The 70,269-nt window shown below is 53.0% G+C and overlaps 2 protein-coding genes across 3 annotated transcripts; one reads left to right on the forward strand and one right to left on the reverse strand.

The window, feature by feature from the left end:
- The first annotated feature begins 4,940 nt into the window (after positions 1–4,940).
- On the forward strand, positions 4,941–27,858 carry SLC9A3 (solute carrier family 9 member A3). 2 transcript variants are annotated; one of them, XM_049767914.1, is made up of 16 exons: positions 4,941–5,149; positions 18,328–18,630; positions 19,892–20,052; positions 21,941–22,019; positions 22,717–22,894; positions 23,153–23,373; positions 23,818–24,020; positions 24,265–24,354; positions 24,484–24,554; positions 25,024–25,153; positions 25,586–25,701; positions 26,057–26,186; positions 26,483–26,659; positions 26,760–26,832; positions 27,274–27,387; positions 27,611–27,858. In XM_049767914.1, the coding sequence occupies exons 1-16, from the start codon at positions 4,972–4,974 to the stop codon at positions 27,856–27,858; spliced, it is 2,472 nt and encodes an 823-aa protein (XP_049623871.1). In that variant the 5' UTR covers positions 4,941–4,971. The 2 variants fall into 2 exon arrangements, with proteins under 2 accessions (XP_049623871.1, XP_049623873.1); XM_049767916.1 differs by having other exon boundaries at positions 24,292–24,354.
- A 3,974-nt stretch (positions 27,859–31,832) lies between these two features.
- Positions 31,833–48,088, reverse strand: EXOC3 (exocyst complex component 3). Its single transcript, XM_049767917.1, has 12 exons — positions 47,626–48,088; positions 46,415–46,634; positions 42,763–43,444; positions 41,781–41,898; positions 41,195–41,320; positions 40,344–40,444; positions 37,665–37,775; positions 37,441–37,591; positions 35,657–35,779; positions 34,635–34,796; positions 33,139–33,266; positions 31,833–32,186 (listed from the first exon to the last, which is right to left on the reverse strand). Exons 1-12 carry the CDS (start codon positions 47,767–47,769, stop codon positions 32,015–32,017), a joined length of 2,238 nt encoding a protein of 745 aa, XP_049623874.1. The 5' UTR covers positions 47,770–48,088; the 3' UTR covers positions 31,833–32,014.
- Positions 48,089–70,269: the final 22,181 nt, after the last annotated feature.

Consider the following 70,269-nt stretch of genomic DNA (forward strand, 5'->3'; position numbering starts at 1 on the left):
GGAGTGGAGTCACAGGGCTTAGACTGCAAGGTAGGTGTGCATGGATGCAGAGCTCAGGGCAGAGTACAGAGTAGGGGCTCTGGGTGTGGGTGAGGGGTACAGAGGTGGGTGTAGGGCTAGGTGCAGGGGTGGAGCCCACTCATGGGTAGGAAGTACAATGGTGGGTGAAATGGGGCACTGGCCTGCATCTGAGCACCACAGCAGGTGAAACAGGGGAAACTGAGGCCAGTCAAGCAAACAGGATCCTTCCGGAAGGTGCCAGTGCCTGGTCGCTATCTGTCTGTCTCAGTGTGCCTGCAGTTCCGTCCTGCTCAAAATGCACCCCAGCGCACATCTACTCCCTTGCAGCACCCAGGGATAAACTAAAGGAGATGAGGACCCACAGATAGACCCCAGGAGCGAAGCACAGGCCGACAGGAAGGTGTCTTCTCCATCCAAGCAATACCCTCACTCTGCCAGGAGGACCAGCCCCCATGCTGCTGAACAAAGGACTGCCCAGCGGTACTGAACCAGCCCGGCAGGCACTGAAGCACGAAATGGACCTTGTTCTGGTGCAGGCGGGAGGGAGGCAGTGGTCTATCTCCTGGTAAGGGGCACTTGAGGAGCAGAACTGAGGACCCAAATGAACTCTGCCGTGCACCAGTTGCTCTGAGGCTCCTGAGTCCCAAGGCAAGGGGCACAGATCTGCTGATGGGTGGGAGACACACTCACCTAGTTTCAGACAGACCATAATCTGGATGCAGCGGTGCAGAGAGTGACAGAGCTGGCCAGCGGACACAGGGAGGGTAATCCTGGAAAAATAAGCCACTCTACTCAATGCCAGTGTGTGCATTGAGTTTCACTTCCAGGGCACCTCAGCCCACCACAGCCTGACCCTCACTCCTAAAGCAGAAGGGGGCATTGGGGGTAGCAGTGAGGCCTCCTGGTTACTGAATTCATCTCTGCTGGGGCCTTGGTGCCTGGAGCCAGAAGACAAGCTACCAGTGGACAAGTGGGTGGACAGAGTGGGTGGTGGCAGTGAGGACCTGTTCGTGGAGAGAGCAGCCTTGCGGAAAGCAGAACGGCGGTGGCAGTGCTGGATGGGGACACCCAGGGGAAGAGAGCCACTTAGTTCCCTGGACCTGGAGGGCAGGAGTATGAGGCAGGAAGAGGGAGGCTCACTCATGTGATTGTGACTGGTGTGGTGAGGACTCAGGCATGCAAATGATGTGTGAGAGTTAGAGAAGGTATCACTCATATACCTGCAGACATGGAGCAGGTACACAGACACACACCTGCAGACCTGGAGTAGGTGCTCAGACACACACACACACACACACACACACACACACACACACACACAAAATTGCAGACCCAGAGTAGGTGCTCACACACACACACACACACACAAAATTGCAGACCCAGAGTAGGTGCTCACACACACACACACACACACACACACACACACACACAGACACCCATCTTCAGCCCACCTCTGTAGCAGGTACTCACTTGCCAAGAACTCATGGATGGCATCTATCTCCAGAGAAGATGTCACATGACTGCAACAGGGCAGAACCCTTACATGGTGCTTATGTTCTAGTGACACTGAGTTTACATTCCACCAACATTACAGGCAGTAGCACCTTAAAACCTGCTAATGCTAGTGAATCACCGTCAATCGATCAGCACCCCTCGATGTACTATGCTAGGGGAAGTGCAGAGGCCACCTGAAGACTTCTACTCTGATAAGACTTATGCTATGCTGCATAAGTGACCACAGGGATCTGTGATGGAGAAACGCTGATCACCAAGAACATCAAGAAATCACGGAAGGGGAAAGAACGCCAAAACAAGAACAAGGAAGTAGAAGGAAATAGCAAAGACTCTGAGGGGAGAGAATTGCCCTGGGAAGAGCAGAAGCCTGGGGCTGGGTGCAAATAATGGTCACAGCCACTGCAGACCACTCTGGGGTGGGGGCACTAGGGCAGGGACCCTGCACAGGGAGGGTGTTAGATACTGAGAAAATAGGTTATGGCAGAAAATAGCTTGACACAAAGTGGGCAGCTCCTCAAGGGTACTATTTACTGGGAAGGGCAGGTGACACCAGGAAGTCTGTTCATGCTGAAAACCTAAGGATGCTTCCCTGGTGTCCCAGGCAGCTGCCTCGAAGTGCTATCTCCGTGTCCGTAAGTCCATCTTTGAGGATGAGCATTTCAGCCGTACTTCTCGACTCCATGGGATGTTAGGTCTGTTTGCAGGGGTACTCTGCAGTGTAAAGTGCTCCTTTCTAACCCCTGTCCTCCTGCATCACAGGCCATGTTGAGTCACTGAGGGACAACTGCTCACAGCTTGGACACACTCTGCTCTTCAGCAAGCGGGGTTGCAGGATGGCCTTGTACTTTTCTGCTTGCTCTTCATCACTCTGCTCTGGGCCCACTCAGCCTGGTCACCTGTGCCCAGTCTTGACCGATCCCCATGGTGGGGATGCAGGTCTTTGGACTCTGACAGCCAAGTCATGGGTGGCTAGTAGGTGAGGCAGGGCTGGGTACCAGACCAGAGCACTGTACTGTCCTCCTCCCTGCAGGTGAGCTCACCCCACCCTCTAGATTAATCCCATCCAGGCATATTTGTTGGCCTCAGCATAGGGCACAGGAACCTCTGGTCTTGTCTGGTCCAGACTGAACTTACCTGGTCTGGTCTAGTCTAGTGTGGTGTAGTCTGTTCTGGTCCAGTCTGAACTGATCTGGTCTGATCTAGTCCAATCTGGTCTAGCCAAGTCTGGTCTAGTCTAGTGTGGTGTATATAGTTTGGTCTGGTCCAGTTTGAACTGGTCTGGTCTGATCTGATCTAGTCCAATCTTGTCTAGTCTGGTCTGGTCTGGTTTGCTCTGGTCAGGCCTGGTCTTCTCTGGTCTGGTCTGATCTGGTCTGGTCTGGTCAGACCTGGTCTGGTCTGTCAGGTCTGATCTGGTCTGCTTTGGTTTGTGCTGGTCTGCTCTGGTCTCGCCAGATCAGGTCTGTTGTGCCCACGCTGCACCCTTTTCTACAAGACTGCAGCTCAGAAGAAAGGGCACAGTGTAGGAGCTACAGAGATGTCGGGTGCTAAGTCAGGGTGCCTCTAGAAATGGGGTCTCAGAAAGGGCAGGGGGCTCAGAGGCTGGCCCAGGACCAGTAATGCATGTAGGGTTGGGTCCTGGGGCTGTGGGGTCCCCACAGTGGCAGCCTGCAGAGGGCACCCTCGGGTAGGCACCATGAAGCTGTGCAGTGAAGCCCTCAGCCCTCCCCTGGGGCCAATCACTTGAAGGCCACACAGATCCTGCTTTTTGAGATGCGGGGAAGAATGAGCACACTTGGTGGTGATGTGGGCCGGCTCCCCAGGGCCCCCGCCAAGAGTGCGCCCTGCACCCTCCCTTCTGTAGGAGAGGCCCAGACTCCACAAGCAGGAGGAGCTTCCTCAGCCTGGAGGGAGTGGGAGAGCATGTGGCCCGAATGTGCACACAAACACACACACACACACACACACACACACACACACACACACACACACACCCTGTGACTTAGACCCTCACCAATCCTTCTGATCCTTCCCACTCAGCTCACACACACACACACACACCACACACACACCACACACACACACACACACACACACACACACACACACACACACACACACACACCCTGTGACTTAGACCCTCACCAATCCTGGTCTTCTGTGCTCACCAATCAGCTCTGCTCCTCATCCCTTCTGATCCTTCCCACTCAGCTCACCTCTCCCCTTTTGCAGCTCCTCCTGGGAGAAAGGCCAGGCCTGGAGGTGTCTGAGGGTGGCTAACCTCAGTGTCTCTGGGCACCACCTTTCTGCAGGGATGTGGCCATGTGCAGGGCAGGCCTGAATGTCCTCAACTGCCCCTGTAGCCTCAGTGCCAAGCAAGGACGTGGGCATGGTTCCTTCTGATGCCCAGGGGGAAGTTATGACCCCAGCCACACGGAGGCTGCTTGCTCAGGCCAGCACCCACTCCCCACCCCCAAGGCTGACCCCAGCTCCCTGGACCAAGGCCCTCACTGCAGGGTCCAAAAGCAACCTTGGGCTTGCCTTTTAGTGCTCCCTTTCTCCATACTTGTAGCAGGGGTGCTGATGAGAATGAGATTCTCTAGAATAGAGCCCAGCACCCCCTACTGCGAGAGATTCAACAACAGGCAAGAACAGCATATGCCCAGAGAGGAGATAAACAGTGCACCCCAGAACCACCCCTCACCCCACAAGCACCCCATCATCCCGCAACCACCCCTCACTCATCTCCCATTCAGCCAATGTCCAAGTTCTGGGGGTGCAGTCAGCAATCAGAGACATGAAGAAGGGATTCCCCCACAGAGTTGAGGAATTGTTGGAGTAAAGTCCCCTCAAAGGGAGTTCCCCACTGGCAGGGACAGTAGAAGGCGAGGGAAGGCCCCCCAAGGTTAACCTCCCCCACCCGCGTCTGGTGAAGGTGCATGGCAGGAGGCTGGGCTGGGCATAGGTGGGCAAGGGATCCCCTGTGGGCAGCTGCCGGGCCAGGGCTGAGGAGGACCCAGACAGAGCCTCCCTATTGTGGTGAGGTCTGGGAGTAGGACCGGTGAGAGGCCATCAGTTGCCCATCCGCCCAGCGAGGTGTGTGTGTGGGGGTGAGATTGCGGCGGCGAGGCGGGGCGGGGCGGGTCCCGGTTCTCACCAGCCGGAGAGCGAGGTCGGGAGCCGGGTCGGGCCGGCCGGGCGGGCGTGCTGGGAGCGTGCGCCGGTGTCCGCGCTCGCGTGCGCCGTGGGGGCGGGCAGGCCCCGCCTAGGGGCGGGCGGGGGCCCGCAGGATTAAAGGGCGCCCGCCGTGCACCGCACACCCCGGACAGCTGCGTCCCCGCCGCGCGCAGAGATCCAGGCATGATCCCGGTCCGGAGCGCGCGCTGAGCCATGTCGGGGCGCGGGGCCAGGGGCCCACGCTGGGCTCCTCTGCCGATGCCAGCGCTGCTGTTGGTGCTGCTGCTGGCGCTGGGCACGCTGCCCCGGGCGCGGGCCGTCGAGGAGGAGCAGAGCGGCGCGCAGGGCTTCCAGGTGGTCACCTTCAAGTGGCACCACGTCCAGGACCCCTACATCATCGCGCTCTGGATCCTCGTGGCCAGCTTGGCCAAGATCGGTGAGCGAAGCGGCTCCCGGGCTCTGCGGCTCGCGGGGTCCCAGTCCGGGGCACACAACCCAGCGCGCGGTTCCCTTCGCGGGGTCCCCGTCCGTCCGGGGCGCACAGCCCGGTACGCGCTCGTCTTCTCGGGTTCAGGCTATTCTTCCCGACGGGGACCGACGGGGTTAAGAAGCTCGGGGCTCGGCGAGCCTGGTGCGCGCGGCGCCCGGCCCGGGGACCGCGAACCTGGCTGGTGGGAGCGGCTGCGGCGGCTGCGTCTTTGCGCCCTTGGTTAGACCAGTCGGGACACCGTGGCCCAGTCGGTCCGTTCAAACCCAACCCACCCCCCGTGTCTCTGGCATGACACCCCGCGCCGCGCGCACGCCGGGTCTCCAAGGCCAGACCCTTTGCGCTGCGCTCACAGGCTCGGTGGCCAGACCCCCTCTGCTCTGCGCTCTGGGCTCCTTGGCCAGACCCTTCGTGCTGAACCCCGGGGTTCCGAGGACCGACCCTCTGCGTTGCTCCCTGAGGCTCTGAGGCTTGGCCCTTTGCGCTCTGCCCCGGGGCTCCGAGGCTGGACTCTCCTCGCTGCGCCCCGGGGTCTCCGTGACCGATCCTCCGCGCTGCGCCTGACCCTTTGCGCTGCGCCCCGGGGCGCCCTGGCCCGACCCTCCGCTCTGCGCTCCGGGCTCTCCGCGCGACCCGACCTTCTGCGCTGCGCCCCGAGGCGCCTGACTGGTCCTGTCTGTCCTTCAAGTTGGCTTGGCTGGGCCTGGCGGGGCTTCTCTTGGGCAGCGCGCGCTCTTTGGTTCCTGGGGCTGGAGAGAAAAAACGGTGCATCCCTGCCCGCGCCATCCTATTTATAGGTGCGTTCTTGTTTCGAGACCCGGTCCCTCCCGTCTCAGCGCTCCAGTGAGCCGCGAAGTGGGGCTGTAGGCGCTCCCCAAGGTGACAGGAAGGTCAGCGGCAGGAAGGACCACGAGTCCACGCTGGGCTACAAGGGAGGGTCTCTGCAGAAGGTGCCTGCTCACCTCTGGGGAGGGTGACCCCGGCTGGCTTGGAATGTCCAGTCCAGGGCGCGGGTGAGCCCTGGCAGGACCCGAGGGACAGGGATAAGCTGGGGGAGCAGTTGGGGACGCTGGGCACCTTAGTGTCCAATCGCTCCCATGTACTGTGAACATATACCGACCTCCCCCCCCCCCCCCCCGCTTTCTGCTCTTGGAAATGCTGGTCCAGAGGTGTGCAGGGGAATCCCAGATGGGCCCCCACGTGTGCTGACCCCCCTGCTGTGCCTCGTCACCTGCAGAGCCCGGAGCTGACCCATTTTGGCAAGGGCTGCTGTGCCCCTCCCTCCTGTGAGACCATGGGGTACCTTTGATGGTCCCAAGGCTTTGCCCAAGCCTGCAGCCCTCACCCCAGGGTGCTCTGGGGTGGCCCTAGCAGTCAGGACTCTGGAAGGGCAGAGTGACCCTGGACATATTCCAACACCACGGTCCCCCGGACAGCCCAAGAGGCCCCTGGTGTGCATGGATTTTGAGGCCGGCACGCAGGGGACCCCAAAGGAGAAGGCTGAGCGGCACCTGCACCCCCAGAGTATTGGGGTCCACCCATGGGCAAAGGGTCCTCTGGGACAGAGAGACCCAGAGTACAGACCCCCAGGAAAGTCCCCAGGAAAGCAGGGGTGTCCCAGCCTTACCTGACCTCCTGGGTCCAGGTAAAATTTGTCCAGCCAAGACTCACGAGTCTCAACCCTAGCAGGACCTACATGGGCCCTGCAGCCTCTAACAGCTCTGGACATCCTGCCAGGGCAGCCTTGGACCTCATTCCCAGGAACCCCAAGGAGCCCCCAGAGCTGGGTCCTTACAGGCAACCAGCAGACACCCACAGTGCTCCCTGCCTGCAGGTTCAAGGAAGCCAGGCTGGGAGGATCCCTGTGAGCCCAGACGCAGGGCTGACCCGCTTGACATCAGGAGGGCAGGACGCGGTGCCCCTGGGCTAGGGCAGGAACCCACCACGTCAGCTGGCCGGGCCCTGGTGCCGCAAGGAGGCGTGCTGAAGCTGGACCCTCCAGTGGGAGAGACTGCAGGGTTACAGGAGGTTGAACTCTGAGGGGAGGGGAACCGGAAGGCCCTTGCAGGGGGAGAGGAGGAGCTAGGCCTGTCAGGGGTACCACATGGGCCACTCAGGGTTGTGACAGCTGATGGTGAGAATGGGCTGGGGTGGGTGGGGCCGTGGGGGCCCAATCTGGATGTGGATTACCTACTGAATAACCCAGGGCTGGAGCCCTCTCTGCACTCCCATGTGTGTGTGTGGGGGGCGGGGTGAGGGTTGTCTGGGTAGGGACTGGCCCTGCTGCCCACACACATGCATGCTCTTTCCCTGTCCTAGGAGTTCCCCGCTTTTCTGTGGGCTCGGTCCCAGGAGGCTGCACATAGGTGGGGCCTGAGGAGCCTGGTCTCTGGTCCTGGGGCCTGCCATTATGTGGGTGCCATTGCCAGCTCAGGGGTCTCACCCACTTACTTCCCTGTGGGCTCCTGGGCCTGGCCCCATTCCTTCCCTGCCCCAGGAGGAACTCTGAGCGGATATGGGACCTGCTTGGGCCCAGCTGGGCGGGAGGGCGGGCTGGGGAGCTGTAAAGTCTCCGGTTTCAGGGAACCAGGAGAGGCTGTAAAGTGACCCAGGCTGGAGCCCAGCAGGGAGGGGCAAAGGTTGGCGGCTGCAGGCCCCTCCCATCCAGCAGCTCCTTGGACCCACTTCTCCCTGCCTGAGCTGGGCCTTTAAGGGTCCAGCACCCCCTTGGAAGCTGAGTCTGCTGGCCTAAGCCTGCTCTTGCTTCCTAAGGAATGGGAAGTCTACCCTTGGGTCCTTCAGACCTGGCCCTGCTCTGTCCCTGGTCCTGGTCGACCCGGGTAGGTGCTGGGAGTCAGAGAAGCCACTTCCTGTCGGATGCGGGATTTTCTCACAGGAAAGAACCCTCTTGCCAGGATGGAGTGACAGCACAGCGGGGAGGGCATTTGCCTTGCATGCAGCCTACCAGGATTTAGTCCCCTGCATCCCACACGGACCCTGAGCACCACCAGGAGTGACCCTGAGCATCCCCTAGTGTTGCCCAAAAGGAAAAAAAAATGAAAGTAACCAAAAATAAGCTTTCTTGCCTACTTGGATGGATTATCTTCAAGAACAGAACCAGATGCTGCTGAGTCGGTTCTGTGCCTGCTGCTCTCTCTTCCCTGGAACCAATAGCTCAACCCAACTTGTGGTGGTCACAAGGTCAGAGCAGAGGCCGCAGAGCTCCTTGGGGCGGTTCTGCTGAAGGTCCCGCCCTGCACTGCCTTGAGCAAGGCCCAGGACATCTGTGTGGGTTTCTGTCCCCTGGGGCTGTCCCCTCCAGGGAAGGTCTCTGGCACCCCAAGCCTTGCCTGCCAGGCCTGGGGGCCAGCAGGGAGCCCTGTGGTGCCCCCATCAGATCTCCCGGTATTGCCTTGGTGTGTAGCTCACGTGGGCCCAAACCCCCGCTCAGCCCCTCTCAGAGATGGGCTGATTCCTTCAGCTCAAGTAGGTCAGCTCTACAGAGGCTTCCGGAAGCTGCCACTGGGCTTTGCTCCTGTCTGCAGTGGGGCTGCAGTTCTGTGAGCTGGTTGGGCAAGGATGTGTGTGTGTGTGACTGGGTGTATGCGGCACTTGTGCGCGAGTGTGGTATGTCTGAATGTGGAGGTGCATATATGTGGGGGTATGTTGGTAGGCGTGCATGTTGGATTACGTGGGCATCTGCATGTGGGTATGTATCAGTTATGTGGGTGTATGAGAGTGCATGTGTGGGAATTTATATCAGTGCATGTGGGTATATGTCAGTACATATGGTATGTATGGGTACACACATTTGGGCATCTGTGAGTGAATGCATTTGCATGGGAGTGTGCGGGTGGGTGTCTATGTGGTACGTGTGGCGTGTATGTCAGTGCATGTGGATATGTGTGGATGCATGTCAGTGCATGTGGTGTATGTGAGTGCATGTGTGGGAATTTATGTCATAGTATGTGGGTGTGTGGGTGTATGTGAGCATATGTGTGAGTTATGTGAGTGCATAGGGGTGTATGTCAGTGCATGTAGTGTGTGTGAGTGAATGTACGGGAGTTTATGTCATAGTATGTGGGTGTGTGTGAGCATATGTGACAGTTATGTGGGTGTATGTCAGTGTAGTAGATGCTTGTGTGTGTGTGGACCTGTGGCTGTGCTAGTGCATGTGGGCACAGGCCCCTGGGTGGTGGCCCTTCCTGGGCCATGTCAGACCAGGGTGGGCGGGGGTGGGGGCAGGTCCCTAAGCTTGGGGCTGAGTCTCCCAGTTACCACACTGCTGGGGTGTGGCCCTTCCTGGCTACACCCTCTGAGGCCAAGAGCTCTGTGGGAACGTGGGGGTTCCGGGTGGGGAGTTCTGGCTGGGAGCAGCCCCGCCCACTCCCAGGTGCCTCTGACTGAGAAGCCAGGGAGTTGCTTCTCTCCCCAGCACAGCTGCATGCTTCTCTGGGCACTGCCGTGGCCACTGTTTTGCTCAGGGTGACATTTGTCAGCGGAGCTGACCCTGAGATAGTTAATGGGCCACAGTGGGGTCCCTGAAAAGAAAGAAGATTCAAGATCAGCCCGGACAGGGGTCCAGAGGCAGGACTTGGGACCTGGTGCCTTTCTCAGGGCTCCTCCGCTCTCCCGAGTCTCCCCAGAAACAGGACCAGAAAGGACCCATGAAAAGCCAGAGCTCCGGGGTCTCTCCTCAAGGGCATGTCCAAGTGAAAGGCCTCCCCCAGCCCCTCCCAAAGCTGGGTCGACATCCCCTCACTCCACTGGGGCCTGCCCTTGGTGCTGGTTCACCTATGGCATGACCTACTGAGCCTCTGTGGCTGCTGGGAAGTGTGGCAGGGACTGTGGGCTGAGGGTGGGGTGAGTCCAGGCCGGGGGTCAGCCAGTGGCTGGGGTACTGCTTCCCTTCTGGGCCTCAGAGGAAGGGAGGGGCCACAGGGGGGGCAGTCTGAGGGCCGGAAGGGTGTGGACTTTGCCAGATGAGGGTGGCAAGATGCCAAGTGTCCCCTCGCCCCCCGTCCCAGAGTGCTGAGCTGGGCCTTCGGGCCTGACCCCATTCTGAGTCCAGGGGTCCCGGCAGAGGTCAGTCCCGGGAGGGGCCAGCTGCCTCAGGGAGGTGCGGCCTCTCCTGCTGAAAGCCCGCCTGGAGCCACCACCTGCAGAGCTGTCCGGCCAAAGTCCAGGCCTGAGGAGCGAGTGGGCTTCCACCAGCTCCAAGGCGGAAGGCAGAGCCTGAGTCCCCTGCAGCCTGCAGGGACAGACGGAGGGTGTGGCCCATTGCTTCCTAGGGCACTTGGGGCCACTCTGTCTGTCCAGTGTCTTTCCTGGTGTGTAGCCTAGGGAAGGATGCACTGACTTCTGGGAGGGGGAGACACAGAAGCCGCTACAGGCAACTTTCTAGCACTGCCCCACTTCTGTGCAAGACCCCCCTCCCACCCGGGAGGCTGTGTGGCTGGCTTGATTCCAGGACACAGTGTGAGCACTGTGGGGCTGGGACCAGAGCTTCAGGCAGGGCAAGAGCAGGTGAATCTGCTGTGCACCCTGTCCTCAGTGGGTGGCCCCATGCTTCCATCCCCCACCTCCCGCCTCTTCTGTCCTGCTCCCAGAGGGACAGGGTGCAGGGTGCCTGCTAGGTCTGTCTCCTCTTCATGGATGTACCCGCTCTGTGGCAATGAAGCCCTCAGAGGCTGGATGGATGCTAACAGTCACCCCAAGCCAAGCACACAGTGTACTTGTGCATCACCAGCTACAGCCAATGCCCAGACTCATGTTCCCAGCTCAGACCCACAGGTCCAGAACTTAGGATCATATACACGGCTCACATTATGTCCAGGGGCGGCCCTGAGCTGGGGACAGCTGTATGTAGGAAATAGGGGCACCTATGTGGAGGAACTGAGGGGGTCTGTCCTGGAGGAACTGGGTGGGCATTTGTGTGGAGTCTGGGGTCTGTGTGGAATTTAGGGGTTCATGTGGACTGGGGTCTGTATGAAGTCTGGGGTCTTTCCTGGAGGAGCTCCCTTGCCTCGTAGACTCCCTGTACACCTGTCCTGGCAGTGGGTGAGCAGGTGGTTTTATTGGTGTTGCCAGGATGTGGGCATCTGGTGGTCACATGAGGAGAGATCCACATGAGGCATGGATCAGCCTCTGGGTGCTGGGTTGTCCCTCTGCATCCCCCAAGCTGTTCTGTTGGGATGCACTGGAAGGGAGCCATGCTGGCAGGCTCCTGGATGACTCCAAGCTCAATCCCAGCCCATGTGCCACCAGCCTACCCCGTCTGTGACACCCCTCGCTGCCTCATCTCCAATCCTCCACAGCCACCTGCCCCAGGGAAGCCGTCCTGCATGTGAGCCCTTCCTGGGACACCTGTGTTCATAACATGGTGTATTGCAGACTGAAGCTTGAGAAGATCAGACTTCCCCAGCAGAGCATGAGGGAGTGTATGTGCACCATGACAGCCACGTACGTGTGCCATGATGGTGGGGTGTATGCCATGACTATGGGGTAAATTCTGGGCTCGCTGGTTGGCTGGTTTCTTATGGGTTCATGGCTGCCACCTGCAGCTTGCTTTCAGCTGCTTGCAGTTTGTGGTATTTGCCGTGTTCATGTTCATGTAGGCCCTGGAACAGATGGGTCTGCAGCAATGAGTGGTGCACAAAAACTAGACGGAGTCTCAGGAGAAAGTGTATTTCAGCCAGGGGGTGTTGAATAGCCTCTTGGATCTTGCTGAGCCAGCCAAGCTTCTAGCCTCTGCTGCCTTCCCTGTCACTTTTATTAGCCAGAGTTTAGCATAAATCGTCTGAGGGTCAGGGCTGACGTAATTAAGGGGACTTGTGCTAATTAACTTAGAAAAGGTGAAAGTAAAAAGTAAAAGTGATTTGATAGGTTTATAACAACAATAACAGTGGGGCGTGTGCCATGAAGAAGGCATACATGCTCCATGACAGTGGGATGTGCTCCATGATGGTGGGTGGGTGTTGTAATGGAGACATGTATATGTCATGATAGAGACATGTGTGTGCCATGATAGATATGTGTATGTCATGATGGAGGCACATATGCCATGATAGAGGCACATATGCCATGATGGACAGGTGTGTGTCTCCACAATAGTGGGCTGTGTGCTATGATGGAGGCATGTGTGCTCTATGACAGTGGCTGTACTCAACGATGGTGAGGTGTGTATTGTAATGGAGGCATCTGTATGTCATGTTAGATATGTGTTCTATGATGGAGATGTGTATGTGCCATGATGCAGCCATGTATTTCAAGACATAGAGGGGTGTGCCATGATAGAGGCATATGAGCTATGCCATGATGGAGACGTGTGTTCTATGGGCAAGGCTGTGGCTGTGTCTGTGTCTGAGGTGATGGCTGTGATGGATCTGAGGTGGTGATTATTGCCATGCCTGAGGTGCCCATGACTATCTGGGGGTTGTCTGTCTGTCCTCTATGCTGCAGGCAGCCTTCCCTGCCCTGGACCGCTTTTTAGCTCTCCTTCTGCGTGGGGGCCCCTCTTTTGGTTGCTGTCATCTCTACCAAATGTGACTTTGTGAGCTGTTGTGGGGTTTGTGGGGTGTGTCTGGGTCCATGGATCTGAGACTCACATGCAGCAACTATCCTCGGAGTGGTCTGTTAGTGGTTTGTGTGGAGCTGTGCTGTGGCTGCCGGTTGGAAATAGGACCCTTCCCTCTGGGATGCTCTCAACTTCTAAAGGCCCTGGAATTCAGGTTCTTGGTTTATGGTGAGGGCTCCCTATCCTTCCTGTCCCACAGTGCTGAGTCCCCGGCAGTACCTTGGTGCCTCTGTCGAAGGATACCCAGCTGTTCTTCTTGGCAGACTGGTCTGAGTTCAGGGGGACAGATCACCCATGTTTCCTGTCTTGTAATTTTTCTTTTCTTGAGCCGCAGCTTCTCCAAAGGTTCCTCTGGGATGGAAAGCGCCCTCTGATTCCAGAACCATCCATCTGTCAATCCTCTCCCCATTCCAGGAGACACCAGACTCAGCTCTTTACAAGAGGGTCAGGAGAATTTCTGGGGAAAACTTGAGAAACTGATCAGAAGCAGCTCTTTGGGGTCAGACCTGTGGAGTCAGGCTGGTGTTTGTCCTGGGGTGTCGCTCAGTGACTGTGCCCCGAATTGGGCTGATGTGTGAGGGCAATTGTGGACTGGAGTGGCGAGGTCCCACCACTCTGGAAATTCTTGTCCCTCTGAGCTGCACAAATACCCAAGATCAGCATTTGTTGTAGCTGGGTACTGGGTGGTGGCCTTGCCACCACATGAGCCCCGGGGCTCATGAGCCTCCACATGAGCTCGGCCAGCCTGACACTGGTGTTTCCCTGCCCTGGATCCTACCAGGTGCACATGTGCACACACATATGCACAGACACTCGTATGTTCATGCACATGCATGACATGTATGTGTACACACATGCCCATGCAGGCTCTGATGTGCCTCCAATGTGTCCATGAGCCGCAGGAAGTCAGGGATGTCTCATCTGACATCAGAACACTGTTGGGACACTGCTGTAACCTCATGTGGAATCTGATATCTGGGCCTCTAATCCCCAACCAGCTACCACACACTTTTGGGGACCCCCAGGAGTGCCCCTCACAGCTGGTGCTCTACACCCTTTGGTCCCACAGTTTCATGCCCATCCTCCGGGATCCCTCCTACCAGCCTGGGTGTAGCCCCTTTCTGTGCATAGTCTGTGCTGCAGCCTTGGGTGTTCTGCGCTACCAAGCCGGGCAGCTCCCCATCATCTGAGCCCTGGCCTTGTTGTTCTTTGGGGTTCCCTGTTGTCAGGCTAGCCTGGAAGGCTCCATCTTAGAGTTCAGTCCCAGTTCCCTCTGGGCCTCACAGCACCTTTGGTTCCCACTCCTCAGAGACAGGCTCGACCCACCATAGCTTTAACATCCGTGTCTGATGGTTGTTTATCTGCTAGCGTTGGGGCCTTGTGGGGCCATGGATGCTCAGAACCTGGCCCTGGCATCTGTGTCCTGAGGACCCCTGTGCTCTGTGCTTACTGGAAGTCTGAATAGATGTGCAGTCAGCTGTTGCACTGGGAGTAGCGGAGGGCCCAGCTCATGCTTTGACTGACCTCTGTGCACCTGTTCAGGACTGAGGGTTCCTGCACAGCCCCCTGGGCAGAAAAGGTGGAGGAGCTAGGCCAGCCTGACACTGGTGTTTCCCTGCCCTCGGTCCTGCCAGGTGCACATATTCACAGACATTAGTATGTTCATGCATGTACATGGTATGTGTATGTACACACAACATGCACATACAGGCTCTGATGTGCCTTCAATGTGTCCAGGGTATTGTTTGTCAGCATAAACCTCAAGGCAACTTTGGAAAGTGTGTGTGGCCTCACTGCCTGATGCTGTGTCTTGTGTCTGTGTGTGTCTGTGTGTCTATTTCTGGCTGTGTCTATGTCTCTGTGTCTGTCTTTGTGCCTGACTGTTTTTATGTCTGTATCGTGTGTCTGTTCTCTGTGTGCCCATGTTTATCTGTGTTTATATTTGTGTTTGACTGTATCTGTTTGTCTTGTGTGTCTGTGTAATCTGTTCTGTGTGTACTTGTGCCTGTCTGTGTCTCTGTGTACCCATATCTCTGTATCTGTCTGTGTATTGTATTTTTATCTGTGTTTCTACGTGTTTCTGTGTCTGACTGTATCTGTGTGCCTTTGTCTGGCTGTATCTGTGTGTCTGTCTGAGCCTGTCTGTGTGTCTGTGTACCCATATCTCTGTTTCTGTATGTATCTGTGTGTGTCTATGTGTATCTGTGTCTCTGTCTCATCTGTGTCTGTGTGCCTGTCTGTGCCTGTCTGTGTGTTGACAGTATCTGACTACATCTGTCTGTGTCTGACTGTGGTTGTGCCAGGGTGTCTGAACCTTTGTCTCTGTGAGTTTCTGTGTTTGTGGGTCTCAGTCTATCCAAATGTGTGAGTTAACTTTTGGCTCCAGCCCTAAACCACTGTGGCCTGCAGGGCCCAGCTTGTCTCTGGACAGGTCACTGCTTTGTCCACTCTCTGTCGAGCTGGTCCATGTTAAAGTAAAACCAAAGGGATTTACTGTGCTGCTGCATTTGCGTGGACTCAGCTAAATCCTGAGGCCCCTGGAAGGTGGGGCCAGGGGCCGTTCCCGCCTGCCGACCTTGGAGCCTTGCTGTGAGCGGCCCCAGAGCAACAGGCCTTTAACTCGGTCGCAGGGTTGTAATTAGGACTAAACGCGTGTTCCCCATCGCACCGTCTTGTGGCCAGCAGTTCATGCTTAATTGGCTGTGACTTGGCTGGGCAGTGAGTGACCCATCGGCCAGGAAGCCACCGGTTCCACGCGACCTGGCTGTGAGGCCACAGGGAGCCCGGTCTCTATCATGTGTCTGCTCCCTCGAGACACGAGTGGCTCTGGCCCTCAATAGGGCCTCTCTGGGACTCCCAGGGGCTGGGCAGCTGTGAGTGAGATGGAGCCTCCAGCCCTGGGCCTGTCCCCAAGGTAAGCATGAGGGCTTGGGGAACCTCTCCCACCAGGCACTCATTCTGCCACCCGTTCACATTAGGGCACATGGGAGTCTTTCCTGCTGGGCTCCACTTTGACCACCTCTTTATGTCAGCTTCTGGAGAGACAGTGGGTTGTGCAACCCAGAGGGAAGCAATAGAGTGACATATGGATCCATGTCTGTCTGAGCTGCGCCCACATCATGAGGGTGACAGCTCTGGGCTGGGGTGCCCTGGACCTTCCCCAAATCCTCAATTGCTCAGTGCTGACTGGAGCCTGGCAGGGGTCCCAGGAGCTGAGTCCCTTCCATCCACTCACCACCCTGCAGTGGCCTTTGAGGGGTCTCGGGCCAGGAAGGGCCCTCGTGGAGACACACAGTAGAGCCCCCAGGTACTGAGCAAGGAGGGCCAGGGAGGCTGCATGCCCACTGGTCATCCAGCAGCTGGAAAAGGGAAGCCTGTGTGCACCACCACCTCAGGTGGACAGTGTGCCAGGACCAGCAGCACTGCCTCCTGGGTCCACCAGTACAGAACTTGGGAGTGTTCTCAGGTGGGGGTCACCTCAGAAGCAGGGATGCCACATGTGTGGACAGGCTGATTCAACATTCCTCGAACAGAAGATAGAAGGGAGATGCAAATGACAAAGAGGACTGGGAACCTGTGGCTAGCAGGAGGAAGAGGCGCAGTGTCCCAGGGCAGGTGGTGGGACAGTGGTTGGGCCCTGCCAGTTCCCAGACATGAAGGTTTGGGAGACACGCACCTGGTATAGACATGCACACAAGAGTGTAACACATGGGTGTAGGCATTCAGGAGTGTAGACACATCACACACAAAGTGAAGGTATATGGGTATAGGCACACAGGGGTGTAAACCCACAAGTGTAGACATGAGTGTAGGCATGAAGGAGTGTTGGTGAGCACATGAAGATGCTGTGGAACCCCTGAATTCTCAGGGCAGGAGATACTGCAGGAGGCAAATGGGGAGCAGAGACACTGGCAGGTGTGGGATCTGGAATGTGCCCCCAGATAGGGCTGTGGCACTTCACCCTTCAGGGACTCACCCCGTCTTCACAGAGGCAGTTTTCTGCAGGACCCTGGCACCTCACTGTGGTCTCATGGGCTGCTCAAGTCACGCCATCTGGGGACACCCATGCCACATGCCAGCAGGACACAAGGCTGAAGCTTCTTGGTTCAGCATTGTCCGAGCAGAAAAGCAGGTGGACTTTGCCTGTCCCCTCACAGACACCTCATCCCCTCTCTACATGTGCCCAGACTTCTTGGACCAGAGTGTTGATCTGCTGGCTCTTTACTGTTCAGTGTTGTTACATGTGATTTTCATACTGCCAAGGCTGTTGTATGGCTGTGACTGTTGTGTGGCTGCTCTGAAGGTTGTTTTTGTGTAGCTGTGGCTATTGGTGCCATGAAGGTTGTGTATATATGGCTGCTGTGAAGGTTGTTGTATAGCTGTGATTGCTGCGATTGCTGTGTTTTTTGTTGTGTGGCTGCTGTGAAAATAGTTGTTGGTGGCTGTGGTTGTTGTGTTGCCTAGTTGTGTGACTGTACTGCTGCTCTGCTGTGGTTTCTGATGTTGGCTTGTCTTACTGCTGTCCAGGCTGGTGTCTAGGCTCCTGGCCCTGGCCCACAGTTATGCAGAGACCTGTACTGGCCTGGACCCCTGTATAGATAGATGTTCAGTGCTGACTCCCGGGACACCCCTGCTGGGGTCCCACATGGCCCCTTGTACTTAGCTGTGGTGGAGGCTCTTCACCCAGTGAGTGACTCAGAGACCCTGGGCACTGCCATTACAGGGTCCCTGTGTCTGGTTGTCACACATGCCCACAACTCAAGGCTGTTCCTTGCTGCCTCCTAGGAGTGCCCTGGGTCACAGAGAGGCTGCCCCCACATGCAGCAAATGACCTGGTGCCCAGGCAGAATGGGCTGTGGCTCATGGCTCATGCCCATCCCTGCTCTAACCCAGACATGAGAGATGTCCTGTGAGCCATTAATCCCCTGATCCCATAATGATGAGGAGGTGCCCAGGGATGAGGGTGAGGCCACCTAATGGCAGCAACCAACCCGCAAGTCCCACCCCACCTTCTCCACACCCAAAGCTCTGCCTTCACATGGGGAACAGCTAGCAGGGATATTGGGCCACAGCTGGCAGGGATGTTGGGTCACAGCTGGCAGGGATATTGGGTCACAGCTGGCAGGGATATTGGGCCACAGCTGGCAGGGACACCTGTTGCAATGGACACAGCTGGACCTGTTTGTGCACACCTGCTCTTCCTGCCTGCAGTATGGACATGGGCCGTGACTCTCAATTGACAAGTTCATGAGGGTCTCTGGGACAGTGTGTTGGACACAGCAGAGAGATGCAGGGACCCCACGGTGCTGTGCAGGGAGATCCTGTTGGTGCTGCCCAGCCCTCCTGGAGATCAGCTAGAACAGGAAGCCCGATTAGTTTTAGGGGTCCCAGCTGTACCTCACTGTGCCAAAGTCCCCCTGAGTGATGGGCTGGGGTGCAGGATGCTGAGTCCACTTTGATGAAGCTCCAGCCTCCCGTGGACCTTGGCATGGGCTGTGTGCCCAGGCCTCTTGACCCCATCTACTCTGACCCCCTGAACTTTGGCCCACAGGCTTCCACCTGTCACACAAGGTTACCAGCGTGGTCCCTGAGAGTGCTCTGCTCATCGTGCTTGGCCTGGTGCTGGGTGGCATCGTCTGGGCAGCCGACCACATTGCCTCCTTCACGCTCACACCCACAGTGTTCTTCTTCTACCTGCTTCCCCCCATCGTGCTGGATGCCGGCTACTTCATGCCCAATCGCCTTTTCTTCGGCAACATGGGCAGCATCCTGCTCTATGCTGTACTGGGCACTGTATGGAATGCTGCCACCACTGGCCTCTCACTCTACGGGGTCTTCCGGAGCGGCCTGATGGGTGAGCAGGGTCTCTGAGTGGGTGCGGGGAAGGCAGACATGGGCTGCAGGGTGCGTGTGGCTCCCCGGCATGTTGAAAGGCCCATGACCCAGCTCCTTTCTGGCAGGCTGGATTCCTGTCAAACCAGGTTGGCGGGTGGGTGGGGTGGGTGAGACTGGTAGGGTCTGGCCTCCCTCCAGTCTCTGAGTTCCCAGGGAGGGGATGGAATAAGGGGGGGGGGGCAAAGCCTGAGACAGAGTAGCCACTCAGAGCTGTCTGTAACCAGTCTCCAGTCCGTGAACTGCTTTGGCTATTCACGTCTTCCCCAACTCACCTGGCTCACCCTTGCCCCGGAGCTGGTCCTGTCTTTGGGTTAGGGCAGCACTGCACACGTCACAGCTGCAAGCACAGATGGTGACCACTGCCCTAGACCTGTCTAGGGTTTGGTGGTCTCGGGACCTGTCTGGGTGCCCTTCCTGGGCTCAGATACTCCACTGGCAGGACAAGGTTTGGGCATCAGCCCAGCTGGCAGACTCTATTCTCACATAGATTCCATTATGCAAAGGAGATACAGTTGGGGCATGCCTTCAGGGCCCTCAGACATCTCCTGCCCGCTGCCTTGCCCATCCAGACCCAGCCCAGAGACTCAGCAGTGACCCTCTTGACTGGCTCTGGGAGGCGCCCTCCATCGCTCTTGGAGTAGAGGCTGGCATGGTCTCCCTGGTTGTGGGTATATGCCTACCTGTGTTGGGTGCAGTGCTTGGCACCTCGACTGTGGGCCACCACCTGGCTCCTAACTTGGTCCCTGAAACCTCCCATTACCCTTGGTGGCAAGATGGTGATGTGGGTAGGGACCGGCCTCCCAAAGGGATCCTGGGCTGGGGGCTGGGACTATGATCAGCCATTTCTTTGTGTCCTTACAGAGGTCCCCAGCCTTTCTCTCCATTCCTTTACTTAACTCAGGCCTACTGGCCTGGGAGCATTTGGGCTGGGAGTTCTAAAGGCTCCTGCTAAGTCCCCTGCAGCCCAGCCTTTGGACCCTGCCCTGCCTCCCACACCTGCCACTTCCCTCCAATGACCCCCACCTCAGGCAAGTCTCCTCCATCATCACTGAGTTTCTGGAGACTGAGGGGTCCAGCCCATCCCTGCTGCCTCCTCCAAATGTCCTTCTGTCTTCCGGGTGGGACCTGCGTCACCCACTTTTCACCCTGCCCTGGGCTGTCAGGATGCAGACAGGGTGTTCCCAGGCCTTCTCAGAGACGTGGGCCCTGCCCTCCCGCAGGTGACCTCAACAGCGGGCTCCTGGACTTCCTCCTGTTCGGCAGCCTCATTGCAGCTGTGGACCCTGTGGCCGTGCTGGCCGTGTTTGAGGAGGTGCACGTGAATGAGGTCCTGTTCATCGTCGTGTTTGGGGAGTCACTGCTGAATGACGCGGTCACGGTGGTGAGCAGGGCCTGCGCCCTCCATGGCCCCTCTGGGCTGCTGTGTTGTACAGATTCACTCAAACCCAGAGCTCTCCTTTCTTTGTGGTCACTGGCCGGGCTCCAGTCCCTAGCCCTGGGGTCATGCTTTCCTCACCCTGAGCAGCATGTGAGCCTGGTGGAGGGAAGAGGTCAGTAGCTTTGCAAAGCCCTGGAGTGACAATCATGCCCTCTGTACCTGGAGGTGGTTGTGGGCATCGTCTCATCCCTGGCTGACTTGCCTCCCACACTGACATGCCCCGTGCATGGGGACTGAGGAACAGAACAGGGGGAGCCTGGCAGGAGTAGGAAGAGGATGAGTGTGTCCAAGCACAGATCAGGGATCCAGCAGGGACTCTGCCCAACACTCTCTTCCCCAACAAGTCCAGATCCATCCACCAAGTACTCTGATCCCAGAGTAAGTGGGTGGCCGGAATGTATCCTGCAGGCGGAGTCACCCCAACTCTGAAATCCTTTGGGTGTGGTGTATTATGCTCAGGAGAAATCTGTCTCAGGCTTCCTGTGGCCCACGGCTCCTGGGCAGCACCTCCATCCTGTAGCGTGTGGACACCTGCCAGTGTGGACACCAGGCCCCTACCACAGTCCGACTGTGGACACTTTTCTCACAGAGGTTGGGAGTGGCTTCTCACATCTGTCTTCAAACCCACTTCCTCGGACCTGCTCTCTCAGATCTCCCCTAAAACTGGTACCTCTCACACCTGCCCTTTTCACAACTTCCCCTTCACATCTGCCCCCTCAGATCTGCTCTCCTCACACCTGCTCCCCTCAGAGCTGCTCCTCCTCAGTCCTCCCTCCTTATATCTGCCTCCTCACATCTGCCCCTCTTGCACCTGTGGCCTCACACGTGCCCCTCAGATCTGCTCCCTCACTTCTGCCCCCCTCAGAGCTCTTCAGTCCTCCTTCCTTACATCTGCCTCCTCACATCTGCCTCTTCACACCTGCCCCTCTTGCACCTGTGGCCTCACGCCTGCCCCTCAGATCTGCTCCCCTCACACCTGCCCATTCAGATCTACCTCCTCAGACCTCTCCCCTCACATCTCCTCCCCTCAGCCCTGCCCCTTTTCAGATCCTGCCTACCCCACCTGCCCTCTCTCTCACATCTACCCCCTCCAGACTCTCACCCTTAAGACTGCACCAAGGGTGTCCCAAACACTGGGGTACTAGGCAGGGACTCAGGAGTTTCTTCTGAGGGCCCTGCACACCTCCGCTGCCCAGTGCAGCAGCTCAGCTCCACGAGGCTCAGAGCAGCCTGCTGACACTCTTGGTCCCATCACACCCGTATCCCTGACACCACTCAGTCCCTGTCACACAAAGTTCCTGTCACCCCCAGGCCCATTATACCTCATTATATCTGGGTCCTGTCATACTCAGGTTCTTTTTTTTTTTTTTTTTTTTTTTTGGTTTTTGACACACCCGGCAGTGCTCAGAGGTTACTCCTGGCTCTACGCTCAGAAATTGCTCCTGGCAGGCTCAGGGGACCATATGGGACGCCGGGATTCGAACCACTGACCTTCTGCATGAGAGGCAAACGCCTTACCTCCATGCTATATCTCCGGCCCCCACACTCAGGTTCTTTCACACCGAGTCTGTCATACCGGATTGCCATGACAGGGCTTCACTGGAAGATAGAAATAAAAATTGGCTCCTAGAGGTTCACCATGTGGCTGCCTCTGCTTTGCCAACAGGAGGAGAGAGGTTCTAACTCCTTCCAGAATGTTCTGTCTCATCTCCCGGTCTACCCTTCTTGTTGCTCATGATGGGACTGTGGTTACTCTTAACCAGGGTTTTAGTTAGTGGTTGCCACAGTGGGGTTGAGGCTGGCTGGGGCTCAGTGGCTTCTCTCTCTCCAGGTCCTGTACAATGTTTTTGAATCTTTTGTGGCCCTGGGAGGTGACAACGTGACGGGTGTGGACTGTGTGAAAGGCATAGGTATGTGGCCTCAGGTCTAGGGTTGGGGGTATCTATCCCAGAACTTGGGCCAGGCCCTCGTGGTGGTGGGTGGCCTGGCTCCTGCTAGCATTCCCTAGGCTGCAGATCCCTGCATGTTGGGTGGGAACGTGGCTCTGGTCTCTGCATGCTGGATGGGGACATGGCTTGGACCCTTGCATGCTGGGTGGGGACATAGCTCCAGTTCCTGCATGCTGTGTGGGGGGACATGGCTTGGTTCCCTACATGCTGGATAGGGATGCAACTTGGGTCCTTGCATGCTGGGTAGGGACATGGCTCTGGTTCCTGCATGCTGGGTGGGGATGCAGCTCAAGTCCCTGTGTGCTGGGTGGGGACACAGCTCAGGACCCTTCATACTGGGTGGGGATGCGACTCTTGTCCCTGCATGCTGGGTGGGGACGCAGCTACAGTTCTTGCATGCTGTGTGGGGACATGGCTTGGGTCCCTGCATGCTGGTTAGGGACGCAACTTATGTCCTTACATGTTGAGTGGGGATGTGGCTTGGGTCCCTTTGTGCTGCTAGCCCTGACCCTGGAGAATTGGCCTCTTGTTCCCGGGCTGAGGCGCCTCTGTGGGGGTCACTGGGCAGTAGCCCAGGAATGGTCTGGGAGCTGATTCGCCCCCATACTGCCGCCAAGGCCACAAAGGGCTCTTGAGGCCAGCGTCTCCTCCCTCACAGTGTCCTTCTTCGTGGTGAGCCTGGGGGGCACCCTTGTGGGGGTCGCCTTCGCCTTTCTGCTATCGCTGGTAACGCGCTTCACCAAGCATGTCCGAATCATCGAGCCAGGCTTCGTCTTCGTCATCTCCTACCTGTCATATCTCACGTCCGAGATGCTGTCACTGTCAGCCATCCTAGCGTGAGTCTGCAGAAAGTCAGGGTGTGGGGCCAATTCTGCTCTTCCACCTCAGTGAGAGCGGGCCGGACCTAGCCTCTCCCACCAGCCCAGGCAGGATCCCAAGTGCAGCAGGGACTGTGCGTCTTAGTCCTCATCCTGGGGACAAGCCCCATATGGAGGAGGGGAGACAGGGCAGGGGGCAGGGTGACAGGCCCTGAGGTGGGGGTGAGGTCTGTGCCACCCAGCACCCACCTGTGCCTCACACCGCCCCTTCCCCAGCATCACCTTTTGCGGCATCTGCTGTCAGAAGTACGTGAAAGCCAACATCTCAGAGCAGTCGGCTACCACTGTGCGCTTCACCATGAAGATGCTCGCTAGCGGTGCCGAGACCATCATCTTCATGTTCCTGGGCATCTCTGCTGTGGACCCCCTCATCTGGAAGTGGAACACGGCCTTTGTATTGCTCACACTGGTCTTCATCTCTGTGTACCGGGCCATCGGTGAGTCTGGGCTTGGGGGACCTGTTCCAGCTGGGTGTGGGGGCTGGGACAGTTGCTCTGAGGACATGAACCCTAGGTGAGGAGAGAGTGTCACCCCTCCCTGGTCCTGGTGTGGTGCTCAGGGCCACATTCCAGTTTAGGTGTGGGCTCCAAGGAGCTGGTGCCTGGGGTTACTCTTGACAGACCATGGGTTGCCATGAATGATATTGTGGTGTGACACAAGACAGGGGATGATAGGTGACATAGTATTATATGGATGGCATGAATTACATTAGGAGACAGGTGAAAAACAACATGGGGTGACATGAGGTGATGGGGTGACATGGGTGACATAGTGTGGTATGGATATTGGGTGACACAGATGACCTGGGCTGGTTCCTACCCAGGGAAGGGGGGTCCCTGAAGGGCTGGTGAAGCTGATCCTCCTTTGGGCACTGTCCCCAGGAGTGGTCCTGCAGACCTGGGTCCTGAACCGATACCGGATGGTGCAGCTGGAGCTCATTGACCAGGTGGTCATGTCCTATGGGGGCCTGCGGGGGGCCGTGGCCTTTGCCCTGGTGGTCCTGCTGGATGAGCACAAGGTCAAGGAGAAGAACCTTTTCGTGAGCACCACCATCGTGGTCATCTACTTCACAGTCATCTTCCAGGTGTTGCCCACCGCCGCCTGGTGTTGGCCCCTTTGGGACTGCACCACTTTCAGGGTTTCTGTGTAGGAGGCCGTGGGCTCAGCTCAGGAGAGACACAGCTGGGTGATATGGGGGTTGCAGGTGACACAGGGTGCAGGCGGTTGAATGCAGGCCTGTACTCTGGGAACACAGCAGGCCTATTGGGATGCGGTCTGGGGCCAGCCCCTGCTGCCCCGCTGTTGGGATCAGCCCCCCTGTTTTCCAGGGCCTGACCATCAAGCCCCTGGTGCAGTGGCTGAAGGTTAAGAGGAGTGAACACCGGGAGCCCAAGCTCAACGAGAAGCTACATGGCAGGGTAGGGTGGTGGCCTGGGAGGGATGAGAAGGGGGCAGAGGTGGGGGAAGTGGGGAAGGGAAGAAAAGGAGGAGGAAGGGGCGAAGGGGCAGGGAGTCCCCACTCTGACTTCTGTCTGTTTGCTACAAAGGCCTTTGACCACATCCTGTCGGCCATCGAGGACATTTCAGGGCAGATTGGACACAACTACCTCCGGGATAAGTGAGTGGCTGAGACCGGGTAGCTAGGCTGAGGTTACTCCTCTGTCCCCCTCAGACAATGACTGGGGATCTGAGGGCACGTGGACCACTGGGGTCTGAATTCACCATAACCCAGTGCCACATAGCCCTGGTGGAGGGATTCACATATATACATAGGCACACACAAGTGTACATATAAAGCACACCATTGTGCACAGTGCTTCATGTGCAATGTACATGTATGCAAGTGTCTTTGCTTGTATGCACATGTACATGCACACATGGGTCTCCTGAGAAGGCCCTCTCCCCACCTGCCAGTTTCTGTGCCCTCTGCAGGCATTGAACAAACTCAGCTTTCTGCCATCCTGTGCACTGACAGCTCTGGGCAGCTGCACTGGAGCAGGAGAAAGGTGGGCGGGACATGTAGGTGGTCAGTGATGCCACCTAGGGTCTGTCTGGCCTCATGCTCAGACTTCTTGGTTTGCCGCCAGGTGGTCTAATTTTGACAGAAAATTTCTCAGCAAGCTCCTCATGAGGAGATCAGCCCAGAAGTCCCGAGACCGGATTTTGAACGTTTTCCATGAGCTGAATCTAAAGGACGCCATCAGCTATGTGGCTGAGGTACTGGAACATTCCACACTTCTCTGACACACCGCAGGATGTGGAGCCCGTGTGGTGGAGGCATGGTATTGGGGGCAATACTTGCACCTCGAGACCGCCAGAGGCAGGGAAGGAAGCTCTTGTGTTTGCAATGACATCTCTACTCTCAGCTCAAAGAAGGCCCCAATTTACATCAGCAAAGGAATCCTGGGACCCTGTTCACCCCACAGAGTCTGACCCACAGGACCCCCATTCTGGCCTCATGAGGAGTCCTACAGTGTAGCTGACCTCAGTCTTAGTCCCTGTCCCTGGAAAGCTGCTTCCTCTCCAACCATGACCCTCTGTGTCCACTGCTCTATCAGAACCCACCTAGGCTGGGGAGCAGGGGGCTGCAGGGATGGGGCCACCCCCATTTCCCTTCGAGTCCCCACTGACCCCCAGGATCCCCTGCAGGGTGAACGCCGTGGCTCCCTGGCCTTCATCCGCTCACCCAGCACTGACAACATGGTGAACGTGGACTTCAGCTCCCGGCGCCCCTCCGCGGTGGAGGCCTCCGTCTCCTACCTCCTGTATGCCAGCCTCGGGTCTGCCCCGACCACAGCCAGCCAGCAGGGCCCCTCTGGATACAATGGCCCATGGGCACCTTGGGGTGGGCACAGGAACAGGGGTGCCGGGTCTCTGCAGCAGGGGTGGGGGGTTCCCAACACAGCAGCTCAGACATCTACAGGCCTGTCCTGTTCAAGGCCACACCTGTGTGCACACATGTGCATCCAGGTACTGGGGTCACAGCTGGGCTCTGGAGGAGGGATCAGAGGGGCAGGCAACACTGACTGGTCAGGAACCCTAGGCCTGGTGTGATCAGGGTGACTAGACTCAGTTGGCTAGGACAGCCGGAGAAGTGCTCACAGAGCCCCCTGATGGCAGGAGGGAGAACGTCAGTGCTGTGTGCCTGGACATGCAGTCCCTGGAGCAGAGGAGGAAGAGCATCCGCGACACAGAGGACGTGGTCACACACCACACGCTGCAGCAGTACCTGTACAAGCCACGGCAAGAGGTGAGTCTCCTCTTACACCAGGGTACCATCCCCACACATTAGTGCCCTGACGGACAGGCCCCGTCCCTGCACATCAGGGCTTTCCTCACATCTGGAACAGCCCTGCACATCTGGGCCACATCTCATATACCAGGGCCATATGCCTATGTGCATGCCTCTCATGCCAAGACCACCTCCACTCGCCAGTGCTTCTCCAGTAACAGTAAAGCAGGAATCCTTGCCCCTGAGGCAAGCTGGGATGCCCTGGCATGCCAGATTCCAGGGTCCTCACGGACACATATGTCCCCGTGTCCCAGTACAAACACCTGTACAGCCGGCATGAGCTGACCCCGGACGAGGATGAGAAGCAGGACAAGGAGATCTTCCACAGGACCATGCGCAAACGCCTTGAGTCCTTCAAGTCGGCCAAGCTGGGGCTGAACCAGAACAAGAAGGCGGCCAAGCTGTATAAGAGGGAGCGGGCCCAGAAGCGGGTGAGCCCCAGGCCTGCCCATGCCCCCTGCTGGAACCTCTGGTTGGGGCGGGCCTCCTGCATGTGCCGCACTGCCCCTAACTGAAATTTCTCTGCCGCAGAGAAACAGCAGCATCCCCAATGGGAAGCTGCCTCTGGAGGTGCCGACACCCAGCTTCACCATTAAGGAGAAAGGTACCCTGATACCCTTGGTCCAGCTGCTGCCCCCGCCCTCAGCAGTGCTCTGGGATGTGCTGTGCTGTGTCCTGTGTTATGTCCTGAGCCCCTGAAATGGGGCCTCTGCTCATCCTCTCTCCAGTGGGCCCAGAGGCCAGGGATAAACCAGGGGTCCAGGGGGCTCTGTCCTGTCTTAGCTCAGCACTGCTGTTAATAAGCTGCCCAGATGCTATAGCATTGAACTACAGCACTTGAAGGGTGGTAGATTTGTGCACTGGTCGAGGGGATTATTTGGGGTAGAGATCAGAAATGGATATTGGGGCCATGGTCAGAGATGGTGATGGGCCAGAGGTGGATTGGGGCATGGCTGGGGCCATGTAAGGGGTGCTGATTCAGCACGGGGTGCAGGGTGTTGGGCTTGTGGGCAGCCTGGCTCCCTCTGCCACCTGCCTGCTGCAGATCTGGAGCTGTCTGAGCCTGAGGAGGTGCCCGACTATGACACGGAAACTCTGAGCGGGGGAATTGAATTCCTGGCTAGTGTAACACAGGACGCGACTGCAGATTCACCCACAGGTACAACAGGGGCTGAGCAAGAATGCAGGCTGGATGGGGTGCAGAGGGTGCTAAGGTGATTCCCTCTGTGGCCACCCTCAGAGCTCCTACCCAGCCCCTCAGTGGGCTCTGAGTCTCAGGGTGGAGGGAAGGCAGGTGGAGGCCAGAAATCCACTGCAAGTTTAGCCACTACCAGGTGACCTTCCTGACCCTGGGGAGGCTGATGCCACTACCTCTGTCCTAGGGATCGACAACCCTGTATTTGCCTCGGATGAGGACCTGGGTGTCCTTTCAAGGGTGCCTCCGTGGCTGTCTCCTGGGGAGACGGTGATGCCCTCCCAGAGGGCCCGCGCACAGGTGCCCTATTCGCCCGACCACTTCCACCGCCTGGCTCCCATCCGCCTGAGCACCAAGTCCACAGACTCGTTCCTGCTGCCAGAACACCGAGATGACCCTCCGCCAGCCCGTCCCCTGGAGACAACACACATGTAACCATCTGCTGCTCATCTCCCTCGCTCTCTCCTCTCCAGATGCTTCACCTCCTTTTATCTCCTCTCCAGATGACTCACCTCCCTCTGTTTCTCTCTCTCCAGGATGCCCTCACCTCCCTCCACTTTTTCCTCTCCAGATGATGTGCCTCCTTCTCTCTCCTTTCCAGGAAGCTTTAACTCCTTTCTCCTCTCTCCAGGATGCCCTGATCTCCTTCCACTTGTTCCTGAAGTCCCTCCAAGACACTTGTACCCTTTTGCTTGTGTCCCTCTGTGCCCATGCACCCTGTATTCACATACCTTCTATGCCCACAACCCCTCTGTGCCTGTACCGCCTGCTTTCTCTCTAGCTGCTACTCCTCTCTCTCTGCCTTCTAGGGGCACTGAAGAATGGGCACTGAAACTTGACCCCACATTTTTGCAGAGATTGGGACCTAGAGTCAAGGGGTGGGTGCAGTGTCCAAAGGGGAGCCTCCTTTGAGCCTGTTGGGATCCCTAGGTGAGCCCTGTGGAGCCCCAGGGCCTGTGAGCGGGAGTACAACCAGGCCACATTCCTCTCCCTATGCACAGTTGGGCCATACCCTGTAGCTCTGTTGTTCAGGGCCAGGAGGTCACAGATGCCTGAGGACAGGTGTAGGGTGTCCTCTGTCCCTGCCCCTGCACCCTTTTGTGCCCTAGCGGGAAGCTGCCTGATCCTGAGGCCATTGGGCCTGCCTGTTCAGGGGTGAATTGGGCCCTGCCCTGATGCTGTCCTGTGGATACTGGTCACAGCAGAGCCGCTGCATGTTAGGCTGGCTGAGAAGGTGGCTCCTGGCCATAGGGACCCAGGGCTGGTTGAGAATATGACTCCTGGTCGTAGGGACCCAGGGCCGTGGCAGTGCCAGCTTAGGACCGCCGGCGGCCTTGGACTTGGAGAGCTGAGTGATGCTCAGATCGGATCCCGCATAGCAGAACCAGGCCTGGCCCCTGCCTGGGCTCGAGCATGTCCGGTGTCGGGACTCGGGAGCCCGGGGAACTCGGCGCTCACGTCCGTCCGCGTCTCCCTCAGGTGACACGGGCCCCGACGCGCCGCTGACCGGACGCTCGTCCCCGAGCCAGGGGCCTCAGCCCGCCGCCGCCGAGCCAGCTGGGGCCGCAAGGCTGCCGCGCCCGAGAGCCCCGCCCACCGCGCCGCCGGCCCCGCCCACATCGCCTCCAGCCCCGCCCACCGCGCCGCCGCCGGCCCCGCTCTCCCCGGAGCGCGCGCCGCCCGACCGGGAGCCGGGGACGACCTCGGAGCGACGCGGGCTGCCTGGTGCGCATGCGCGGTCGGCGGCGGCGCGCCGCGTGCACAGCCGCCGTTCGTTCCAGCGGCCCCGTGCGCGCCGCCGCCCCGCGCTGCTGAAGCTCGCGTCGCTGCAGCCGACGTGCTACCACCCCCCGCACTCGCTGGAGCAGGAGGAGACGCCGCTGTGACGCCGCCGCCGCCGTCCCGTCCCCCGCCTCCGGGGCCTTCGCAGGAGGGTCTCCCCGTCGAGGCCACGCCCTGCGGGGCTGTCTTCCCCACCGCGCGCTGTCCGCCCGCGGACGAAGTCCAGGATCTGCACCGGGAAGGACCAGACGTGGCTGCAACAGCCCCGGGACCGACTGACTGACTCTTCGGGGCCCCGCGCCAAGTCTCGGGCAGGAGGGGCGCGGCCGGGCCGCCTCCCCAAAGTCCCCATCCGCTCGGAGCAGCTCGAGCGCTGTGACTCAGGAGTCTGAAACGGGTTTCCCACCCCCGCAAGGGGACCCCAGAGTCCAAACCCTTAGGGCGCCCATGGACTCTGCCGTCCGTCCGTCCGTCCTTCCGAAAGTGGAGGGTGGATGGATGGATGGATGGATGCAGGCCTCCGAGACCCAGGCGCCCTTTCTGTCCCCCTTAGCGGTCCCGTAGGCACAGACAGCGTCACTCACGGCCAGACACGCAGGGTCCCAGGCACTGGGCTGCCCACCCGGAGACGTAGAGCGTGCCAGGCCCCATCCAGGCTTCCTGGCCTCAGGTGCACCCACAGCTCACAGCTGCTGCAGGGGCTGGCGCGGGCGTGAACGGGGGGCTTACAGGATTTCTGGCTCCCCCTAAGGATATGCACAAACACTCCTCCCTCAGGATGACGCCTTTGGGAAGGGCCTTTTATCCTGTCATTCTTGGGGAGCACTGGGGGGGGGTCTGACACCCCCATTGATACTGCCCTTGGACTCAGGCTATTGCTTGCCTTCGGCAAAGGGAAGGATTCTTTTATCAAAAGGGAAAGAGTCGTGGGGGTAGCACAGAAGCTTCCAGACTCCCTGCCAGTTAGTGCTAGGCTCAGGAGAGGCCTTGCAGGCTGATTCATGGGTCCTTAGGCAGCTGAGTGCTGAGAAGGCTCCAGCCCTCGCCCAGCGCCCGCAGGCGGGCTCCTTGTGGATCCTGAGCTCAGCCCTCAGCTACAGGGGAACCCACAGGTTCCATAGCACTGTGATCACCAACCCAGTCCCAGGACTGTGGTTCAGCCTGTAGGGTGTCTCCCAGCTGTCTGAATCACCCCGGATTTGGTTTCCACAAGCAGCTATGGGTCTTTCTGGGGCTCCACAGACAGATTTCCTATTAGGTAGGACCACACAGGTTGTCCAGAAGAGCTGTGCCCCAGGCCAGCTGAAGGGAGGGAGCTGATGCACCTGACCCCGACACAAGCGATAATCTTAGCTGCTCCTTCATGATTGTCTAACAGAATGTAGTCTTGTGAATGTACTACCTTAGAACTTGTGAAATGCCTTGGGAAGAAGTCCTATTTATTTAATACTGAACTTTGGCCTGTTTTTATGGTAGGTTGGAAAGTACACACATTTAAGGATATTTCTCACCTCTGTATTTTCTTGAAAATAACCATTATAATGCTGATATACTGTGTACAATTGATCTATCACGAAAGATTTACGAATTTCATTGAAATGGGGATTGAAATGCATTTTATCAGTAGTGAAAATCGTGTATGTTCTTTTGTGAATGCAACTGCAGTCGTTTGTGTAACTGAATCAGAATAACGTGCCTTCAAGTGTGCCTGGGGCCTATTGGTAGCATCTGGGCAAGGGCCATCACAGATCCCAGCCAGACTGATCAAATCCATTAAAAATGTTTCAAGGCATTATGGGTTCAAACTCTGTGTCCCAGCAGCTCCGCTGGTGAGACTAAGCATCCAACACTGCAAGGCCAGCACAGGCAGAGGTAGCTTGCCCAGGTGGAACAGCCCCTCCATGATCTTTCTTTGCTATATCCAGGCTCCCAGGGGCACACCCCCAATCCAAGCCTTCTGAGGACCGTTACATGAAGTTCAACCTCACCTCTCCTTCATCGTTTTGTGTTATGATGCAAGGTATCCAGCTTGGAGACAGGACCCCTATTTCAAGGCCCTCTCTTAAGCACCAAGACAGCTATAGCAAGATGGCTAATCTCTAAAGTAAGTCAAGAGCCAGAGCCTCTTCTTGGCTCCAGAAACCCACTCAAGAGAACATAAATACTTCCCAAGCTGGAAGATATTTGTCAAAAGGCAGTTTTTGTGGCACCACACAATGCAGATGGGCCTCTGAGATCAACATCTCAGGTTTGGACTCCAGGCTGAGGAGGCCCTGAGCTGGAGGGACCTGGCCTCAGAAGACGGACACAGCTGCTCTAGCCCCAGAAAGTTTGAGACTAGCAGCCTCCCCATTTGCTTGGAGGTACAGGGTGAGGACCCCTATGAAGGGGGTGATGCTAAGGAGATGGCAGTCACTGGAAACAGGCTCAGGTAGTATGTTCCATCATAAAATGGATGCTCAGGTTGCCACCTGCACGCAAGGGTTTGAAGCTGCACTGGCAGGGCAGGTATGTGTGTAGGACACTGACCATGAGCCTCAGGTGGGCCCACATAGCCCATAGCAGACCCAGGCCACTTCCAGGTGTAGGGCACTTCATCCTGCAGCAGTTTCTGCACCCATTCCACATCTCAGATATGACCACTTTTATTATACAGCAGAGTGAAAGAGTGCTCACTCTGGAACCCAGGGCCCCTCCCATAGTCTTTCCTCACCAAAGAGGTTCTCACACTTGGGAGTCTCATAGGAGTAACTCAGCATGGCTTGAGTTCTAACTATGGCATATGACTCAGCATAGGGTGTAGCAAGGGCTACTTGAGGAGCTTGGCTACGTTCAGACTGGGGACAGTAATTTCCTTAAAGATGGGCACATAGTTGGGGTTGGCCTGAGCAGGACCTTGCTCCAGAGTTTCAATGATAGTCTGCTTCATGTCCCTGCTGGCATCTCCTCGCATGGCCAGTAACGCTCCAATGTGCTCATCCCTAGAAAGACAAACAGGGCATAGAAGTGTCAGGGGGGCCCTGCTCCAGCTCAGACAATATCCTAGACAGGGTGTCCTTAAGGCAGAGGGAGAGGCCTGATCTGTCTTGCACTGTTGGTCTTCTCTGCTTTATTTCTGCTGGTCTCTGATCTGTCTGTGTGTGTTCGGGATGTGGGGCAGAGGATGGGGGCACAGAGAGGACAGGCAGGCAACCCTGCAGAAGACACAGTAGGCATAGACCCTTGCTGGTGGTGTTCTCCTGGTCAGACCTGGAGCAGAGGCCCCTACTCAGAAATACTCCTTGCTCTCACCATGCCTAAACTTCCCACCTATGGCCCCTGCACTGACATCCTGTTTTTTTTTTTTTTTTGGTTTTTGGGCCACACCCAGTAACGCTCAGGGGTTACTCCTGGCTATGTGCTCAGAAGTTGCTCCTGGCTTGGGGGCCCATATGGGACACCGGGGGATCGAACCGCGGTCCGTCCAAGGTTAGCGCAGGCAAGGTAGGCACCTTACCTTTAGCGCCACCGCCTGGCCCCTTTGTTTTTGTTTTTGTTTTTGTTTTTTGGGCCCCACCCAGTGACGTTCGGGGGTTACTCCTGGCTATGCGCTCAGAAGTCGCTCCTGGCTTGGGGGACCATATGGGACGCCGGGGGATCGAACCGCGGTCCGTCCTAGGCTAGCGCAGGCAAGGTAGGCACCTTACCTCCAGCGCCACCGCCCGGCCCCTGACATCCTGGTTATGGGCACACATCTAGTAGCTGGAATGGCCACAACAGGTACCACAATACCCATGACCTATTACACTACGCTCACAACTGCCATCTGTCACATCTCCCATGTGGTTCACACCTAATGCCTATGACCCCTCATCTTCCCTATGAACTTGACTATGACCTCAAAATAGCCTTGTTACTGATGAACCACTTCCCAGAAAACAAAAGTGCCATTACCTAATATCTGGGTACTTGCTGACCAGTGTTGAGACTTCTAGATAGAGCAGAGAAGGGTCTGTCAGCTTGATGACCTCAGCAACAGCAACAATGGTGTCACAGTGTCCATCTGTTTCTTCACCAAGTCCCTAGGAAATAGAAGTTATGGAAATGACAGGTGACCCTGACACTAGGGGTGAGCACAAGCCAACCCTGCCAGATACCACCTGGCTGGTATGCCCACCACCTACAAAAAAAATCTACCCACATGGGGGAGTCATCAAGAAAATGTGTTAGGATATTGAGGTGGGAGCACAGGTTTCTGACAGGTTAAGAAAGTCCAGGTTGGTGTCGTGATCTGAATGAAGCTTAGGATATCTGAGGGGATTCCAGGTCTAAGGGAATCCCAGATTTGGGGCTTTAGAGTATGATTGGACCTTTGGTCTGATGGGAGATTGATCTGAGAGAATCCCTAGTCTAAGGAAACCTGATCTAAGGAGATAACTAGTCTGAGGGGTTAGAGAGTGAATGAATTTCTGGTCTGAGGGGAGTCTGGTGCAAGGGATTGGACTGCAGGGGTCTCAAACTCATGGCCCATGGGCCGTTTGCGACCCTCCGTACAACATTTTGTGGCCCTGCCCTAGAGGAATCTTTTTTTTTGTTTTAGTTGTTTGGGTCACACCCCCCAATGTTCAAGGCTTACTACTGACTTTGCACTCAAGGATCACCCCAACTTTGCCTCCTGTGGCCCCAGGTAAATTGAGTTTGAGACCCCTGGATTAGAATATAAGAGAATCCCTTAGACTGAGGGAAACTGGTCTGAGAGGATCCCTGGTCTGAAAGGAACCTGATCCAAGGAGTACCTAATCAGAGAGGATCCTTGGTGTGAGGGATTAGTGTCTCTGAGAGATTAATCTGAGGGGATCCCTGGTTTCAGGGAGTCTGATCTGAGGGGTTAAAGTGAAAGGAACCTTAATTCTGAAGGGAACCTGATCTGAGAAGTTAGAGAATATGAGGAAATACCTGTTGCGAAAGGAACTTGATCTGAGGGAGTCTTTGGTCTGATGGGTTAGTATGTGAGAGGATCCCTGGTTTGAGGGGAGCTGAGAGGTGTTACAGTCTGAGGAGAGCATAATTGGATGGGTTAGAGAGTCTGTGGAGATTCTTTGTCTGAGGGAAGGTTGGTCTGAGGAGTTAGAGAGGTCTGAGAGGAGCCTGGTCTGAGGGGTTAATGTCTGAAGGGATCCCTGGACTGAGAAATTTTGAGTCTCTTAGAAGAGCCTAATCTGAGGGTTAGGATGTTAGGGAGCCTGGTCTGAAAGGTTCTGAAGGAACCCAGCAATGTAGAATGGGAAAACCGAATGAGGTGGTCTAGCACTGCTGGTAGAAGCTGGGCAGAACTGCCCACTTACAAAGAGGAAAGTCAGTGATTTTGTTCTTGGTTACTATTACTGCTTGGCTAATCTAGAGTACAGTATTTTAGGGTTCCTAGGGCTCAATAATTGGGGCTCACTCACAGAAGATAGCTTCCGGAATAGGAATCGTAACTGCTCAGCTTCCCTGACCATCTTCTCAGCGCCCTCCTTGCGTTCCTCTGCGTTCCGGAAGGAGATACGCTTCTGCATGACAGCCCTCAGGTACTCCACCACCACACGCCGGTGTGCCTCAGCTGTCAGCCTCTGGGGGAAAAGCACATCAACTTGGCATATGGGAGGAGTGGTATGTTCCTTTCTGCCTGCTAGCAACTCAACAGGGCACTGGCTGGAGCAAGTACACTGTGCCTAAGAGTCTGTGAGGAGCTTGTTTGGGACTGTGTCTCAGAAATTCTCGAAGCTGTCACAGCAGAACCTCTACCAAACCCCCACAGGTGTGAGGATAGCACCATCTGCAGAGCCATAGGTCACTTGCACTGAGCAGAGTATGGGTTTAGTAGGGACACTGGGGCCTTCTCTGGCTACAGCCCCACAGGACTGACACCTGGGAGCATACACATCATACCTTGCTGACTACCTGTCAGATGCTGCTGACTACTTGTGTTTGAAAAGGTGCCAGGAGCTTCCAAAGAGGCAGTATCTATGCTTGGGAGTTTCTGGGAGGTCAGTTATGCACACTGCACGGGGACCAGAACACCCAAGGAGATGGGGACCAGGTACCACCCACTTACAGGCAGGCTGAAATGAACTGTCCAGATAGCACGACTGCACTGGCTCAAGAAAGTGTGACCAGGTGGCAATGGAGACTAGCTTCCCACAACAAAGAGGGGGATGCATAGAAGATATATAAGACTAAGCAAAGAGGTGCCCAGTGAAGTATGGAGTGTGCTGGCTCCAGGGGAATGGATGCACAGGAAGGCCAAAGTGCTCTAGCACACTGCAAAGAGGGTTAGAGAGGACCAGCAGTCTACCAGAACATCACAGAGCTTTCAGACACAGATGAAATAATTCAGCAAGAAATCATGGAAGGAACAAAAAATCCAGCTGGCTCCACTCACCTGCCAGTATCTTCCCACTAGCTGCTTAAAAGTTCAGCTCACTCTTACCTTTTTGTATGGCTTCTTAATTCGGGCAAAGTCATTGAAGTAGTCCTCCACTGTGACACAGATAATGTCAACAGCATTGGAGCCAAGAAGCCACTTCTTTGTCATCAGTTCATTGAGATGTTGCTGAAAGACAAAATCATATGCTGAACATGTCCTGGGTCTTGACAATGGGAGAATGGAACTACTGCCAACTACAGTGAGGCCTGTAGGTATCATGACATAGAGCACAGCCCTCAGACACACAGCCCTACACACAGAGACTGCAGACACTCATGGGCTTGCCTGCTTCCCACAGTCGGGAAAATAGCTCATTTCACAAGTATAGACAATCTGCAGAGAATCCACAGGTGACAGTCCACAAAGGAACTGCTCAAAGATCTGCAAAATACCATATTTTCCGGCATATAAGACAACTTTTGAAACAAAAAAAAAGTCAACTGAAAATCGGGGGTCCTCTTATACAAAGTATACAAAGTATATCCCAAAAAATGTTTCAATATGCCGCTAAACGAAAATTGTCTGAATATTGCCACAAAACGAATTTTCCAACTCGATCCTGCACCAATCACTGCAAGGCTGCTCGGACCGCTTCTCTAACTCAGCCAATCCAAGCAGGCTTTTTATGCATGCAAATTAGACAATGTTCTGGACCCGAATCTACACTGTAAAAAACCTGCTCAGATTGGCCAGAGTCAGAGAGGAAGTCTATTACAGTAGAACCTTTGCTTGTTGTGATTGGCTCACTGTGGTACATGAGCACAGGAACACATGCAGCACATGTAGCACAGGAACGTTCTGTCTGATACAGCGAATATAGGCCTAAACCTATGTTTTAACTGCAAAATTAGGGGGTAGTCTTATAGCCCGATCATCTTATATGCCAGCAAATACGGTAGTCATAGCAACCCTGATGCCAAATTGCCCTCCCCACCCAATGCTCTCTCAACTATGGGTAGGTGCCTCTCCTGCCTTAGGGCCACATACAAAATTAAGGCTGCCTCTGGTCCTGGTTAACCTGCTCACAACAGCTAAAGCTCAGCTTTACGCTGCTATTCAGAAGATAGCAGATAAGGGTCTTTTGATTCATGCTGAGGACACGTAGTTTTTTCACTGTGAAGTGCTTGTGTCATTTTTCTATATTCTACCTCAACTTACAAGTCCATACTTAGTCTTCTCCCCAATTTTCCAGTCTCTCAGTCCTAAGCAGTTCCTATCACACATCCTCCCATTCTCCCACACCTCAAGCCGCTGGGGCCTGATCCATAAGCATCTGCTTCTACAGTCTCTGAGGCAGGCCACCTTTGTGTTTACAAGGCTCAGCTTGTTCACAGTACATGCCTCCATGTGATGCCAAGTGCATCCAGGTTGGGCCTTGTCCTATATGCTGTGCACAAGCATAAGCTTGTGTTTCAGTATGGTACCAAGACTCTGCAGAAGAGCAGAAGCAAACTTTTCACATTATTTCTATTTTGTGGCCCACTAAGTAAAAACTGAAGAGTGGGGGTAAAAAACAAAACAAAACAAAACAAAAACCTGAAGAGTAACCATTGACATTTATCAAGTTGAATCATGTATAAATGTAGCTTAGCTCATTTGCAAAAGCCTCTATCCAGTTGTACAGCAGAAGGGTAAATCCAAGCCAGAGCCATACTCAGGACAGCTTGTCACTAGAGAACAAAGCCCAACCTCAGCCCAACTGAGCATGCACTTACACGAGTGAGCACTGAATATGCCAAGAGGGCAGCAAATGGCCCTCTCTGTCTAGAAACTAGGGGTATACATACCTCTAGATCCAGGAAGACCTCTTCCAGCAAACTACCGCAGCCGTCCTGTGCAATGCTGTCCAGAATCCCATCCACACTGGGCTGGCTCAGGGCCAGGTCTGAGTCCATAGTACTCTTCATGTACTTCCTTTTCAGACTGACTACAGACTCTCTGTAGGGGACAGTTGTGGCTATTTGAGGGAGGGTCCTCCATACCTGTCACACCCATGACCACTGGCACTCACTTGAAGGTCTGGCAATTGTTGATGATGGCAACCATGTAGTGTACATAGCACTGTGGGTACTGGCGGTTACGAAGGTGATCCTCCTTGTACAACTGAGCTTCCTCTTTATACCTGTGGTGAGACCATGTCAGGTGTGTGAGTTCAGTGTTAAGCAACTGACATTTGACTGCATCACATCAAGCAGATGCAACTTTAAAGACGAGTCATTTTTTTGTGGACTAGAGTACAAGGGTAGGGCCTTGCATAAGGTCAACCCAGGTTCAATCTTGGCATCCTATATGGTCTCCTGAGCCAACAGGAATGATCCCTGAGCAGACTGGAATAAGCCCATAGCACAGTTGGGTGTGGCCCCCAAACAAACAAAATAGGTGATTGGAAATTAATATCAACAGAATTAAAATTGGGAGAGTATTATCTTTATGACAGAAATCAGTAATATTGGCATATGCCTGAAGAAATCAAGTTTAAAATAAAGTGGTTCTCTAAATCAAGAAACAACTGAGATCACCACAAACTATTCTACATTTCTCTGGCAAACTCTCACAAAGCACAATGTGTGTGTGTACATAAAATGTCCATATTCAGGGCTAAAGGGCATTTGCTTTGCACGCAGCTGATCCAGGATGAATGGTGGTTCGAATTCTGGTATCCAATATGGTCCCCCGTGCCTGCCATGAGGGATTTCTGAGCACAGAGCCAGAAGTAACTCAAGTGCCGCTGGGTGTGACCCAATAACCAAAGAAAAAAATTGTCCATTTGCTTTTTTATTTGTTCTGAGGCTACATGGGTGGTGCTCAGAGACTGCTTCTGGCTCAGTGGTTAGGGGACCATGTGGTGCTAGGGTTTGGTTAGATCCAGTTAACCCCAGATAACTGAGCTATCTCAATAGTCCTATGGTAGGGAAGAGGAGATGCAGGGGGCCTCCCGGACAGTGCTCAGGGTCTGGAGGCCACTCCCAACAGTACTTGGCCAGTCAGGTCAGCAACTCCATGTAAGAACCAGAGGGTCCCACACAGCTAAGGGCTACCTGCCACCTTCTCTTCCCAACTATGCTCAGGGACTGTAGAGTTACATCTAGAAACCCTTGAGATCAACGGATGCTTTTAGAGCCTAAGAAAGAAGCAAGTTGAAAATTGACATGGGAAATAATCATTTCCGCTCTCAGTCCAAAGTAGTATTCAGATGCTCCAGATGAGACTAAAGAAGAAACTTCATCTTTGCAAGAATTCTACCTACTTCTGGGCTTAAGAAACAGTACAGCAGATGGAATGTTTACCTTGCACGAAGTAAAGTCAGGTTCAATTCCCGGCACCCCATATTGTCCCCCAAGCCCTCTAGGAGTGGGCTAAGCACAGAGCCAGGAGTAACCCCTGAGTACCATTAAGTGTGGCTGAAAAACAACTAAAGAAAAAAATTCCACCTATTTCTAATTAATGACACTCAGGTGGGGACCCCCATGAACAGAGGCTGACAGGACTCAAGCAGGGAACCTATGGGGGTAATTGACGGGAAATCAGGTGGGGATCCTCATAGATCAGGTTAACTCCCATGGACAAGTTAATGGAGCCACAGGCCAGGACTCCCATAGTAAATCTGTGGAGAGGAAGGAGCAACTTTTGGGATCAGGACTCAAGCCTGATATATTCTGATAAGCCAATGAAACACTTGACTTTACAAATTATGTGGCTGAATGGCCAGAGATGGGGCTCTGTGGTAAAGTACTAATCTTACATATGGGAACCTCTGGGCTCATTCACAATCTCCTGAGCACAGGAATGTACCCAAAACACCAAGCTGGGAGTAGCCCTGAAGTACTACCAGATGTGGTTCAAAAGCAAAAAAGGATGTGGGTGGGGCCAGCGTGGTGGTGCTAGAGGTAAGGTGCCTGCCTTGCCTGCGCTAGCCTAGGATGGACTGTGGTTCCATCCCCCGGTGTCCCATATGGTCCCCCAAGCCAGGAGCGACTTCTGAGCGCATAGCAAGGAGTAACCCCTGAGCGTCACCGGGTGTGGCCCAAAACCAAACAAACAAACAAAAAAAAAAACCAACAAAAAAAAGGATGTGAGTAAGACACTAGAAAATCTCAAATACCAAATTAATGAGCCCATAGGATGATGCTGATTTTCTGTGTGGCTGATAATACTATGCTTAGAGTAGACAATGCATATAACAGACACTAATGTTCAGGGTTTGCTTTAGAAAATTTGGAAGGGGCAGGCATGGGAATGATAGTAGTGAGCAAGCAGAGCTTGCCATGGGTGGTCTGGAAGGGATAGAGGAACAGCCTTCGATCTAAATGTTGGGATCAATTTTTTCCCCAGAGCATTTAGGGTATTTCCCACTCTACATGGGTTTGAAAATCTTCATCATGAACAACTCAAGGAACAGGAAGAGATACAGTTCTCAAGGGCAGCTATGGAGCAGCTTCACAGAGATCCCATCCTCACCCCCAAAGACTCAGGACAGGGACTAGAAGGCATAAATGGAAGGTTCTATGTGAGTTTCCCACATGGTTGCGTATGCTATGATTTTCCTCATGCCAACCTGGGTGCTTTCCCTTTCTGAGGAATGAAAAGGCCTCGTTCTTTTTAAGTATCAGTCATATTAGGGCCCATAAAGATTAAGTTTTTAAGTTTTAAATGTATACTTTCATTACTAGTATTCTGTAAACATACATACCTGCTTAAGAAAGAACTCATCTGCTGAAGACACAGAACCAACACTTTTGTCTTTAAGTCCTCACTGATCTGAGCAGCAACTTGAAGGTTCTGTTCAAACATCTAGAAATGGAAGAACTTGTGATTTTTTTTTCCTTCCTACCCATCCTCCTAGAACTTGTGAATTTTGACCTGAATTTCCATAACATAAAGCCAAATAATTAGTAGACAGAATACTCCATATTCAAAGAAATGAAATAGGCAACTTCCTCCTGGGAAACATTGGGGATTCCCTCTACCCTGCAATGACCCTGCAGTGGGGGATGCAAACTGCTTCTGCCAGTCACTCAAGTGCACCCTCTCAAGGGCTTATGTGCTGAGAAGAGTGAGGACAGCTACGGGAGCTAAGAAAGATGGAGAAGGACTGGAGGTAAAGCTCTTCCATGTGCTACACTCAGGGCACCAGCCATGATGCCATTTCAAGAGGAAAGGATGAAGGTTGACCCACCCCTCCCCAATGGTGTTCCTGGGAGACCCTGCCTACATTCCTCCAGCCCAGCTTGAGGCTACCAGTAAAGAGAGGAAAACAGGACATAGTTTCTTCCCAAACCCCATCAGATCACACTCGACTAGGAAAAGGATGAGGCATCTATGAAAAAAAGCTGGCTGCATACAACAGCCAAGAGAGCATCACACACAAATATCTAAGTAGGTCCTACTTCCAATGAATAAGGTTAGGAAAACAAAAAAAGCTTTGGGCAAAGCTGCTTAGCCTGTTTCCTTAGCCTCAGAGAGAAAGACAGTCAGTCTTTAACCCACTTCACGAACAGGTGTTTGTCATAGATGCTGGGACTGCCCATGTAGGATAGTCACCTGGAACACAATGGCAGGGAGTGTGGTCTGGTAGTAGCCATCCTGGTCAGCTTCTGGTTCCGTCTCTCGTACCCAATCTTTCTTGTCAGTTTCTAGTGCTTTTCGCAGCCAGGCAATGATATTGGACTAAGGAAGAGAACATCAGAGAAAAAGAAAAAGACAAGAATTGGAGTAAAGATGGGGTTAAGGCATTTGCCTTTCATGTGGTCAGCCTTGGCTCAATCCCTGAGTCAGGAGCCCCTCCAGCACAAAACGAACAGTAAGACCTGAGAAGGTAGGGTGCGCCCAATCCTAACCCCTGACACACACATCCACATCAAGAAAAAGAAAACAAAGAAAACCAAAGCCAATGCTGAGTCTTCAGAGCCTCCCAGACTGAAGCAATGAAGTACCAAGCCAGAATCAGAAACAAAGAACAAAGTATACCCATTCCGTTTTTCTCTCTCAACTAGCAAATGGATGGTCCAAGACTCAAGGCCCAGAACAGTGTGAGGGTCTCAATCCCATAATCTTCAGCAGCAACAGCAGACTCCTGCTCAGAAAACAGGTACCAGACAGCCCCGAGCACAGTGGCCCTGTCACTCACCGTGAGGGTTGACATGTAGGTATCGAGCAGCTCTGAGACCATGTGTGGAGACAGGAGAGAGTCCAGGCTGCTAGCATCCACCTCTGGGGCCAGCTCCATGTTCCCCATCATCTCTGCGCTACAGCGAGAAGCAGGAGTAAGAATCACTGCAAGGGAAACAAAACACTGTGGCAAGAGCAACTACCCGAGGTGGGGAGCTATGGAAACACCCCAGTGTCTCTCACTGGGCACAACACTAGGTGATGAAATCTACAATGGGAGAGACTGAATATAAGGGTGGGATCCTGTCCACCACCAATTATGGCAAAGTGTGAGGGCAGTGTTTTGTCTAGCAACAAGAATGACAGAATGTGAGGGCAGGTTCTGTCCATTACTATCAAGAATGGCAGAACTAGGGCAGATCCTATCCACCACCACCACAGAGAAAGACAGCATGAGGAAGGGGTCCTATTTTCAATATTCAATGCCCTCTCCCCATTCGAAAAAAACCTCCCATTAGCTAGTGAAGTAGAAATGTCTCCAGGTGGACATGCAGAAAGGTCTTACAAGCAGAAAAGGGGCTCAGCCACTTGATGAGTGACTGCGGAGCATGAAGCAGTTGAGTGATCAGGGTCTCTTGGGAACAAGCCTAGAGGCACAGCCTCGATACCAAGAGCAGAGGCACCACCAAGCATTCCCACACAGCTAGACCCTGGCTCAAATGACCAAGAATATATACCAAGGCTCACAGTGTGAGCAACGCCAGAGGAAGTAGACAGCAGGGAGCCAGATCAATAGTAGAGCAGGTAAAGTGTTTGCAACCAATCAAGTTTCAATTCCTAGTACCCCATATGGTTTCCCTGAGCCCACCAAAAGTAATCTCTGAGTGCAGAGGCAAGAGTAAGCCCTGAGTACTGTGGTACCAGAACAAAACAACAATAAAAGAAACAGACCAGCAGCTCCTCTGTCATCACCAAGTTGCCTGGGACACGAGGACAGTTACCTGGTATAGGTGTTTAAGACCCATGTCAAAAGGCTCACAATCTCATTTGCTTCTAGATCTTCAGTTGCGAGCTCCTGCATGCGTGTGCTTAGGGCCTGGTGGTACATTTGCAGGAGGTGCTTAAAGATCTCATAATGTGGAGGAAAACACTGCACCATGAGGTTCTTGGTCACTAGGAGGTCATCCAGGACATACTTCCGGATGATCTCCAAATGGCGCACAAGCCACATCTTGTCAGACTCCCTAGTATCAGCCTGGGTCCCCTCAATCCGCGTGGTCACAGTTCTGTCCAGGATTGCAAACATCTTCTCCTTCCAATTCTTGGGCCTCCCAGGAGGAACAAAGCCTGTTTGCTTTTTCCGATCAAGGATGCGCCTGTCGATTTTTTCTTCCCTTTCGATGATCCTGACGACTGAGACCAGGAGAGTAGGGTCACGGCGGACAGTGACCAGTGCCCTCTGCAGTACCATCCATAGCTGTTTGGCCAGCTCATCAGAGAGTCCCTGAGTGCTCCCAAAGTAGCTGTGTATGAGGGTCATATCTCGAGTGTTCCCACTGTCCATGCGGTACTGCTCATACATCAGCCCATCCCGGGAGCACTCCAGGTCCATGAGTTTACGATGGGCTTGCAGGAGCTCTCCTTGTTCTATGAGGTCCTGGGTTTCCCTCACGATCTCGGGTACTGTAGAAAACCATGGGAGAGGCATGTAAGATTCTGAAAGACGGGGAGTGGTCTCCCTGAGACATGAGCAACCAGAGTGATCACCATGATGATCCTGGACTCCGAAGCCTCTAAAGATTGCCAAGCCCCAGGGGAAGACCCAGACAGTGGGCTGGGGTGAATTTTGGGCAACTGCAGCTTGGCACTTGCAGCAATTAGGAGCCAGCACAACACAATACAAGCCCAGGCCAGCCTTGAGGAAGGAGGCCCATTGCCAGACTGGGTCATCATTCTGGGTCAAGAGTCCTACATTTCACAACAGACCACAAGGAACACAAAGAAAAAATGTGGAAAATAGAAAGGATAAAGGCCAGCAATAAAACACAGTAAGGCAGGGTCAGAATGATAGTACAGTGGGCAGGGTGCTTGTGTTACAAGAGGCCAACCCAGGTTCACTCCCAGACATCCCATATGGTCCCCTAAACATGGAACATGGCAGGAGTAATTCCTGAGTGCAGAGCCACAAGTAACCTTTGAGCTCTGCTGGATGTGGCCCCAAAACAAAACAAAACAAAAAAATTAAAACACAGAAGGCATAAACACAAAATAGGATGAAAGACATGGGACCAAGAGACAGCATAGAGCAGTCAAGGCACATGCTAGGCCTGACTGACCCAGTATTCATTTCCAGCACCAGAGTCACTTTAGAACTCCCAGGTGCAACCCCGAAGGCCCAAAGATAGCCGAGGTCTTCCCCAGCACCATAGGACTAATACAGCACTACACCTCAAGCCCATGCATTGAACTGTTGTCTCAGTTAGCTGAGAATAACCTGTGGGGTACCTGGGTCTCCTAGCACTTCTTGGGGATACCTTCCACTCCCTCTAAAAGTTGTAAGATATAGATAAAATAAAATTTATTCCTTCCTTATCAATGATCACCACAAATAGTATAACTTGATTAAACTCTCTAACAAGACAGCTCCAGCTCTATGGTAGCTACATGAGACTCACACTCAAAAGATATAAACTGAAAATAAAAGTGACAGAAAATGAGATTATAGGCAAATAGTAACCAAAGAGATTAGTAGTCAATAGTGGCATAAGGATTGGAGATACATAACAGGGTTAAGATACTTGCTTTGCAAGTATCTGAACTTAGTTTGATCTCCAGTACCCCATATGGTCCACTGAGCCAGAAATGATCCCTGAGCACACAACCAGGACTAAGCACTGAGAACCATCAGGTACAGCCCATAAAGAGGCTGGGAAGCAAAAAAAAAAAGGTTATGAGACAAAAATCAATTTACCTTTTAGTAAAAGGCTCTATCCAGAAAGAATATACATAATTATAAACGTTCACATGCAAATAAAACATACAAAGCAAAAATTAGAAATTGAAAAAAATAGCTGTACAATAAGAATTAAAGATTCCGGGCCCGGAGAGATAGCACAGCGGCGTTTGCCTTCCAAGCAGCCGATCCAGGACCAAAGGTGGTTGGTTCGAATCCTGGTGTCCCATATGGTCCCCCGTGCCCGCCAGGAGCTATTTCTGAGCAAACAGCCAGGAGTAACCCCTGAGCAAAGCCGGGTGTGGCCCAAAAACCAAAAACCAAAAAAAAAAAAAAAAAAAAAAAGAATTAAAGATTCCAATATCCTCACAATAATTGACAGTACAACAAGACAGAAGGTAGACAAGAAATGGAAATCAACTGTAGAGGGCCTGGCTGAACCCACTGAGCCCAATACCAGACAATGTCCTCACCCTGTTGTTTCCTACACACCTATCACTTAAATGTTTACTACTCACAGAGGGCTGGAGACATGCCCAGAGTATGAGAGAACAAAGAATGATCTCAGACGATGTTGGACTATTCAGTCTTTATCCTGAACTGATATGGTGCATCAGATTTCACCCTCAACCGCTATGGATCCTCTTTTTACAAATCAAAAACCCACCTGGAAGGAAAGAAACTCTGGATAGGCTCTTCTCCCCAACCTAACCCTATTCTCTACCAATGGGGGTGGTTTTATCTTCCCAATAAAGACTGCAGTTCCAGTAGGCTTCTCTCTCTTCTCTTCTCTCTCTTTCTTTTTCTTTTTCTCTCTACTCTCTCTCTTCTCTCTCCCCCTCCCCTCTCTCTCCCTCTCTCTCTCCTCTCCTCTTGCCTCCCTCCCCCCTCTTTCCACAGGTGGCAAGGTCCCCAGAACCATATATTTCATCTCTTTTCAGCTTGGTTTGGATTATTTCCTGCAGTGGCCCTGCTCCAGAACCACTTCCCCTTTTCCCTCAGGATTGTGGAGTGAGGATTTACCCACAGGAAGACATGAAAGGAGTGCAAGGTAGGTGAGAGGAGCTGAGCAGCTACCTGGTATCAACCCTGCATTAAACCAGAACATACTAGCACCCTGCAAAGTGCAGGGAAGAGCAGAAACAAGTGTCCAGAGATCCAAACACAGGACAAGCAAAGGGAAGGAATCAGCTGACAGAAACACATTGGTGGAAGGCAGATGCCCTGACAGAGGCAGGGGGCAAGAGGAGGAGGGAAGGAGGGTCTAGTAGGAGGTGAGGACTATGCCCATTACAAGGTAGAGTCCCAGTTGATGGCCTGGAATGCTTCTCTCCACTCCCAGGACCAGGGAGAAAGGCTATCCCAGGTCCTACCTCTCATCTCTTTCAGGTCTAATGACAAGTGAGATCCAGAGGGTTTCTTGCCCTTGGCATAGGCAGCCATGTGCCAAGGCGCCATGGCAGAATCTCAGTGACCTCAGTTTGTGCTGAAAACCCCAGGACTGAAAATGCACAGCCCTTCGGGCCTCTTGGGTCCACCATATCCATGAACACTACAGACAATTGAGTATAAAGCAAGCACCACTTCTGCCAGCCCTGCCATGCTCTGCCTACAAAAAGCCCCTCCATGTAGGCTTCCCATAGCTCTGAGTAGTACTCGCTCCATGACTTCCACTTAGGCACTTCCACTTCCACCCCTACCTGAGAAGATGCTCTTCAGGTTCTCCACAGCAGCCGCAAGCTGGCTGTGTCGCACCACTGCGTCCTTCACATCCTTGAGGCTCTCAATCGTGTTGATGCTCTGCCTCCAGTCTGTGCTAACATCAGCCAAGGACCTCTGGATGTCCTTGACGTCGGTGAGGGCACTGTGCAGCTGGCTCAGGCCCGTGCGCACCCCATCCAGCTGTGATTGGATGGCAGCCTAGGAGGGAAGCTGGTCGTGAACAACAAGGACAGGGAGCCCCACACCTCAGCCCAGAAGCCCAATCAGATAGCTCTGTTGCTAAAAAAGGAGACAATCCAAGGCTTCTACAGACCAAATCCTTACTACTGACTGGAAGTATGACAGTGCCTTTTTGTGTATGTGGTGTTGGAGATAGAAACCAGGGCTTCACACATGACTTCTGAGTGCCCACCTGAGCCACGTCCTGGCCCCTTTCCCGACACTGCTCCTGGACCTTAATGTGCAAGGTGCCCCACTGTGCCTCTCTTGGGACCAAGTTGCCCCTCAGATAGGATTATTCTGACTCAGGGTCACTCAAGACCAGCCAACATTCCAGTTCCACCCACAATATGATTCTGCTCAAAGATGGTCAGGTCCCTGCACAAAATGGGTCAGTCAAGGCAACACCCACAGATCTGCCAGAGAGGCAGCAAAGCTGCAGCCAGGAGGGAAAGGGCAGAGGAGCAGTGGCTGGGCACTTAGTAGTAGATCCCTTTCCCCAGGGAAGAGTCTGCATCTGAGACACTCCTGACAATCTGAGTAGCTCCCACGGGTCCTAAAACTGGGTGAAAAGTCTGAGTAAAACACTACTTTTAAGGTGAGGGCCAGAGATGTGGCTCAAAGGTGGAAGCCAGGGATGAGACCCCAAATAAGATTACAGGAAACCACACGGGGGGACAGGACACGGGACTCCCCCACCAGGGCCTCCTGCAGCAGCAGCAGGGTTGCCTGATGCCAACCCCGACAACCAACCTCATCCTACACACTGCCGGTCAGCCTCCCATCACTGTGCCAGCAGGCTGTTCTGTTCTGCTCATCACAGTGCGAACCTACCTTTTTTGTTCATTTGTTTTGGGTCACAGCCGGCAGCACTCAGGGGTTACTTTTGACATGCTTGAGGGGACCCTAAGGGATGCAGGTCCGCTGCATGCAAGGCAAACGTCCTCCCCGCTGTGCCGTGGCCCCCTACCTTGAGCCGCGCCTCCACCGATGCCTTCTTGCGGGCCTCACGGCGGCGGTACTGCTCCACCTTGTCCAGCTGGTCAGGACGCTGCAGCATGCCCGCCACCCGCTGCACCGCCGTGCCCATCGCCTCGCGGTCTGTCTCCTTCATGGTGCCCAGCGGCTGCACTGGGGGCTGGGGTCAGAAGTGCCGGCCCTAGAGGTGTGTGTGGGTCGGAGATACAGGGCTCAGGAAGGCTCTTAGAGACCCCAACAGCTGCAGCGGAGCGGGGATCCACCTCCTGGGGAGCATCCGCTGCTACTGCGGCCAAAGAAGGCAGCGGACTGCAGGTCCCAGTCCTCCGCTACCTGGCTGGCTGGCAGGTCTCCCTCGGGTACCCCAGCTAGCTGGTACCCCTTGCACCCACCTCCCACCGTCAGGCTCCCCCTTCCACCCTCAGATCCTCCCTAGATGCCACCACCCCGCCCAGCTGTCAGGTCGCCCCCTCGGCCCTCAAGTTCCCCCCAGACCCCCCCCTGCCAGGCCGTCAGGATCTCCACCGCCAGCTCCTCGGCCCTCCGGTCCCCCGTCCTCAGGCCCCCCAGCCCGCAGGTGCTGTCAGGTGCCCCGTGCCCTCGGTCCCATCCCCGCCCGGCCCCGCTCCGCCGTCCACAGCTGCGGCGAGCGGCCTCCAGCCGGCGGAAAAGACCCGGGACGAGCTGCACAGGGAGCGGGGAACCGGCGAGGGCGGGCCTGGCCGGAGGCGCAAGGGGAGCGAGCGGCGCGACCCCCGACCCGCCCCCGGGTCCGCACCTTAGCCCCGCCGGAAGACCAGACCGGAAGTCGGGCCGCGAGGACTTCCGCTTCCGGAAGCGCGGCCGGGCTGCGCAGGCGCGTAGGCCTCTCCGCGGTCCCAGTCCCCTGGGCCACTGCAGGTGGGGCCTCTCCTGCGCCAGGCTGTCTGCACTCGGCTTCCGAGGCGCGAGGGTGACACCCGCCTCGGCAGCGAACATGAAGCACCTGCGGACCTACGGAGCACGGCTGTAGGTGCAGTGCAGCCTCCTAGGCCCAGGGAAGGCGCTCACGCGGGAGACACTGAGCACGCAGCGGCAGGTAGACTCCGCTCGCGGCACAGACGTCGCTCGCAGGTTCCAGCCTGCGGGGAGCGTGTGCAGAGCCACGCATGCGCATACCAGCCACACCCAGCACACACCTGAGCACCACACTCAGCACACAGGCAGTAGTGGCACGCTCAGCTCACATGCGAGCACACACACATCAGCACACACAAGAGTAGTGCCACACCCAGCACATACCTGAGCACACATGCTCAGCACACAGGCAGGAGTGGCACACCCAGCTCACAAGCGAGCACACACATGAGCACACACACTTAGCACGCGGCAGGAGTGGGCACACCCAGCTTGTGCAAGCATCACGGGAAGGTAGAGCATCAGAACCGGCACCAAGTCCCCTCCAGTGGCAGGGCAGAGGGACCTGGACGACCAGAGGCGATTGGAATTGAACCACAGCAGGGAGAGCTGGTCATAAGGAAACCTGTTGTCGACCTCGCTTGCTCCAGGCTCAGAACATGGTTTCCTGAGGGAAGCCCTGCCTGCACCACGCAGGAAAAAACAGCAGCCCTCTGGATCTTGGGACTGCCCATTGGGTCAGAGACCCACCCCAATCCTTCCCACAATGGGTACAGGACAGATCGCACCTAGAGGATCGTGGTTTCTTAGTGGCAGGTAGGAAGGACCCATGATCAGAGCTGGACACAGAACCTATAGCTGGTGACTGTTCCCTCCTGCTGTCTCCTTCCCCAACCAGAGTCCAGCATGACCATCCTACTGTGTGCATTAACCCATACTTCCACTCAATAGAGGAACTTCATTTCAATCATGTAGCCTTTCCAGGCTGAGATGAGCAGTAAGATGTGTCGAGGCATGCAGCATGCATGTCTCCATTATTAGGGAAGCACGCACCAGAATGGCTTTTAGCTTTCCTGGTGCAGTGCCTGATTTTCCCCCCAAGAAATATCTCTGCCAGAAGGCCCATTGGAGAACCCCTGCGTGGATCACTGGCAATATTTCTGTCATTTTTCTGACATGGCTGTGACATTATATATCTCTTTACTTTTATTTATTTGACTTTGTCTCCTTTGCTAACTACAGAAATTTGGCCTTAGTTATCCTGCAGTCATAAAGAAATTTCAGTACCAAAGAAAGCCCGCCAATAGCTCCTCGCTGGCTAGTTTAGATTGTATAGCCTGGCGCCAGCAGCTTTTTCTGGTTCTAGCTCCATGGTGGTAAACAATAATTTCTGTCTCTCCTAAAAATCCATTTTCCAGGACTGCAAAAACATTTCTTGCAGAACCTGTTTCTCTCCTCCTGTTTCTTGAAAAAACCTGTTTTTTGCTAACCCCAAAACATTTCCATCTAATGATTCCCCTTACCTCTAGCAGGGCTCTTTCTCACCTACATCGGATAGTTATTTGATATGTAGATTCTAGTGTCCAGTACCATTGTGTTGTCCCTCCTAAGGATCCTCTGTCCTTTTTCTCCCTGAAATTACTTTGCATACCAGAGTTGTGCTTAAAATGTCATCAGCTGAAAAGTAAAGTTGTCCCCATACAGTGCATTTTGTGTGGTCTCAATTATTTCATATTTCATATTTGTCCGCTCGTGTACCCACTTTTCTTCCCTTGAAGGTTTTCTGACCCCACTAAGGTTTTGCTTAGGAACGCAAGACGTCTGCAGTAAAGATGTATTTTATTTAACTTTCAAATTGCAATTTTAATACAAACCACAGTGGAAATATCTGAAAGCTCTAAGGCACTGAGAAAAAAATACAAAATGTTGTGTTATACAATATACACTTTAAACTCAACTCAGTCCAGGTACCGACTACTGCTCTTTTGTAGTAGAAGCAAGGGAGAATGCAGAAACTTGAAGTCTCATTTCTGCTCTCCTGCTGCAGTCATTTTCATGGTGTCTTTGAGCCACATGTTTTTTTTTTCAGCTGTACAGACAGAAGCTACAGACAGAACAACACCCTGGAGTTGTTCTTGTTCATGGCACTTGGAGGCAGAAACAGTCATCTTCCCCTTCATCTCACAGCAGCAAGCCCAGGATGGCTATGGTTTTGGGGTGCTGGCACGGCAAAGGATACATGTCCAGCCCATGTGTGGGACACTCCGGGAGTGTGGGACTGATGTCCAGGCTTCATTTCTACCTCTGAGACACACAAGGCTGTTTTCTGGCAGGTGCATGATCAGAGGCTCACACTTGCCGCCCTGGGTCTGGCTGGGGTCTGCTGGCCTCTGCCCCCTAGTGCCTGCTGTGATTCGGTGAAACAGAGGGGACTAGGGCAGATGCATTGGGGACCCAGAGCAGGTGAACAGAGGTTCTGAACACTAGAGAAGGAAGAAGGTGCTGGAATGGCATCCGTGTTCTGGGAAGAATGAATGCTCTTGGAATTACAGAGAGCAGAGCACACAGCATCATTTGTCTGGGACAGGGGGGGGAAACAGGGTAGCAGGAGGCTGGGACAGGTGAAGCCAAGGAAGATAGAGAACTGGACAGAGAAAGCCCGGGGTAGGTAGAGGCAGGGGAACAGGGAGGCCAGGGTACAGGAAAGTCAGGGCAGGGGTAGCTGAAACAGAAGGAGCCCAGGCAGCCGGTCTCCTGCTGCTGAGGTGGAGATACTCAAGGGAGCACCTGCAAGTGGGTAGAGCTGCAAGGGCCTTAGATAGGTCTCATCTCTTCAGGAGACTCAGCCCTGTTTCCCAGAAATGCTGCTTTGGCTGCCCAGCTCCAGATCTGAGCAGGTGAAGACCTGAACCAAGAATGCAGCCTAACTCCTAACTCTCTGGGATGCAGAGCCTGCTGCCTTGCTAAGGTGCCCACCAACCAAGACACCCCTGGTGGTCCTGAGCTCAGGCCTGGTCCAGGCCCCTCCCTGCTGCTTCCTCTGCCACAAGTCTGACCTTGCCTGGTCCAAGCCAGGCTATGTGTGGACAGTGTGTCCTCCTGTACCCAGCCCTGCTTCTCCCATGGTTTCTCCCTCCAGTTCCAGTCCCACAGGTTGCAGTATGCCAAACCCACTGCCAGAGCCCACAGAAAATACCACAGAACCTTCTGAAAGGAGCTCAGTTTGTGGGTCAGTGGGCCTTGAGCCCACTCATGCGGTGGTGGCCTGTGGACACTGTCCCTCTCAGGGGCATTGGTGATGGTGAAGTCACTCTGGGCAGGTCCATGCCACATCCTCCACAAAGAAAGGTTCTGGTGAGAGACCCTTGGCACTGCACTTGAAGGATGGTGCATAGTCGGGTAGCAGCAGGAACCCCTTATGGCAGGAACATGCACCCTGAGGTTCTGGGCAGCTGCAATGTTGCTAAGGCACTTTTGGGAACCCCTCTTGTGCGCCCTCCCTGACTGTGAGAAGCCCAGCCCTGGGGTTCTAGGGGCTCGCGCTTGACCACAGGTGCACCCTCAGGAGCTCTGCAGATGCAGTTGGAACCAGGGGGCTGTGGTCCCTGAGCACACGGCGGGGGAGCGCTGTGCAGCTGCTCCAGGCATAGGGAGTGGGTGGGGACAGCCGGCCCCAAGGGGCCACCCAGGAGGCGACCTCGGTCAGGTTCCACTTTCAGCGGGCCCCCAGCTGTGTGGCTGCCTCCCAGCCAGCCCTGACTTGGGGGCCCCGAGGAGCTGCTAGCTCCATCCTCAGCCAGGGCATCCCTCTCCTGCTTCACAGGCAGGGAGAGTGCCAGGCTGCAAGGGAGCTGAGGGCCTCCGGGTGCACCCCTCACCTTGATGTCCCTGGGGGGGTAGCTGGCTACTGGGAGCCTTTGCAATCCTGGGGGAGGGAGCCCATTCTCCACACCCGCTGGGGAGAAGGTATAACCAGGCTGTGGCTGGCCCTGGCCAGAGATCCCGTCTCGCTCAGTTTTGCTCACTCGGCCCATGGAGGTACCTGGGGGTTGACCTAGGGGCTGCGAGCTGGGTGGGCTCAGGAGAGTCGGGGTGCCACAGGTGTGGGTGGTGTTTGGGACCCCTGCATAGGGTAGGCAGGAGAAAGGGGCAGCTCTTCCAGGTGCCAGGGTCAGCCTCGGCGGCGTCCAATCCAGGAACCTGCCTGGTCCCAGTGTAGGGCAGCGGCTGTCCTCTCTGGGTGCTTCCTTGTGCATCCTCGTCCTCGAGGAGCTGGTGGCCCCTGTCCTGCAGGCAAGAGGCTTGGCAGGCAAGGGACCATATGGTGGTCTCCCCCACCAAGGCTAGGACTCTGACACCCTCATGCAGCCTGTCATGATGGCGCTAATGTGTCTCTGCAGTACTGCCTGTGAGGTTCACCACATAAGGCCCTGCCCACTTTCAGGAGAGGGATCCTGGACTGTGCACTTGGGCTGGGAGTTGGAACACAAGGTTAGGGGATCCCCCAAGGTGAACCCTGCGACTGTCTTCAGATCTGCATGTCCTACATCACACAGTAGGGCAGGAAGGATTGTCCCCAGGTCCAAGCGATGGGGTAGTACAAGCCCAAAGATCCTCGGGACTCTAGACTGCAGACTGAGGGGTCTATGAGTGGCCATCCACTGCCACAATCAAGGCACCACTTACCCCGCAACCCCCTCAGGGCCAGGGACGAGGTTGGGGCCACCCCTGAGGCACAGACAGGGTGCCCTGGCTGGAACCCGGGCCCAGCGTCCAGCATCCATCTGTATCCCGAAGACAGGCACACTGTTCTCTCCGTCCCTCTTTCCTGTGAAGATATGGAGGACAGCTTGTCCTAGAGGAAGCCCCAGCCCACAGCTGCATTGCTCCCCATCATCCTCCCTGCTGAGCATCCCAGAACCATGGCACTGCCCATAGCACTACCCTGGCACCCCGAATGTTCCCACCCACATCCAATGGAGAGCTGCCAGGACAATTGTCCCCACTTAGAAGACCAGAGAGGCCACTGGTACCTGCCAGGGCACCAGGTGCTCCACGTACTGCAGACTCACACTGGCTCATAGCTGCTCTTGCCCTGCAAAAAGAACCACATTATGTCATGTTTTATTCTTTGATGCTGATATTGGAGGTGTTTGGGGTTGGGGTTGGAGCACATGTGGGTGTGCTCAGGGATCACTCCTGGCAGTGTTCAGGGAACCTTCTATGGTGCTGAGGATTGAAGCAGGGCTGGCTGCATGCAAGGCTAGCACCTCACCTCTTTTTGTGCTGATGTAGAACAAACCTAACAGGTAGGGTTCATTCACATAACCTGAACAGTGAGCAGGGTGAGACTAGGTCCACCTTCAAACTGTGCATAAGTTGAACTTCTCTTGGGTTGGTAGAGAGACAGACACAGCAGTGATGGCTGTTAGGCAGTTCATCCCTGTATTTGACCTCCCTCTCACCAGGGGACTGTGATGCAGTGTCTGAAAGTGTCTAAGCTGATCTCAGCTCTGAATATTCTCCAGTTAGTGCACACCAGTCCCAAAGTGCACACACTTGCCCCCACCAGCAATGTGCATGCACTTCTCCATATGGGCAGCAGGGGGCAGCACTGAGACAAGAAGCCCAGTGACTGTCATCAGTTCGCTAATGGCGCTGATGCTAATAGCTGAGTGCAGGCCTAAGCTCAGTGGGCTTGAGACCGCGCGAGACAGTACACATGCTTTGCACACAACCAACCAGGTGGGATACCCTGCACAGCATGGACCAATAGCCTTTCCAGGGATGTCCCCATCCCTGTATGTACATGTAGAAGGGCCTGAAAATGCACCCAGTTCCCACCATGGCCTGACCACATCCCCTCAGTCACTCATGCATGTGGAAAATAAATCCTGGGCTCTGTGAGGACAGTGAAGTGACTGCTGGGATGGTCGATGAAAGGTGGGAACAATGTCTGCTATGATGACCAATGAAAGAAGTGTGGGAGAGAAGTGTGAGCACTGGGTTTGGAGAACATCACAGGGATCCCCCAATCTAGGGGTCCTGAGTGAATAGGGTCTTAGGGTCTCTCTGTCAGTGGAAGATCTTGGCCTTCCCCAGTACTTTCATCTGACATCAACAGATGTGTGTGGCAGGACCCCATTCACAGAACTGGAAATGCGAGTGGGTCCTGACTGGTGACAGCCCAGGAACCTTGATAGACTGGTTGACACAGCAGTGGTGCAGGGAGGAGGGCACAGGCAGGCACATGTATACATGGTACAGGGAGGGAGGACTCAGTGAGTTCATGTACAACAGGAGGAGGTGAAAGCAGGTACTGTGACCAGGCAAGTGTATGTAAGTAGGTGCTGTGACTGGGTTCATATGCAGGCCAGATCACTAGGGCCTGACCTGCTGGGACCCCCTCTAACGTAGAGGTTTGGGGAAGCCTCTGGAGAATGAGGTAGGTTATAAGGGTATCAGGGCATAGCTTTGCTTAGAGCAGGAGGCTTGTAGTTTCCAAAAGGAGCTGGGAGTGGCCAGGTATGGTGGTGGTGATGGCCATTTTGTAGTGTGGAGAGGGGCACGCTTGCTGGTGTGGGGGGACCATGCTGATCTGGTGTTAATCATCTCAGGACCAGGTCCTGTACTGAGGGCAGATGGGGCATTAGCCACAGCCAGCTCTTTTAGCCTGGCAGGAACTGGGGCTGTGCTCACCTGGTGTCCAGGGCAGCTGTGGGGTCTGTCCGGGGCTTGGACCGCAGGAAGGCTCCCTTTGTCTTCATCTCAGCCCCAGGAGTCAGGAGAAGTGGTGCCACGAGGCAGAATAGAGACAGTTGTGGGGGAAGAGTTGCCCCTGATGGGGCCTTCCGCTTCTGTCCAAACAGGAATCTTAACTTCCCTTGAAACTGCATTGTCTGGAGCACAAAGACAGAAGCAGGCACATTCATATGCACCTGTAGCCCATCTGAGACTCTAGGATTTCTGGAGATGAATGTAGATAAGGGCCCTTCTAAGAGCTGAGACAGGATCTCATTGGGACACAGAGCTTCACTTCCCAGGTGTCCTGGGAGCATCCCTGTTGTGTGTGTGCCTGATCCACAGGACTGTGGACAGCACAGTGGGAGAAAACCCTCTCTAAGTGTTTTTCATCATCCCTTCCCATTTCCAGTGGCTGTTCTCTCTCATGTTGATCCAAAATTCTGGCTGACTTGGAACCCATGGTAGAATTTTATAGCTGCCAAGGGTCAGGGAAGTGGTACAGGTGGTAGGCTTCTATTCTGTCATGCCATCAAACACTGCCAAAAGTACCACTAGGTGTGGCCCCTGCAACATTTTTTAAATGGTGTCTTTAAGGGGGAAAAGTGGGTCTATATTTTGAATAGCTACATAGTATGTTTTGGGTGCTCCACAGTGGGACCAATCCTGCCTCTGTCATCCATCCACCTACCATTCATCTTTCCCCCATGTGCCCATTCATCACCCACCATCCATTCATTATCACTCATTATTTATCTATCCATTGTCTGCCTATCATCCACCACCTACCCATTCTCCATCCACCTACCCATTCTCCATCCATCTCCCCACCACCCAGTTATCTCCAAAACTATCCAACATCCCAAGTGCCATTGTTCCAGATTCACAGTCTCGAAGGGAGGTGGACACCCCTTAGAGATGAAGGTGGAGATAAAGCCAGTGTGGGAGGTCCTGGGGAGGAACATAGGGTAGTGTGTGGGATGCTTGCCCACAAAGCAAGTGCAACAGGTCCCAGGAGGCTGTGAATGAGGCATTGGATGATCTTGGGAGAAGTGGAATTAGGAGACATTTAAGGGCAGGCTGGGGTCTGTTGTGTCTGAGAGGGGCAGATTCCTCTTCCCTCATCCCTGTCAGTGAGGAAAATCCACTCAGTGAGAGAAAAAGTTGGGACCAAAAGCCCAAGAAGAGGCAATCTGGGTAGTTGCTGTCAGCAGCTCTTCCTCACAGCACCACCTGGGAATGTGTTAGGACTCATCATTTTTTTTTGGTGGGGGACTCATCTTAATGGGCCCTTTGTGTCCAGACCCCACTGAACAAAGACACACATGTATTGCAAGGCAAGGATCCTGTTTCTCATGATGACTGCACACAGCAGTCTACTGGGAGTTCACATCCTCTCAGGCCCTGACTCTTATCCTGAGCAGCCATGAATATACAGGTAGCATCATCGCCAGCCCGTACCTCCCTGCTGTGTCCTGCTGTCCAGTGTAGATATAGCCCAGGGTAGCCTGTCACTCACCAGGAAACCAGAGGTGCTATCCAGCAGGCATCGCACACGGCAGACAAAGCAGCGGGTCAGAAAAGCTGAATACTCAGAGAATGAGTCTGGAGCCCCCTCCTGGGCCCTAAGTAGCCTGCCCAACATCGCAGCATCTTCTCCTGTTGCCCAGAGGGAGAGACCAGGGAGAAAAAGGAAACACTGGTGAGTTTGTGTCATACCCATAGCAGTAGGTAAGTAGCAGAGCACACACCCTTCACACACAGAATTCACACCTTATACATACAGAATGCACACACAAGATGCACATGCCTCAGACATATGGAACACATGCCTTGAACAGAATACACTTGCTTTGGGCCCGGAGAGATAGCACAACTGCGTTTGCCTTGCAAGCAGCCGATCCAGGACCAAAGGTGGTTGGTTCAAATCCCGGTGTCCCATATGGTCCCCCGTGCCTGCCAGGAGCTATTTCTGAGCAGACAGCCAGGAGTCACCCCTGAGCACTGCCGGGTGTGGCCCAAAAACCAAAAAAAAAAAAAAAAAAAGAATACACTTGCTTTATACATATGAGAGACATGTCTACTGCACAAGGCTATATAGGCACATGATTCATGCACACAGAATACACATGCCTCAAACATATGGGACACTTGCTTCCCACATAAAACATGCCTCAGACATACTCAGAATACACACACTTTATACATGGAGAACAGACATGTTTCACATATATGGAACTTATATGTTTCCTCCACATAATACATAAACCATTGACCACCAACTGACCCCCAAATACATTTGCCTGCCCCACATGGAACAAATAGGAAACATAGGCCTCATACATGGCGCACATGCAACTCCCACATAGAACACACATACCACACAACATAGAACTGCTTTCATCCCCCTCACAGAATGTATGCCCATATCTAGCACCCCCCATGTCCTCATGGAGCATTTCTCTGAGGATTTCCCAGAGGCTACCCTTGGCCCTTGGAAAGGTGGCTCAGGATGACTGTGGGTGGACCCTGACCCAGCTTTGCTTCTTCTCTCAGCTCTCTCGGGTCATGTGAGCTGTGGTGTGAGGTAGTGAAATCTTCTCTGCACCATTCACAGCTTCAGAGTATTGTGTAAGGAGAGGCCCTTCCCCCCACTTTCCCTGGGACCCTGCCCAAGCTACCTGCTCTTGTTGTGTGCAGGGGGACACCTGAAAGGGCACTCAAAGACCCATGGCTCCGCAGGGGTCATGCCCCAATAGGGCAGCAACCCTAGACAGATGAACTTCTCCCAAGGTTCATCAGGTACATGGAATGAAGACAAGAAATTCCCAAAAGTCAGGAGTCTGGAGGGGACCCTGCAAGCTGGCCTCTTCCTTCCAATTGTGCACCCACCACTGAGCAGGAAGGGAGGGACCATGGCCAGAGAGGGACCATGGCCACTGGCTCCTAGTAGGGCCCAGAGAGGGCAGCAAGGTTCTCACAGCTCTGCTGAGGCAGGGCTGCTTTCGCCAAAAGCGGCTTCAGCCTACTCACCTCCTGAGTCTGCAGGCAGAGGCTGTCCACCACCCAGCTGTGGGGGTGCCATGGCCCAGTGCAGCTGCCGGCAGAAGTCCAGGCGATCCTCCACGTGGATGTAATCATAGATGTTCTGGTGCATCACATCTGTCTAAAACATACAGCAGTAAATGAGCCTCACACATCTGCAGAGAGCCAAGGCGAGCACCCCTCAAATACACATGGTCATGAGCATGTCACACAGGGAAGATAGGGGCTAGGGTCAGCTGGGCCTGGGGTGGGTGTGTTTTCCCTTGCTCAGCCCTGAGCACTGCCCCAGAGCATAATATAGATGCACTTCCATGACAGGATGGTGGCCTGGCTGGGCATTCATGGTGCTTGTGCTGGGCCTGGTGTGTATACCTCACGTAGCCCCTCAGAAATTCATCCCTGAAAGAGTCTCTCCTGGAAGGCAGGAGCCAGCCAGTGGCTCCCAAAGGCTAATTTCTCTTTCCTGTACACCCAGACCTGTTTGCTTTCTGCTCTACCAGGTCACAGCACACATTGGCACACAGTGCTGTCAAGGCTTTGGTCCTCCAAGGGTCAATCCTTGCAGTCAGCGGCCAGAGAAATAGCACAGTAGGGAGGATGTTTGCCTTGCATGTGGCCAACCTGGGTTCAATCCCTGGCATCCCATATGGTCCCTTGAGTGATTCCTGAGCAGAATCTCACAAACTGCCAAGTTTGGCCCTAAAACCAATATACAAAAACAAAACAATCTTTGTGGATGGGACAACCAGGGATCCAGGATCGGTGGGACACTCAGCAGGTGGCACTCAGGAACACACAGTTTGATGGTTCACTAAGGGTCATGAGCAGAGACTATTTTCCCTCTCTTCCTCAAGAACAACTCCACACAGAGTCATCCTCATGGCACCTCAGGGTGCCACCGACCTGTTCTGCCCAGCATCTGCAGGTAATAGCTCTGTATGGTGTGTGTTTCTTCCTCTCCCTCTCTCCCTCTCTCTCTCTTTTTCTCTCTCTCCCACTCTCACTCTCACACTGTGCATGTCACATGACAGACTACCCATCGGGCTCCTGGGAAACAGTTTCAGCAGGGGTCCAGGGCATAGGCAAGAGGTGCTCCCATCATGACACAGTCACCTCTCGCCCACTTTCCACTGAGTTGTCTTACTGAGGCACCACTGCATACAGCCTCACTCTCCTTGTAAACCCAACTCAGTGAGTTTCTTTACCCATTCCTATGGAGTGGGCTCTGTCCTAGGTCTTAGGGGAGCTCAGTTGTGCTCAGGGGTTACTCCTGGCTCTGCACTCAGGAATCACTCCTGGTAGTACTCAGGCGACGATATGGGATGCCACAGATCAAACCCAGGTTAGCCTGTGTCTGTAACCAGGCAGTGCTTAAAGCCTATACTTGGATGATTTCGATGCCCGAGATCCTGCTACCTGCCCTCAGAATGCTGCATTGGAACCCCTCAAGAAAACCAGAAGAAAGAAAGATGGACACCAAGAGAGAAGAGTCAACCCAGGTTAGCTGCATGCCAAGTAAGTGCCCTTACTGCTGTACTATTGCTCCAGCCCCTGTCCTAAGCCCTTCTGACTCTTCACGATAACTTCCACAAGTTCTAGTCATCTGCTGCTATTCACTGTGTGTGGTATTACAGGAGAGTGGGTATTTCTTCTCCCCTATGAGGCTCCTCCAGTAAGAGCCCCTGCTCCCCTACCAACAGTACTTCTTTTCCATGAATTCTATATGCCTGCACTGATGTCTGCTTGGCATTCCCAATTCTCCCTTAAGGTCTCTTGTGCTATTCTTACACTATTGGTTATCTCAACTTCTAGCTATTTAAATAAAAATAAAAAGTCTTTTTCATGAATCCCAAGTTCCCTGAGAGCCCTAATCCCTGCTCCTCTTCTCTCTCCTAGGGTAATCCCAGGCATCCTGTCCATTCCAGGATAGAAGTTGCATCAGGTTCTCTGTGACTTCTCACAGGTAAGCCCCAGTGTTTCTGATCCTACAGGAGAAGTGATAGGCTTCCTGGGTAGCATATTCCACTATAGTGACTATCGCCCTGAAAGTTGGGCAACCAGTATCACATAGTCACTGGCATAACCACATCAAAAACATGGCACATTTTAGAAGCATTGTGGATATTCTAGTAAGAGAAACAAACTTCAGAAACATAATTGGTCTGGTGTGTTGAACAGCCCTTAGACCTAGTCTCCCAGGGTTTAATTACTTCTAAGTGAGATCAGGACAAACTACTGGGGAAGAGAAGAAAGAGGAGAGAAAAACAAAGTAATAAATGAATAAATGATCATAAGACAATTTTGGTTTGAGTTAATACCCTTACCTTAGCTAGAAAACTTACCATAAACAAGAATGAAAACTATGGGGAACTCTTAAAGAAAATTAACAGAGCAGATTAACAGCAGTGAGGTCTCTGACAGGGAACACTGGGATCAGAAAATATAATTTTGAAGAAGAAAAGAATAAAAGCATTGAGTACTCTAACAGGAAACATAATTATGGAAAAGAGTAATACCAGGGGTGACTCTGTTAGGAAATGTCATCAGGGAGCAGACTAACAGTAATAAGGAATATAAGATGGCATGTCATCAAGAGGACAGTAACAGCTGTGAGGAAAGTCTTTATGGAGCAGAGTAACATCAGTCAGAATTCTGATGGCAAATATCTAGGATCTTAGAAAAAGTAATGAAGAGGTGCTGGAGCAATAGCACAGTGGGTAGGGGATTTGCCTTGTACGTGGCTGACCTGAGTTTGATCCCCAGCATTCCATATGGTCCTCTGAGCCAGGAGTAAGTCTGGGGTAAGCAGAAGTAACCCCTGAGTGCCTCCAGGCATTACCCAAAAACAAACAAAAAAATATTGAGGTATCTATAGAAAACATCATCAAAGGGGAAAGCAATGAAAGTGAGGGTTCTATCAGGAAATAGGACTGTAACAGCACTGTGGACACTGAGAGGAAGCATGATCAGGGGGCAAAGTAAAAATAATGAGGGTGTGGGACTGGAGTGATAGCATAGCAGTAGGGTGTTTACCTTGCACATAGGTGACCCCGGATAGGCCGTGATTCAATCCCTGGCATCCCAAATGTCCCCTGAGCCTTCAGGAGTGATTTCTAAGTGAAGAGCCAGAAGTAACCCCCAAATACTGCCAAGTATGGCCCCAAAACCAAAAACCAAAAAAAAAGTAATGAGGGTCGGAGAAAAGCTATCAAAGAGAAGATAACAGCAATATATATATATAGGTTTTTGGGCCACACCCGACAATGCTCAGGGGTTACTCCTGGCTGTCTGCTCAGAAATAGCTCCTGGCAGGCACAGGGGACCATATGGGACACTGGGATTCGAACCAACCACCTTTGGTCCTGGATTGGCTGCTTGTAAGGCAAACGCCGCTGTGCTATTTCTCCAACAGCAATATTTTTAATATAGTCATTCATATAGGAAAAACACCAGTTTAGACACCCATGTGTATCTGAAACAGGACTATGCTCAGTAACAATAGAACTGAAGATAAAAATCCAGAAGAGTGAAAGAAGTACACGGATTCTTACAGAAAACATGATCACGAAACAGTCTGTCAGGAAAGTCACAGAGTAAAGAAAGTGTGGAGAGCACTTTAACAAGAATTATCATCAGAAAGTAGACTAAAAAGCAAAAAGCAGTGAAGATTTTGATAGGAAACACATTTAAGGAGCATATTAATAATAGTGAGGACTCTGATAGGAAATGTTCTCAAGGAGTAAAGAAGCAGTAACAAGAACTCCAACAAGATAGTTATCAAAGAGCAGAGTGACAAGTGAGGATTTTGACAGAAACATGATCAGGAAGCAGAGAAAAAGCAGTGAGGAGTATTATAGAAAATATTGTAGAGTAACAGGAATGAGGATGCTAACATGAACCATCAGAAATCACAATAACAGCAGAGAAGGCAATAACAAAAATCTTCATTACATAGAAATGTAGTAACCATTAGGACTCTGAGGGAAACATCAAGGAACAGAGAACTAGCAATGAGGAATCTGACAGAATCTCCCTTATGAAGGACACTGGAAGGAAATACTAACCAGAGAGAAATATCTGGGAGCAAAGTAAAAGTAATGATGTTCTGACAGGAATGTTGATAGGATAAAAACAATAGCAGTAAGGACTTTGACAAAATTATCAAAAAACAATCAAAAACAAACAAACAGAGCCACAGTAGTAAGTATTCTGACAGGAATTGTTATCAGAGAGTAGGATAAAAACAGTGAGTACACTGAAGGAATATAATATCATTAGTGAGCAAAGTAAAAACATGACTTGAAAAGAAATGTCATCAGGGAGCAGAATTACAACAGTAAAAAAAAAAGGCAGGGGCCGTGAAGGTGGCACTAGAGATAAGGTGTCTGCCTTGCAAACACTAGCGTAGGACGGACCGTGGTTCAATACCCCGGCATCCCATATGGTCTTCCCAAGCCAGGAGCAATTTCTGAGCGCATAGCCAGGAGTATCCCCTGAGTGTCAAACGGGTGTGGCCCAAACTCCCCCCCCCAAAAAAAGGCAAGTGAGTCCTCAGGTAGGATTGTAATTGCAGTGAATATGCTGGTAGGAAATCTCATCAAAGAACAAAGTAGTAACATTGAGAGAAATGATAATATTTCTCGTAAGAAATATTATAAAGAAGAAGAGAAAATTCAATGAGGTGGATGATAGGAAACACCATCAGGGTACAAAGTAAAGACAATAAGAACTCTGACAGGAAAGTTATCAATGAGCATTGGGAACTTTGATAATAGATATTATCAGAAAGTAGAGAAAAAGCAGAAAAATTTACTTTTTTAGTATTTTATTATTTATTTACTTATTTGTTTGTTTGGACTTTTGGGGCCATACCCATTGGTGCCAGGGGTTACTCCTGGCTCTGCACTCAGAAATTGCTCCTTTGGACCGAAGAGATAGTACAGCGGTAGGGCGTTTGCCTTGCAAACGGCTGACCCAGGTAGGATCTATGGTGGTTTGAATCCCGGCATCCCATATGGTCCCCGTGCCCGCCAGGAGTGATGTCTGAGCAGAGAGCCAGGAGTGATCCCTGAGCACTGCCGGGTGTGAGCCAGGAGTAACCCCTGAGCACTGCCGGGTGTGCTCGGAAAACAAACAAACAAACAAACAAACAAACAAACAAAAAAAGAAAAGAAAAGAGAGGTCAGAGAGATAGCATGGAGGTAGGGTGTTTGCCTGCCAGGAGTCATTTCAAAATGTAGAGCCAGGAGTAACCCCTGAGTGCTGTTGGGTGTGACCCAAAAGCCAAAAAAAGAAAGAAAAAAAAAAAGAAAAGAAAAGAAAAGGAAAAATAAATTGCTCCTGGCCATTGCTTGGGGGACCATATGGGATGCTGGGTTAGGCAAATACCTTACCCTCTGTGCTATCATTCTGGCAAAAATTCTTATAGCAAGCATCATCAAGGAATAAAGTAACAAGCAATGAGGACTCTAATAAAAACATTGTCAGGGAGCAAAATACAGGCAGGGGCAGACTCAAATAAAAAATGTGAGGAGTCAGACAAAGTCAGAGTGGTACTGACAGGAATGTTATCAAGGAACAGACTAAAAGCATGGATGAATATGAAACCAAAAGTTGTATCAGAACAAAGAAATAGCAGCAGGGATTATGAAGATAAATGTCATCATGAAGCAGTAAGTAAGCAGAAAGGGTTTTAATAGTTCATGTTGTAATGGAACAGTATAACAGTAGTGAGGACTCTGAGAGGAAATGTCATCAGGGAGCAGAGTAAAATTAGTGAGTTTTCTGATAGGGAAGTTGTCAAGATGTGGAATAATATCAATAATAACTGAAGAAAAATCATCAGGAAGCAGAGTGAAATAAATGAGGATTCTGACAGAAAATGGCCTCAAAGAGGAGAGTAATAGCAGTGAGGACTCTGAAAGGAAACTTCTTCACAGAGAAGGGTAAAAATCAGTGAGGAAGCAGATGGAAATGTCCTTATGGAACAGAATAACAGCTCTAAGGACTCTGACAGAAAACCTCTACATCGACCTACGTCTGTGAGGACTCAGTAAACATTCACAGGGAACAAGAAAAAAAATGTGTATATTCTAACAGGTAATGTCATCAGGGACAACATAACAGCAGTGGATGACTTCATAGGAAACATTACCTAGAAGCAGAGAAACTGAAGTGATTACTGACTGGGAGCACCATTAAATAGAATAGCAGTAGTGAAATTCTGACAAGATATGTCATCATGGAGCAAGTAACAGTAGTGAGCACTCTGACGGAAAAGTCATCTGGCCAGCAGTAATGACTTTGATAAAATATGTCTTCAGGAAGCAAAGTAATAAAGGAACCTTTATCACAGAACAGAGTGAAAACAGTGAGAACACTGATGGAAGTGGCATCAGGGATCAGAACAACAATTGTAAATACTCTGATAGGAAATCTTGCCGTGGAGCAGAGCAACTGCAATGAAAACTCAGTAACATCCTCAGGGAGTGGAATAAAGGCACAGAGGATTGTGATAGGAAATACAGTCAAGAAACAGAACATAGCAGTGAGACCTCTGACAGAAAATATGATCATGAGTACCCGTGAGATAAAAAATAGAGGTACTATCTTGCACATGGTCGACACAGATGCAATCCCCTGGCATTTCACAAGGTCCTCTGAGCATTGCCAGGAGTAATCCATGAGTGCAAGTCCAGAGTAAACTCTCAGTACTGCTGGGTGTGACACAAAACACACACACATGAACAAACACATACATGGTTATGGAGCTCTAACTACACTGACATACTTGTGGTTACTACATTGTGGGCTCTATCATGAAGTCATCAAGGTAAAGAGTAACAGTATCGAGATATTAAAAAAAAAACTGGAAGCAGAGCAATAAGTAGGGAGAATTCCCGACAACAAATATCCTTAGGGAGTGAGTAACAACAATGATGACTGACAGGAAATGTCAGGGATCAGACCAATGAAATCAAGGATATTGATTTCTTCTGGGTACAAAATAACAGCATTGAAGACACTGATAAAAAGAAATACTATCGGGCCCGGAGAGATAGCACAGCTGTGTTTGCCTTGCAAGAAGCCGATCCAGGACCAAAGGTGGTTGGTTTGAATCCCGGTGTCCCATATGGTCCCCCGTGCCTGCCAGGAGCTATTTCTGAGCAGACAGCCAGGAGTAACCCCTGAGCACTGCCGGGTGTGACCCAAAAACCAAAAAAAAAAAAAAAAAAAAAAAAGAAATACTATCAAGCAGTAGAATTACCAGCAGTAAAGGCTCTGATAGCAAATATTGTCAAGTAACAGAGTTACATCACGGAAGTCTTTGACAGGACAGAGAACAGCTCTCATCATGGAGTAGAGTAGAGTAACAGCAGTAAGGACAATGACAGGAAATGTGATCAGGAAGCGGCTAACAGAAGTCCTCATTACTGTTACTCCCAAAGAAACTCCTTTAGACAGCAGAGTGAGGACAGTGGGGGCTGTAAGAAAAAGTCATTAGGAAGCAGGGTGAAATCAGTACAGATTCTGACAGGAAAGGTCATCACAAATGGTAGTAAACTGTAGTGAGACCTCTAACAGGACACATCATCAGGGAGTAGAGAGAAAACGGGATTATGATAAGAAGCATCCTTAAAGCAGAACAATTGTGTTTCTTAAATTGTGTTCCGTAAAGCAGGAACAATTGTGAGGACTTAGACAGGAAAGGTCAGTGAATAGAGGAGCAGCAGTGAGGAGTCTGAAAGGAATCATGTCATGAACTGAGTAACAGCAGTGAGAACCTGTCAGGAAACATCCTCCTAGAGTAGAGTAACCACAGTAAAGGTTGTGACTGGAAATGTCATCAGGAAACAGCAGAGGAACACGATGTGGAAAGCCATCAAGAATTACAGCAGTGATTTTCTGACAGGCAATGTCCCAAGGGGGACAGAGTAACAGCAATGAGAACTCTAATAGGTATTTCACAGGGTAGATCAAAGCATTGAGAATATGATACACAGATACTTGTGGGAGTTTTTTTTGTTTGTTTGTTTTTGGGCCACACCTGCAGTGCTCAACGGTTACTCCTGGCTCTGCGCTCAGAAATCACTCCTGGCAGGCTCAGGGGACCATATGGGATGCCAGAGATGGAACCTGGGTCCATCCCAGGTCAGTTGCGTGCAAGGCAAAAGCCCTACCGCTATGCTATCGCTCCGGGCCCCTCATACACAGATACCTGTGCAATGTTCACTGTATCTTGCCACTGAGTGTGCTTCTATCTTCCTTTAAACTGACATCTTTACATGTTACCTCCTTCTGGTGACCACTGAGAAAACGAACAACTCCCAGTCAGTACATGTCGGTGCATAGACTGCATCAAAATCTAATCACCCATCACTGTGCTGGACTGAGTATGATCACTGGAAATGGTTTATTCCCAGATTTCTTTCAGATATTTTGCATAAGATGCTCACAATAGCTCAAAGCTGTTCTAATATTTTCATGGCATTCCTTGCATAAACTAAAGACACTGCCTAATTTAATGGCATTTGGAAACAATTTCCTTATAATAAAAGGCGAACTTTTAAAACTTCGAATGCCTAAGGGGAAATAAGCTGAGCTCCAAGAAAGCAAATGAGCTGATTAGCTAGTTTAGAAGCAGACACAGGCAGCTGCTGGGCAGGGTGGGGCCACCTGTGTGGAAGAGCAGAGCCAAATTTATGCTGAGTGTTGGAACCTCTTGAAAGGCCTAGATGCGAGAGAGGACTAAACCTGAAAGGCTCAAGACAAAGAGAGCAGGTCAGCCATGTTAGTTGAATTTGGGGGGCACAATCCTGCACTTGAATTCACCACGGAGCTGGTTGGCTCTGTATTCAGCTGTCCTGAGATCTATTTTGAGAGAGATGCTGTGTACGAGGACCTTATGATGGTGTCATCATATGATGGACCTTATGGTGGTGTCAGGCTAAGAAACTACACCCTCCACTCCCCGCATCCAAGTCTCTCTGAGGCCAGCTTTCCCACCAGGGACAGGCACTGGCTCATGTCAGATGATGCTGAGAACCACAGAAGGAGACCACTGGAGGTGGGAGTCTACCTTGAGGGGCACTGGGCCCCAGGTTTGTCCCAGCATCCTGCATGTCCAGGACCATATTGTTTGTAGGCAGTTTCCTGTTGGTCACCTCTGGCCCAGGCATGTGGCTGCTCCTTACCAGTGACGAGATCTCACAGATGCAAGCTTTGCTGGTGTTACTGCCCTCTGGTCTGTGGCCAATTGATCACAGGAAAACATGTCCAAGCGGCCTTTCAACACTAGTCTGTGTCACAGTGAAGACTGTACACTCAGCTAATGCGACGTCTTTATTGCAAACTGTAAACCTCACTGCATATCTTGGGGTCCTGCTCACAGATGCACCTGCTTCTCGAACACCTCTGTTCTTCCTCATGTGGCCTTCACACCCAAAGGGAGGTATTTTTTTCCTGCAGTTCCCTGGGGTTCATGACTGTGCTATGAATTGTTCCTCAGATAAGACTCTTGTCTTGTCTTGTCTACCCTTACAGAAGTGTAGCTTCTATTCCTAGCAACTTCTCCCTTAGGCCCTTCATCCAATGTGCTCTCAACCTCCTCCTTTTACATATCTGGGAGCACCTATAGCCATTGAGTTCATTTTATTTCTTTTTTTTGTTTTTGTTTGTTTGTTTTGGGGGTCACACCCGGCAGTGCTCTGAGGTAACTCCTGGCTCTATGCTCAGAAATCACTCCTGGCAGGCTCAGGGAACCATATGGGATGCCGGGATTCAAATCACCAACCTTCTGAAATGCAAGGCAAACATCTTGCCTCTATGCGATCTCTCCGGCCCTGAGTTCATTTTCAGAACACTAGCTTGCTTGTATAGACACAGGGACTAAGACATGATGGACCTGCTGGTGTAGGTGCCCTAGGCCACACACAAGTTCTAGTTACCACACACATCAGTCACCATGTACACCAACTATGACTGATCTCAAGACATCCTGACTTGACTGCAAAGGCCCAAGTCAGACAAGCCTTAGGCATGCAGGAGGGTCTGTGCTCCCATAGGGGCGGGCAAACTGTGCTTACCTGGTGGAAGCCCAGATAGTCCACAATTGTTGCTGATGCATAGAATATCATGCCTTCTGCACTCACAACCAGAGCAAAGCCATCCAGTGACTAGAGAAACCAAGAAAAGGATTACTATATAGATGCACCGCTGGGACCCCTAGAAGGGAAGGTGTTGTCCTGCTTCTGGACCATCTGTGGCCTTCTCCCAGATAGGTCCACACTACTTTTTTTCCCCAAGGCCTGAGCATAGGGGAGGTAGGAGCTGTAGTGGTCTGTAAGCCTCAAGATTGGATCCTTCCTCTCTAAGGCAATCTGTCGAAAATGGCACCTCCTAGGCCCTCGATGGCGAACCTATGGCACGCGTGCCAGTGGTGGCACTTAAAGGCCTTGCAGCTGGCACATGGGAAGGGTCCAAAATTAAGATATGTGGCGCGGCAGGAGGCGAGTGTGCCGGTGTCTGCTTTGCAGCTCACCTGGCAACAGGGCGGACTGGCCATTGGGAAGACTGGGCATTGTGCGGCAGTTTGGGCACTTGGGCTCGAAAAGGTTAACCATCGGGGCCGGAGAGATAGCACAGCGGTGTTTGCCTTGCAAGCAGCCGACCCAGGACCTACGGTGGTTGGTTTCGAATCCTGGCGTCCCATATGGTCCCCCGTGCCTGCCAGGAGCTATTTCTGAGCAGATAGCCAGGGAGTAACCCCTGAGCACCACTGGGTGTGGCCCAAAAACCAAAAAAAAAAAAAAAAAAAGGTTAACCATCACACTGTCCTAGGCTGTGATTGCAGAGTTGTTGCCTCTCCCCCACACCCTCTCTGTGTTGTTTTGTTCCTCTATGGATTTTATCATGGAAATATGCTGAATTCTACCCAGTGCTATTTCTGAGTCTACTGACTGGTAATGGGCCTTTCTAGACTGTTCTATTAATCATACAGGAAGCTTTTCTATGTGAGTCTATCCCAATTGAGGGGCAAATCACCCTACAAGAGACTTGTACACCAGACATGCAACAATGATTTTTTTTTTTTGGTTTTTGGTTTTTGGGTCACACCTGGCAGTGCTCAGTGGTTCCTCCTGGCTCTACACTCAGAAATAGCTCCTGGCAGACTCGGGGGACCATATGGGATGTTGGGATTTGAACCACTGACCTCTCACATGCAAGGCAAATGCCCTACCTCCATACTATATCTCCAGCCCCGTGACAATGATTTCTAAATAGAGAGAGGGGTATACACAGACACAGCTGCATCCCATGTCTCCTGTCATCAGGGAGCACAGATAAACCTGCTGAGACAGTGTCTCAGACAGTGAACAGGGAAATCTTACCCACAGAAAAAGTAAGCATTACAGGGACAGAGAGATAGCACAGTGGGTAGGGTGTTTGCTTTGTGCACAGCCAAACTTGATTCGATCCCCGGCATCCCATATGGTCCCCTGAGCCTGCCAAAAGTGATTTATGAGCACAGAGTCAGGAATAACCCCTGAGCACTGCTGCCGGGTGTGGTCCCTCCACCCAGAAGAGAACCATTAAACTGCAAAACTTGTGAGTCTGCTGCACTGTGATTACTGCTGTCTGATCATCAACTGGAGTCTGGGAGAAAAGCAGAGCCACCTTAGAACCAAGATAATGCTCCAGGGTATACGAAAGCCTGAGAGAACTGACTAAGATAACCAACAGAAATCAGGCAAGAGGGGGCTGGAGAGACAGCATGAAGGTAGGGGATTTGCCTTGCATGCAGGACGGTAGTTCGAATCCTGGGCATCCCAGGTGGTTCCCCGAGCCTGCCAGGAGCGATTCTGAGCGTAGAGCCAGGGAGGAACCCCTGAGCGCTGCTGGGTGTGACCCAAAAGAAAGAAAGAAAGAAAGAAAGAAAGAAAGAAAGAAAGAA

The sequence above is a fragment of the Suncus etruscus genome, chromosome 2 (genome assembly GCF_024139225.1).
Source record: "Suncus etruscus isolate mSunEtr1 chromosome 2, mSunEtr1.pri.cur, whole genome shotgun sequence".
In the NCBI taxonomy this organism is placed as follows: domain Eukaryota; kingdom Metazoa; phylum Chordata; class Mammalia; order Eulipotyphla; family Soricidae; genus Suncus; species Suncus etruscus.

Coding starts and splice junctions, on each gene's coding strand:
- SLC9A3 (XM_049767914.1), top strand. CDS start 4,972: ATGCCAGCGCTGCTGTTGGTGCTGCTGCTGGCGCTGGGCACGCTGCCC. Junction 22,020..22,716: donor GGACTGTGTGAAAGGCATAG/GTATGTGGCCTC, acceptor CCTCCCTCACAG/TGTCCTTCTTCGTGGTGAGC. Junction 27,388..27,610: donor GACTGCAGATTCACCCACAG/GTACAACAGGGG, acceptor CCTCTGTCCTAG/GGATCGACAACCCTGTATTT.
- EXOC3 (XM_049767917.1), bottom strand. CDS start 47,769: ATGAAGGAGACAGACCGCGAGGCGATGGGCACGGCGGTGCAGCGGGTG. Junction 37,776..40,343: donor ATGAGTTCTTTCTTAAGCAG/GTATGTATGTTT, acceptor GTCTCACCACAG/GTATAAAGAGGAAGCTCAGT. Junction 34,797..35,656: donor TTAAGAAGCCATACAAAAAG/GTAAGAGTGAGC, acceptor CTTTTCCCCCAG/AGGCTGACAGCTGAGGCACA.